Raw genomic sequence first — 72,089 nt, 5'->3', positions numbered from 1 at the left:
ACCAGGCAGCCAACTTAAATAAGTGAGGAGTTCCTCGCTTTGTTTAGAAGACAAGTAGCCAATTTTCTCCTCTCTACACAATATCAAAGTGATGAAATTGGAGCAGGCAGAAATTTTACTAAGTAATTTGATTCAAGTTGTGTCAGTCTGAAATAAGAATAGAGCAAGGCATTTCTTCCCAGGAACAAAGATGTGCAAAATACAAAGACACGTATGGGTCACAGAGTGAAGTTGGGAGTTGGGTCTGTATTTCCCCTTCAACAGCTCCAATGGTATTGTCTTAATCCCTGCTGCTGTTGCTCTGCTGGACCTATGATGGACAAGAAATCAGTTGTGAATCTTAGCAGTGGCTTCAATGTCCTGTGACAGTTGTGTAAAATGCATGATGTATATGATTCTTCCTTGTGTCCTGCCCTCCTGTTCAGGCCAGGACTATAGCTACCCTTCACTTTCACAATCATAAAAAAATAAACTTGTGCATAGTTAATTCCAGTATCTCAGCTAGTGATTTGGAAATAATGCTTGACGATTAGGTGTGATTTGTAATCCAGAGAATTACAGGGGACCAGAGGCACCACTCACCTATCCTGTCTTAGAAATTCCTGTCTTGTTCACATCAGTCCTGAGACCTCTGTTTACAGAACATTATGCTGAATTTGTTTTCATTCACTATTTAGTTGCTTTGACTGAAGAACCTTGACAAGCTGAAGAGAGAAAAATAATTTTATCAGTTTTGTTTTGAAAGCTTTGGAAGAAAAAGCAAAGAGAATTCCTGAGAGGCTACAGGAATTCAAAACTAAAGAGCAGAAGACCATGGAGGAAGGCTCACAGTTATGTATCTGTGTCTGATTCACATTGCTGGGATCTTAGTAAAAGTGGTTTTACTGATTTTGCTGAGAGCTAGGCCATGTCCTTTTACTAGACAGGTTGACATTATGCATCTGCTAACGGGGCAATAAGACTCTGAAAGTTAAAATAGGGATCTTTGGATACAGGGACTGGACAAGCACAGGTGATTGGATCCTGTTCAAGAGAGGGAAAACAAACAGGACAGTTGGATATTCTTGCAATGTAAATAAAGGATGTAGGAACCCAAGGGCAGCTCTAGCTTCCATTAAATTCAGTAGCTGTTTTGCCACGGCTCTTAACAGGCCAAGTGTTACAGCCATTAGAAGCCAGCTTTTGCCCCTTTCCACATTACTGAGAAAACTCCAATTGACTTTAGAGAGTGAGGAATTATGCCACTCATGTTATAATACAGAAATAATGTTTAGCCTGTTTGTTTTGTGTAAAAACTGATACAAGAGAAGAGCCCAGATATAAAAGGAACTAGTTGAAAAAGCAATTCAATGAAACTGTGGAGCTGCTTTTAGTATTTATATGTTAAAAGTATCTTTTGGAATAATCTCACTGAACATACATGAGTTGTTTGAAGATAAAAAGAAGTCAAGGGTGGGATTTTCAGCCTGGATTTATCCCTGTTCCTTCTCAAGTCAATTGGATTTCCACACTGGCAGGTCAGGGAAGTGCTGTATAAAGAGAGCATAATCTAAATCAAAGCTCTCTTACAACCCCCAGTCCAGTGGGAGTCCTTCCCCAATGCCAGTTGCTTCAGACAACTGTTTTAAGTGTCATAATTTCTATAATTTTTCTATGGCTGACTGCAGTGATATGTCTAATTATTGATATTATTCTGACCACTAATGAAAACACATAGGTAGGTAGAGCTTATTGTGCAAGAAACTTGAAAAAGTTATTCCAGCCACCTTGAATGGTTCTTGATCTTGTCTATTAAAATTATCCCATAAATAATCAAGGGCTTCCAAAGAGACAGGTCAAAACACAGTTAAATTCCAGGCACACAGTTGGACTATCAGGCAACCCTCCAGCTGGGACATGAGGATCCTGGTGTGTTTCATGATCTGAAGTACGTTGTGAACATAACATTGTCTGATTTTTTTTGAAGCAGTACAGTTGGAGAAATCATCTTACTGCAGGATATTTCCAGGACGGTTTGGAATGCTGCTTCATTTATACCCTTGCAGACATCACAAGCTCATTTAAGATACATACACATTTGAGTTCCACTACACTGATTTGTTTAAATAATATTTTTTTAAAAAAGGAAAAATCATGACTCAAGAGGTGCTTGGAAGATGAACTTTTACATAGGAACACCCTAACAGGTATCTCTGATCTTACTGGAACAGGGGAAACGTCTTCGGAAGCTAGGGCTCATTGGAGAGTTTTACGGAGTGAGTTTGAGCTAGTGCAGCTAAGAGACACCTTGGAGAAATCACGTATGACAGGTCAGAGAAGAGAACACCTTCAGATGTATTTAAAACTTAAATTTTCTTATTTTACAGCCTGCTTTTGTAATAAAAGTAATCTGAGCTGGTAATCCGTCACCTTGTTTCTCAGGCACACAGAATAAAGTGGTCTGTCAGGCCATGAAAGCAAGACAAGGCTGGTAACCACACGGCTGTGGCCTGCTTGTCTGCTGCAGAGTTCATTGGAGAGTATCACTAAAGATGACAGGTATTCCTCAGAGAGCCCTGTGGTCTGTCAGGAGGCACTGAAGGTGTTTGTGGAGGACAGTGCTCATGTTGCCGTGGCTTTCCCATGGCTGGTGAGTCTATCTTACACGGGCATTACTTGACTGCAGCACTATGCACACTGCTGTGCAGACTTACCCAGCAAAGCTCTAGCTGGGGATGAAAGGAAGGAAATCAATGAATCACCAAGAATTAGCACACAGCCCTTCCTGCTTTCGTTTGAGAGGTTTCGTTAAGCCTCTGACTAATGAAAGAACTGAAAACACACACAAGGCTCTGGTAATTACTGAGGGGCTCCACTTTAAGTAAATCATAGGTGGAGTATTTTCACAATTGTAATATTTGATTTTATAGCTTCCTTTGCTGCAATATTAAACCACGCTTTAATCTTCACCAAATCAGCCACATTCATGAAGAACAAGCTGATCTTGCATTTCAGCTACTGCAGTTACCTTCCACCAAGTAGTTCTTATCAATTTACTAACTTTATTTTACCAGCAAGGATGGTGCAACTAAAGCCAGGATGTGGCCATCCCTGAATTCACAATTCGAGTCTTGCATACATGGCAATGCTGCAGCAGAAAGCCCTTGAAAATTCATTGCAAAGTTTTGTAACTTTGAACTTGGGCACAAGTATGTACTAAAATATGTGGAGCAACTGTGTATGTGTGAGCTCTTGAAAATACTGCTTTAACAGCCCACTGCATTTGTTCACTTAATCTGTGCTGTTTTACACTGTCATCCTCATTGTGTTTTCTTCATGGCCCTGCCAGCTCTGCTGCAGTGGATTTCAGAGGGTCAGTAGTTCCAGGAGATAATCCCAGACATTCTACAAAGTAGGAACCCCACTCTCCTGTGAAAATGTTTTCTCCTTTTATCTAAGGGATATTTAAGGGTTTAAGCTCACATCAGTTGCCTTTTAATGTTTGTTTTGTAATCTTTCTCAGACATCTCAGAAAAAAAAATTGCCACTTTGGTCGACTCGCTGAGTAGGGTGGCTACAGTCAGGAAAGCTTCTTCCTCATGCTATTTTTAGTGCCCCTTTGGATTAATTCCCTACCTCTCTATGACCAGTCAACACTATTATCCTACAGTCCACATCGCAATCCTGCAGAGGATGACTTACATTAATTCCTTTAGACATACAAGTTTTACACTAAATTCAATTAAGGAATTCAGAAAGGTTCTTACTCTTTTTAAAATTATTCAAATGTAGTCATTAAAAAAAAACTGGACAGAAAAATACATAATATATTCACTCTGAGAACTCCAGAGACAAAACCTTCCCTGGTCTGTAAGGAATGAATTAAGACAAATCAGTGCAAGGTGTTCTGAGAATAACCAAAAAGGACATAAAAAGGCTGTCCTAATTAAAATAAAAAGTTTCTAAAGGGGGTTAGTAAAATGGTTACAGCTTTTGTGTATAGGCGAGGCTTGAGAAAATAAGAGCATAATTACATTTTTATTTGAAAAGAGGACTTTCTAGGAATCGAGTTATACATTTGGTTTTGATTTGTGCTTCTGGTTTGGCTTTGGCTTCTGTTTAAGATTTTGACTAGGTTTTGGTTTCAAGCATAGCCATACCCTGGAGTTAAGCTTCCTGTGTTCTGGAGGGTCTCAACAAGGAAAACAGTCTCGTTAAAAGCAGCCGATTAAAACAGCTTATTTTTATCTTTCAATTCCCTGTAGAGTGTCCTGTTACTAGTTATGTAGCAAAGACAGATCAAGGTCTTCGAAGAAAAAGGCAGGTAGTCTCAGCTGCTGGAGTGTATGAGATCCCTGGGGCCTCAGGGGTCCCTTGTCTTGCAGAAGGTGGGAACGGTGCCACTGCATGGGCTGAAAGCTATGTGAAAGCCCATGAAGCCCTACTGGAGGCTAGGCAGATAGGCCATGGGTGCCTTTTGCATAGATAATGAGAGGAAAGGAAGGAAGTAGCTGGGGGAAATGCAGCAGGACCTCAGGCAACTTCACAAGAAGGTGGAAGGAGGAAAGGAAGCAAAGCTATGGCTGCAGAGTTGTTCTGGTGCTTAGGGCTCCACCATTGTCCCTTTCACCCCTCTCTTCCACCTACAGAATAGTAGATGAATAGAATAGAATAGAACAATGATGAAATTTGGGGTAGTATCTAAAATGGAACTAGGAAATCAGAGCCCTCCTGATTTTGTGTTTGACCTGGAAGTAAAACTTTAGTAGTAACTGAAAATCCTGGCGCTCTTATTTGTCCTTGATTGAGAATGCATGACCAAGATTTTGGGCTTGAGAGACTAAATTAGGCTCCTAAACCTCACATTTAGGTGCCTAAATAAGCTGCTTTCCCAGAACCTGCTGGGCAATTACCAGTAGCAAAGAGCAAGCTACTAATCTTGGTAGCTAAAAAGGATTTAGGAGCCTAACATTAGACACCCACTTTTGAAGCATGCTGACATTGAGTTTTAGTAATTCCTGATTTAATTTGGGGGGGTTGGGTTTTTTTGGAGGGGGAGGGTTGGGGGGGGGGGGGTGTTGGGTGAAGTTTTTCCCAAATACAAGCCTGAGACTCCTTTTGATGTCTTGTGTTAAATAGATAGTGTTTGGAAAACATTTTCCCTCAGCCATCCCACAGCCCATCATGAAACATTACAGGAGTTCAGACATACTGGCTGAAGACTGCCAGAGGTTCTCCCTGCTTTTACTGACCAATGAAATGCATTTGGCAAAAAGTGATAACTGCATGAAACTGAAGGAGTACCAGCCAGCTACAGATGTGTGAACACTATCTTAATTTTTCTCTCCTGGCCAATTATTTATCTTGGTTTTATGATCTCCAAGAGAATAATTTGGCTAGTGAGACCTTAGTTGTGTAGGTTTGCCAGGCAGTCATATGGTCAGAACCCACTCCAGCTGGGTATGTACCACATTGCCTGTTTCATAAATGCGGAAGAATATTATTTGTTATCAGTGCAGGGGAGAAGTGAAATCTGACGTATGAAGATGTAACAGAGGGGTGGGGGGGAACAAAAGAGAAGCAACACATTGCAGGGAAATGGAAGGCATGTCAAAAATGTTGAGGACTGGGATACAAAATGTTTAAAGTCTCACGATACTGAAAGCAAGACAAAACGTAGTGTTTGGATGAGTCTTTACCTCCATGGTGTTATGGGAGGTGCACAAACCAGGGAGAACTGGCAACATTACTGTAAGTGCCTTCTCTGTTAATTACTATGACATATCTATATGCAGTGGGGTACTCTTTTGTCACTCTAACAGTTGAGCATTCAGGTATCTGCGGGTCACATTAACAAGGTCATTTGCGGCTCTAAGTGACAGGTGATTCCTGTATAAGGAGCAGCTGAGTTGCACAAGGCCAGTATCAAGTGTTTTGGTTGACATGTAAATCACATCTGTCTGTACCTTTTAAAGTAAATATGATGTGTGCTTCTTGTTCCATGCTCGGTTACTTAGTATTGTCTATATACTCGTCTTCATGCACAGTGAATGTCACAGGCCAATCGTTCAGTGAGTTCACAACTCAATCCTAGATTTGATGTGATGGAAAATTCCTGTTGTTGGTGGTATCGTTTCTAACTTGTAGGTTTCATTCTGTCCCATAAATTGGGCTAATGCCCAGTGAAAATAAAGATCATCCTTATTCCATGTAGTTCCTACTCTGAATGAGGCCAACATACTGATATGTGTGGGAATGCAATATGAGGCTGGAGTAGGATGCAGGAGATTTGCAGAAAATAGAAATACAGGACTTCACATGCCACAGTTCCTTCTCCAGGGCCTGATTCTGTGAACTCTTGCATGTTTAACTTTGTATGTTAAGATGTCCAGCTGAATTTCATAGGAATAATCATTAGACATTCAAAGTACAGATTTGTTAACCTGCCGCTAAAATAAGCATAGAATAGGTGTGAGCAGAATTTTCTGAGGTGATCAGCCCTAATACAAGGTTGGTTTGGGCTTTTTTAATTGACTTCACTGGAAGCACAGTTAGGCCAGTCTGGAAAGATTTGAAGAATCTGCCCTGGAACTTTGGCTGGAGAGCAGATCTGGCCTGGCTTGAGTGCAGATCTGGTCTGGCTCAACACCAGAAAACATTATTTTCAGTTAAATTCCTTAGCAGATATTGCTATTTACTCTAAAAAATGTATACTGAAAAGACATATATTGCCAACTCTGAAGACGGTCAAATGTTAAAAAAATCATTTATTAAACAGATCTTTCAACAAAAAGTAGAAAAACTCACTAAATAGCTTGATAAACAGTAATCCATCAGCTCTACTCTTTGAAAGATTTTGTGAAGACGTTCCCATTTTAGGAGAGGGAATAAAATAAAATCATAGCCTGAAAGAAGCATATTTCTGAGGCAATTGCAAATGTTGTCAGTAACCAGCAATCTAGACTGGATGAAGACACCTCCCAGTCATTGTTATTCTTGAAGGATTTTGTGACTTTTCCTGTTGTTTTGTGGTGGGTGGCTCAGTGACTCACCCCAGGGCCTCCCAGCCGAACAACAGGATCCCATGGAAATGAAGTATTTCTAACACCAATTGCTACAGAGGGATTGAAGTGCAGGAGCCCTCCTCCCCTCTGTCAAAAGCAAGGAGTGATTGCTATAAACTACTTGATCAAAGGAAGGAGACCACAGAGGAGGGGCTGGTCATGTGTTGTCAGTGAGGTGTTGCTCCTCTTGCCCCTTGCTCATTGGTATTCTGCTGGAGCACTACTAAAGTCTAGATATTACTTCCTGAAACACATCTGTGCTTTCTGATGCTTTTTTTCTTCCAAGTACTGAGATAATTCAGCCTTAGTTGTAGAGCAGATCCAAGCGCCAGGTTATATAGTGATTTCCAGCAGCTATAAGCTATGCTCTGTTGTGCAATGAAGATGATAGAAAAGGTTTATGCCAATTAAATAAAAATTTTAGGTTTCCTTAATGAGTAGTGGAACAATTGCCAGCACTTTACATTTCTCCTAATATGGATGAAGCTATTCTGCAAAACTGAGCTTACTGTCATACAGTAATATCTCTGCAAAGAAGGAGTTTTGTGTTACCATTACATCTATTTCAGTAAATACTATGATACAACATGTCACTTCACAGGTTTTGGTTATTTCTACCCATCTTTTGTTAACACAGGGATTTGATAGTCTGTGTATGAGGAATTGTCACCTCAGCTAGCCCTTGACAGACTTTACATTTCATCTTCATGGAGTAACCCCCCAGTCTCCCCAGCTGTGGTCTACACATGCAGGCTGATAGCGGGCCTCTGTATCTGTGGGTGATGACAGAAGTTAGATAACCAGTGGATTAATAAACTGATGATACATTTTCCAGACTGAAATTCTACCTCACAGACTTGCAGGATAGCAAGGGTCCTACAGAAATGTGACTCAGATATCTGCCATAAACCATGATGCGTTATCTCTGACAGATATTAACCTGGTTTTATATGCTTTTGATGATAGCAATACTCTTTGTCTTCAGCCCAACTATTCAAACAGTAGAAAGCTGGATGAAAACAATATGCCATAGTTTTATTGAGTACTTAACTTCCTTCATGAATCTGATTAGGGTACTCAGCCTGAAGCTACAGTTGTGTGGACTGCATTGCCCCAGCCTTGCCATTGTTTCTCCTTTCTTTTCCCATCCTTCAAGAAACAAAAATAACTAGTCTGTAGAAGCAATTAATGTCCACCTGCTATTCCCAGCACTAAACAAAAATGAAAGCAAAGTATCAACTTCAGGGTCTGACGTACTGAACTTCAGAGTGTAACTCCACCTCATTTACTGGAGCTCGCTGGGGGTTTGCTTTTTCACTGAGCCATGGCAATTAACAATCTCCTAACCTGATCCAACTGTAAAGGAAAACATGCTGTCTTAACTTGTCAGAGCATATTACGTAGGTTATATGTGGTCCTGTTCTTCATGGATAGATGTAGGAGAGAAGCAATTTTTAAAAACTGTTCTTTGCCTAGTCATCTTCTTATGGTAACCCAAACTTATTTGCATAGGTCTTGACTCCAAATCAGCATTTTTTAATGCTAAATTGAGATATGGTGTTGTTGCTGCAAACACCCATGGTGCTAATGTCCGTGAGCATAGTTTTATAACTCTATGACATATAACTATATGACAGTGTATATCATAAAGTTAATTTAAAAAGGTGATTTGCATAATATGTAGTAGTTTATTAACAGGTTTTTGTTACTACAAGCATTTTCCATTGCTACTGAACAGTTCTAAATACAGTATGTGGCAGCACAGACTGCTGGTAGTCCGTTTTTGTCCATTGTTTGGGCGGGGGGGGGGGGGTTCCCCTTAAAATAGTTTTAGTCTTATCCCAGCTGTCTGCAACAAAAACTTCGGTGAGTGTAAGCAGAGATGAATGTGAATCAGTTCATTCCTGATGACAAACTGTCCAGCAATATAACAAATTACTAAAAGCATGTATGTGTCAAAATTTCTGTGCATTTTCCAGCTGTGGATGATCTGAAATACCTGCCTTTAGCAGGTGCCCAAGTTGTTTTTATTTTCAGTTGGCTACTCATTACCTAACTATTACATGCCATGGAAAGCATTTAGTCCCCTATTGCTGAGTAAATTGGAGATTAGAAATGCAAAGAACAGGAAAATGTTTATGATATCTGTGAAGGGGCAGATACACAGTCTGCCAGGAAGCTGAAATGCTGGGGGTATACTTTGGCACAGGGATTTTACCCACTTTTCTTGGCGACGTTGTTTCCTTATCAGACCGGACATGCATTGTATTTTGCATGTGTCAAAAACTGCTAGCAGGACTCATTCTGATAGCAACAACAGGAAGTGTGAAATACACCAAAGGAATGAAGGCTTGGGAAGCCTGACACTGAAGAGCAGCAGTAATAGCTATTCTGGATAAGGAGGTTAAGCCACAAAGAGTTCAAGCTAATCAATGCTGGAAGTTGGATTGGGCGAGATGGTAGATAGCTGCAAAAGAAAAAAAAGCATGAGGAAAAATGCCAAGCAGAGAGGTTGTCTTAAGTTCGAGAGCGGCTCTGTGCAACAAAATGTCTCCTAGGCATTGTCTTGGAGAGTAACGTAGTCTCAGATTCTTAATATGTGAATTCTGGCTTCTTGTTATGAGTTCCAGAAAAAACTGTTCATTATGAATTGTCTCTTTACCTCACTTTCTTAACAGAGTAAGATATGCAGGAAATGAGTGTGCTGGCCCAGCAGTGCCTGCATAATCTCTATCTGCCCAACATTAAATTCTGCCCAGCTGCCAAATCTCCTGTAACTCTCCCTTTTTCCAGTCCCACATCCTCCAGCTCAGAAGCTCCCAGGGTCCTCTAAGAAGTAGCCCAAACCCCCCACATCTCACCTTGCTGACCAAAAGAAACAAAACTGGGCAATGAGGACTCTGGACACATTTTTTCACTGACTCCTTTTATGAGTGGATGAAAACATAGGTTTACAATAGATGTTGGGACACTAGCACAGCCATAGCATTGGCTGCTGAGAAAGCTATAATACTTGTATTTCAGTTCAATAGGCTCTTTATAATCACATACTCTATATGTGATATATATATATAATGCTCTAAGATGGTCTTTTCTGGCACTAGTCATCTGAAAACACAGCTGACACTGTTAAAAACTATAACTTAGACAGACTAATGCACAGAGTATCCCCTCATGGGACAGACAAGAAATCTGATACATTTTTCCACTGCTTGTGCAGAGGAAACCAAATGGAAAAGAGAAGCCACAGAAATTCAGCTCGGCAGAAGCTTAATGTCCAACAACATCTTGCACAGGAAAACTGACAAGTACAGTTGGAACAGAAAGTACATCTTGCTTTTCAGTACTGAGGTCCACTGCAGTCTCATACTACTGCCAACTTTTTAACCAGGCCCAAGAAGAAAGAGCTCATTGTAGTTTACAACAATAAAGAAGAGATATATGTCTGGATAGATAGTGGCTGGGTTTATTCAGCCTTTTGGAAATTAAGGCATGATTCAAACACATACTTCTGTTTTGTTTCCTCTGAGACAGCCAATCGTATAATCATTCCATGCATTTCAAATAACATGAAAAACTGAGACTGACTCACTGTTTCCCTTTTCATTAGCTCAGGACAGGATGCAAAGCCTATAAACACATTCTGTGTGGGTCTTTACATGACACGAAGTTCCTTGCTCTAATTCTGCAAGCCCCGTTTTTTATACCCCTAGAATGACTGTTTATGGTCTCTCTCTTCCAGCTCTCCTGATTCCCTGTACATAAGCATGAAATATGACTTGAGGCAGCAGCACCTTTCCCTTCATAGCTTTCTTCTTTCTGTCACTGTAGTTATGCTTAAGCTTCTCTCTGACAAGCAAGATTTAAATAACCATACACCAGTAACCCACCAACAGAGAAAGAATGGACCTACAATGGTGTCCTTAGAAGAATCTTGGCTGTTAAGTAGCCCGTTGCAACTCCAAGTGAGGAGCTCACAAAGTCAAGAGAAACCACAGGGTGACTGGTCGAAACAGCCAAGTACAGCTTTTCAAGTGCATAATCCAGAACTGAGTAACTTCTGAAGCCAATGAACCAGGTCGTTTGGTATAGGGTAAATTGGTGTCCTCTGTTAACATATGTTGTCTACTGGATTAGGAAATAAGGACTGAGCACAAAAATCAGACTGTCTTTATTGATACCCAGGACTCATGAGACTGTGAAATAAACTGTGGCTTAGGATGGAAATACAGTTTTGGGAATGGAAACATGAAACACTTAAGTGCAGAGCCCTCTTTCTATCTCATGTTTTGGTTGCAGCAGAATGGGAGCGTACAGTGAGAGAGAGATGGACGGAGATATCTCAGGAGCGTAAATTTGCTGCACCGTTTTGACAATGACATGTAACTCTGAATACTTCAAACATACAACATCCTTTGAAATTTGGCACTCTAGCAGAGTGACAACTCCATTTCTACAAATATGGTCCTGACTTCTATCATTTGCAAGTGAATAAACATTGAGTCAGTTCCTTCGAACATATTTTCACTCCCTGTAGTACCTCAGTAGAGTTTCAGGTATGAAAGAGTAGGAAAAAACAGTGACAGATATCCTTACAGAGTCTGTTGGTATTGCAAATAAAAAATACTCAAGCCTGATAGCTAGAGTTGCAGTAATTTTATTAGATTTGTCCTTGAAAATATCTTTCATAAAAAGAGTACTGAATACAGACTAAATGCATTCTGGTCTTCAGTGCTTACCTAAAGGCATGTAGACAGAGATTTAGTGGAATTTTTCACTTTAGCGCCTGGCTCTGAATCAAATCAATGAGATTTAAGCATTTCCATGCTACAAAGAATAGGTGGCTATCTTGGGTTTTTTAAGCACTTAAATACATTTGCAAGCCTGATCTTTCATATTTTTACTGTTATTGTGTGCAAAGGAATTTGGGCAGTGACATTTCTATTCCCTGAGATGTTCCAGTTCTTCCATAAAAAATTCAGAACAAAATAATCTACATTTTAAAATGTCCTTCAGCATGAATCTTCAGAGTAACTTCTATACATATCTTGGTTTCATACTGTTATATTCAAGTTCTTTGGAGTTCTACTATATAGTAAAATTTTAATGTATTGTAATAGCCTAAACCAAGTACTTTTAAGAACAATTTTTAAAATATCAGAAAGCATAATTAAGCAATGTATTTCTACATGATACAATTGCATTTTCAATGTAAATTTACCCTGCTTAAGGGAGTATAACCAAATGTACAGGTAAGTCATAGGTAATTTCTGATAAAATATCACTTTAGATATATTTGCTGAAATACAGATGTAGCAAAGCAATAAGAGTTTGAGTCTTGTCTGCCTTTTTCCTACCATGCTGCTATAAAAGTGAAAATAAGCATCAGTGGAAGGGATAGCAGGCACCAATGGGAAAGGCCAGCAGATTTAGTCAGTGTGTTTTTTTTCACTTCAGTAAATCATCAAAGACTGTGTATCTTTTGTATCTTTTTATTTTTGCTTTTGTGAAGACTGATGAATTTACTCTTTGCATGCACATTTGAAACTGCCAGTAGCCCACAGCAAGACAGCATAGCTGTCCGTATTATTTCCTGTTTTTTGCAGTGGTGCTTCAACCATATTGAATGATATGTAAAATTTTTACATTCTCTAAATCTGAAAAGGATTATTTGAACCTCACAGGAGAACTGTGCATAAAAGGGCAATGTTTTAGTCCAAGCAATGTGAACTAAGAAAGAATCTATAAATATAGCCTAAGACTAATAAATCTGTAACTGCAAATCCACCGTGGCAGTAAAGGGTTTCCTTTAATAATGAAATACCACACTGGCAAAAATAAATATATAACTCGGGCTACCCCAACCATTATTGGACTACAAAATAACAGTATTTTAAAACAGAGAGTCCTTTCATTCTCTAGAGTGCTCTTTGGTCATGTTTCAAGTTTTCTTCTGCAACTAGGAGGGCTAAAATCTTACTTGAAAAAATGTGGAAACTGAGACTGTCACACAGTCACTTGTTCTGGGGCTCGAAGTGAAACTCCAGATATTCCAGCACTGGCAGTAACACCACAGTTGGCAGCAGTACCGATGACCAAATTTCTCTTTATAAAACAGAGCACATGTTGGCACTGAAGCTAAGTTTCTTGGTTTGAGGAAAGAAAGAACAACATTTATTCAATAAAGGAAAACTTATTTGCTCATAGGGAGGAAAAGAGAAGATTTCTCTTCAGTAAACACATAGAGGAATAATCTTTTGCTACAAAGATCACTGGAAGCTTTTAAAAACTTAACTGATTTCTTTTTAAAGGGAAAAAAAAAACACGTTTCCATTGACAGGAGTTGAGAAAATCTCTTTTCTGCAGCTCAGATACTCCAAGCCAGAAGCTACATCTCAGCTTTGGCCAGAGTTTCTCTTTCAGTGAATTACTTGAGCTGCTCCTCTTCTATTCCTATTATTCCTACTCTGCATGCTGCTGCTATTCATACCAAGTTTGATCTAGCAAAATTTAGCTGCCTTTGATGTTGATGTTAGTGAGCATCTCAGAGGGATACAGTTCTCCTGATGCTTCAGGGAGGCAGTAAGTTGCCTTAGGACTTTCTGAGGTACAACTTGAGTTGTATGACATGGTGTAAGGCAAAGACACTTGGTCCTTTCTCTTTCCCTCCTAACCACTTCCATGAGGTTGGGGAGCTTTTTTCCACACTGGTACCTGTGATATGGGTAGCTACTGCAAGGCTGCAAAACTCTGTGCCCGTTCTGCCTTCAGTGAGTTGCAGGTAAACACCACAGTCATCTTCAGCAGCAGCAGAACACTGAGGAGTCCTTGTGATGATGATGCTCGGATGAACAGCGCAGAACTGAATCAATATTCTGTTAGGCATTCAGATAGTTTCTCTGGGTCTCAAAAGCTAAGGAAGGGTTCCTGTCCTCAGGCCTCTTAGATTTTGCAGAAGTTTCATTTCAGTCAATAAAATAGTCCTGAAAAAGGATACAGAAAGAAATATTAACACTTGAGGTGGTGGTTTGGCAATGCTGTAAATAAAAGGTTAGAGTCCCTCTTTTGCATCAGAAACAGCATTAACCTGGGATGAATTCACTCCCTATGCTCATATTTATCTTTCTGCTTGAAGGCTTTCTGCTGCAAGTAGTTACTGCTTTTCTAGCCCATTCTAACTTTAGGTCCTATGTTGGCACAAAACTAGCATAAAAACAGAGCACTGATGCTAAGTCCCTGCCATATGCTTCGACCAACTTGACAAAAGTGTCATTGTGTGGCCCAGCTCTACTCTGAGTCAAGTTTGTATTACTTTGATGGTGAAAACCGTCTCAGTAAGGAGAACTTATATGTTGGCATCTCTCATGAATGCAAATACCTAAGTTTGTCCAAATGAAGAGCCAGAAATTCATTGTCTACCATCAGATTTCTGTTGAGCACCAGCTTCTGTCACCTGTGGTAGGCAGAGGATGTGTCATAGCATTAAGATGTAGAAATATAATTTCTTTAACTAAACAAAAGTTATTCCACACATGATGTTGAGCTGCTACTGTTTTCCTCATTCCATAAATAAAACAGTGCTGTTGCTGGAAACACTGTGGCTTAGCTCCTAGGAGTTCCTGCATGTGAAGCCCTTCCAAAACTTCCCCTTATAGTGAGAAACAGTCATGAGGGAAAAAAAAATCTTGATTACTGCAATAAGTAAAGTTGAATATTTAATGAGTCAGGATGTTTGTGAGGTCAAGCTTTCCACCAAATTTTCCTAAAAGTTGTGAGAGAGGGAGATGAGCAAACATAGTGTAACGCATTCTCATTGTGGTTGAAATTTTGTGATTAATTGCCATCAGCTGCCTTGAATCGTTAAGGCACAGAGCACAAGAGTATTAAAATACCATGTTTTGGTAGCCTTTAGCTCTGCAGCTGTGTTCAGGTTTCTTTCACAGAAGTCAGAGGAATGGCTGTGAGAAGGGGATCAAAATTTCCCAGATCAGCCTGTCCTGAGGAGAAGACAGCGATTCTGCCCTGGGTTATGAGATGACCCAGGTAACTGGCTCACTATGGGGAGTGTATTCCTACCTCATGGCACAGCAAGTACCTACACAGAAGAATAAAAAAAACTTTCCATTACTAATGGAGCAAACACACTCAAAGCTAGTTGCAACTTTTCAAATTAAAAAAAACAACACATAATACTACCATTTTTTATTTAAAGAAAAAACCCACATAATCCAGCCCTAACTCTGTGGAGACCAGAGCCTCTCCCTGCTGGGGGCACCTTGCAGGCGTCACTTCCTCGCCTAGTGCTGGTGGCCCCTCACATCCTCTCTGTGGCAGGATGGCAGCTCTCTCTCTCTGGGAAGCACTCTGCCTTTAATGTGAAGCAACTGTAATTTTCAGTAAGGCCACTTTGTGCAACACAAAGAAGAGCCAGGTGAGGGCTCCGATTTCTTGTTTTGCTCCTCCATTCCTGGCTGTGTTATCCCCTCACCCCCTACCTGGGCTCCCTCACTACTCATAAATGTCCCCTTTAGAAGGATCCCCAGCTACAGTATGAAAGTTGGTGATGTATAGCACATTCTAAAGAACGATTTGCCTCAGTTCAAAAATCTTCCTGACCTCGAGGCTGAAGAAGAACAAAATAATGCATTAACAAAAACATGGTTCACTGCCAAAGAAAAGGAGTTCCTGTAAGGACTGAAACAATAAATCTCCTCCGCACTGAACTCCCAGAGGGAGTATGTTGTGTTTCCTCCTGTTCTTTATCAAAGTCCCCAAAATAAGCAGGAATGGGCAGTGGCTAGGCACAGTCTCTACACACCTTTTTCCATGGAGTAATTAAGGCCTGCCTCAGAGTGAGAGAGCACTCCCTGCCCAGCTGTGTGAGGGAGAGCTGACAGCACCACCACCACCAAGCATGAAGCTCCTGGGGATTGCCTTCTTTTTCCTAGCCACACTCTGTGTTTGCACTGTGGGAGGTAAGTTCTTTGCCTTTTTTGGATAGACTTGTCACATCTGTGGGGTGTTTTGTGAGCAAAAGCTTAGCTGTCAGTACCTGGATGCCTTTTTAGCCCCCCCCCCCCTCTTTTTTTTTTCTTTTTTTTTCTTGGCAGTTCAGTGATTTAAAAACTGTGTTGGAGGAGGAGAAGGTACTAACTGGTAGTTGAGTTGTATGTATTCTGCGAAAAACTTTTTTGCCATTGTATTTTTGTGACAGCTCTCTTTCTAGGTGTCATGAAGCTCCTCAATCTGAAAGGAGTTAAAAGCAGAGGTATATTTACAAAGGTTTTCTGTTCTGTTTTTCTTCTTTAAAATAATGCGTCTTTTGTAGAGATGGCTTTAAGGGGAGAATTGAAATGTCTGTCAGATTTGCAAATACTGCTCTTGCAAATCAATTCTATCCTGATGGATTTTCCTGGCACTATGCCAGTAATGAGTTTGACCAAGGGTATCTTTCAGAAATTATTTTAGTTTTGCCCCCAAAGACATAGGAGCTTACAGCGGTTATTGAGTGTCAAATAGTGAAGGATGCAAGCCTAGGCGTGATATTAGTTACTGAATACAGTATCTTTTAAAAATTATTCTCAAATGCACAGATTTAACCAAACTTTGTGGTGTTTATATGGTCACTGAACTGCTGTTTTCATTATTCTATCAGACCTTTAAAGTGGAATTAATTAGTAAAACCTGAAAGGGTGAAAGAAACTGCAACAAGGGCCAGAGTCTATTGTCACCTTTGTCAAAAGATACATTTGAAGTCCAGTCTTCTTTTTATCTGTACTTTCATTTGCTGGCCCTCTGGTGTGAATACTTATAACCAAAGCTTCTACAAATGCCTATAGATTGCCTGTAAGGGATTTTATGAATCAGAAGTTAAAAAATTGATAATACTGGATTAACTGATCTAAAGTTAATCAACTTTCACTCAGATTATGTGTTAAAAGTCTAGAAATCTTTTGTGGTGAAGCTCATGTTATTACTTGAGCTAACTGCTGTTAGGAAAAAAAAATCAATAAAGGAGATTAAAAATAAGATTGTGCCACAGAAATAACTGCTTTTAAAACTGTTAAGTAAGTAAAACCCCTGAAAGTCTGTGTTGAGGTACTATTTATTCTCTGTCTGCTACTCCTAGTATAAATAGTCTTCCTGTCATTGTTAAACCTTTAATTTCACAACTTCTGAAAAGCAAAGTGGAGTTGGATCAAAAGAAGCATATTTAACACAACAGTCCATAAAGCTTATCAGAAAGCAACATGCAAAAGTGGGAGGAATTCTGTCAAATTTACACAATCCTTTCTTTAAAAAGGATTTTCCCTCCTCTGCGTGATATGAATGGGGCAGACCTGATGACAATGAATAAGCAAATTTTATATAGGATACATTTGTTTGGAACAATTCTGGTTCTGTAAAAATATGTTTTTTTAAAAATGCTTTATTGCAAGGTAGACATGGTAGTGAAATCCTGTTGGTAAATTCACATTAGAAGATTAAGAATATGTGTGGGGAGATTTGCAGTATGTCTCTATCTACCCTGTCAAAGTACATCATCAGGTCAAGCTTCCTTTAGGCTAACCCATGCATCGACCTGTTACGACAGAAGCAGTTTTATTGTCTGTTATATGAGGCTGGACCAAAGTCTTTGGATTTCCCCTGTCTGTGGTCTCAAAAGTGTCCTAGACATCTGGGCTGTAACAGCAGGATCTTATGACATGAAAAGAGGAATGGATGGTAAGGATGGTGGCATCAGTCTCCCTCATGCTCCATCTCCCTTTTTTGAACATTGGAGACAACAGCAAGGCATTTCTCCAGTTGCTCAGAAACATTTCTAGTATTTTAAAATTATGCTTAGTAAAATTTAGAAAAGGTCAAATCACACCCCAGCATTTTAATACTCCTCCTCCCAGGTTTTAGGGTAGTTTATCTTCAAAGCTTACCAAGACAAGTAATGTGTGGGCTTGCAGCCTCTTCACATAATACACATAAAATGCTTGTCTTTTTATCTTTTGTAAATCATGCAGAAGTGGTCAAGGATGTTTCCACTGTGGTTAGTAAAGAATGCACCAAGTCTCCTGTGGGGCTTGCAAATTTCATGCCTTGTCTTCAGCCTGTGTGCTGCTGGTGCTTTCTTGGTAATTTTCTAATTCATCTTAGGATCTTGCATCCTCAGAAGTCCCTAATGTTTTGGTGGGATCCACCCTCTGTCAGCAAATTACTAGAGGCTTGGTTATGTAGAGATATGCAGGCTGATAGCATCCTGACAACTGTCCCTCCTCTAGAGGCTTTTCTTAACCCTTTGAGAGCTAAATAACATGCTTAAAGCAGGAGTTCCTTTGTGCTCATCTCAGGGTGTTCAGTCCTCCTGGCATATTGTCCTTTATTCTTACCTGCTCCAAAATGTATCCCAAACGGAAATTCTTTCTGGGTTGGTTCATAGCATTTGCAACTATAGACAACAGAATGGGTCAGACAATATATTGCCAAATGATAGGAATCAAATGTAAATGCTCTTGAGTAATTATTTTTAAAATGTGTAAAGATGAAGTTTGTTCTTTTAAAATAAGAGGGCAGAGGAATTGACATGTGCTTATAATGTAAGTGCTTAGAGGTTACCTCTTCATGTGCCTTGGCCTTGTAATACTACATGGCTATGGCTATATACCATAGCAGATGTCCTCCACAAAGTGCTTGTAGCACACAACAGCTTCCTTCTTACTCAGACACCCAGGTTTCTTTCTTGCAGAAATGACAGCAGAAAAGAATGGCGTTGTGCTCTTTTTGGCATCAGTCTGGATGTGTTCAGGTTATTCACTCAAATACAAAAGCTGGAACATATTGTGTTGTGGACGTACAGTGAGTGGGTTTATTAACGTCTGATTAGTGACCCCTGTTGACAGCTAACAGTACCTTTCTCCAAGAGTGCTCTTGTCAAAATTTATGGCACTAGAAAAAAACTAAGGGTGTTTTTCATTTTGGAAAGGTAGCAGAAAATCTTGGTATTGAGAGCCTGGTACAAAAGCACTGAATCAATTTGGACCTGTTCCTTTACACAGTGGACCAACCCTAAATTATGTGCTTCCCAATCCCCCTGCTTCCCCATTAACGGGATGCTGTGGATCCTGGGACATCATCCCAACCCTACAACACAGCAGATTAATCCCAGCTCCCAGGCTGATAGCTTGAGAACAGTTACACTAAACCAGGGCTCCTGTAGCGATCACATACATTTGCAGCCACCTGAACTCTGCTCTTGTTGATGTTAACCGGAGGAGATGGACAGCCTTTTCCTTTTCCATCTTCTGTGCTCTCAGCTCACAATCCTTCAAGTCTTTTTAAAAAATCATTTTTAAAATTAAATACTAACTAAACTCTTTTGAGCATGTTCTCCCCTCATTCTTGGTTAACGTTTATGGCTGTGTCCTGGGAGACACCAGCAAAGCACAGGCTATCACAGTCAGATTGTTTGTCTCATCCCTGAAAATTTGAGAAATGTGAATAAACTTTAGATAACCAGCTGCTTTTTCATGACTTTAGATTACTTGAACTCAAACTTTCAATGTCTTGAGAGTTTGCCTGTTGTGAAAAATATGTTTGGGGTGTTTCCACTGTTCCTAGCACTTTGCAAGAGTAGCTTTCTCAAAAATCAAATTGTGGTGCTGGAGCTTACTGTAGCTTTCAATTGAGATTTTCTTTTCTTGCACAGATTTTTTTTCCTTCTTCACCCACCCCACCCCCACCCCACCCCACCCCCTGACACATTCCTCTCATTCATTAGACTTTTCTTGTATTTGGCTGGTTTTGCCTGATGGATTTTAAAGGTGTATTTAAAACTGAACAGAAGAAAACTGCTTGTTCTAGCCCCAAACCCAAATGCAAGTTTACTGCATTTACTGAGGACAGAAGCAGATGGCTTGATACCTGCTTGATAAGGAGATTATGATTTGCAGCCAAAATAAATGGAAACTGAATTTGAAGGGCAAATTGCCTGCAGTATTTGGCTCCAAACCTGAGAATACATAATGCCATATAAAATGCCCAACAAATGGTTGTCTCTTCTGAAAATTTACCAGAATGTTTTGTCTTTTATTTAGGTGTCTCTTTTATTCAGATTGAAACCTAAAGTTCTTATTAGTCTTTACTCCTCTATAAATTAGGAAAAAGGATCTGCTAGGGCTTATGTTTTGGTTTGGTTTTGTGGGTTTCTCCTAGATAGGAAAGGACCTTGAATTTTGTCTTCAATTGTTTATACAGCTGAGTCCTATGTAAAAAACCTGCAAAAATACAAATTAAAAATAATCTTTAAGAAACTCTTAACCTGGGAAAGGAATTCTTTTTAACTGGTACCATTCAGTCGCCAGGCTAAGTTCACAGTCTAAAGATGAGTAAGGCCCCACAGTAAAATCACATGGTAAAGTTTTTTACTCCTTATTACTTGTGTTCCTCATTAAGGAGGGCTGGGGTGTAGTTTGTGTTTTTTGGTGAGACAACTCAAGGAAGACCCTTTATTGGTTTTATTTTGCAGTTCTCTAAACAGAGAGACAATGTTGGATTTGTGTGAGTAACAGCTGTTATTTCCAAATACAAGTCAAGAATTAAGGACTTGGCTCCCCTAGAAGATAAACATTTACTTTTGATTTCAGCTAGCATTCTGAAAATAGGTGTCCCAAATTTAAACAGCAGAGTCAAAACCTTGAGTCACACCATGTTCTGCCGTGCAAGCCACTGTCATTTTCCCAGCACCTGATCTGGGTAGCAATACCTTGGCATTCATCTCATGAAAGTGGATCTTTGGATGCCCTAACAGCAGCACGCTGTATCTGCAACAGGAAAAGTAGTTTGACACAATTTAATATGATGCTAGCTCTGTGATGTTCCTTCTGAACCTTCCTCCCATGTGAGAAAGCTGTGCTCTGATGATCGCTTGCTGATATAATCTGCTGGGCTATTGTCCCCTTGCAGGAGAGGTAGGAAGGGGATAGGAAGCTCTCTGATGCCACCTGCATGTGTACTAGAGGCTGGTCTGGAGTCATTCAAATTATTTACAAATAATTATTTTTCCTGGCAGCCAGGCTGGACAACAGCCCCTTTCAGGCCAGACTAACTAGCTAATGCTCCAAAGGTTACATTTCAAACTAGCAATAGGGCAAGCATTTTTGACTGCTTTTATGTGGAAAGTGGATGCTTGCCTGACTTTTTTACAGGTGCAAATCCTAGCCTATTTATCAAGAGAGTATTTTTACAACAATTTTTAATCTCTCTTTCCAATGGCAGTAACGTGCTCCTCTGTGTTAGCTGCATGTTGTAGATAGCAACGTATCTCAGGTTGCTGAAACCACAGAGCACATGGCACATAGTTTTGCATCATATTTATCTAGTCTAACCTTTCTGCCTTGCCTTATCACTGTAACAAAATTACACATTTTGCTGGGATGGGAGCAATACACCAGCCTTGCTGTATGAATATTTCTGCAAGATATGTAATCATTCTAAGAAGCACATTCATTTTGTCTTAGTACTGTAATTTCTCAGTGTGGTACTTGGTTTGAGGAGTGTCAGTGTAATTAAAACTTTAGGGTTAAATCAATTAAATCCCTGATTACATTAATGAGACATTTATGCTTCCTGCAGATTTCTTTTTTCATAGTCTTTATTAGGAGATTAATATTGTATTTGGGCTTGACAGGTTTGGCTATTGAGGCAACAACTGATCAGAATGGCAAAAGCTTTGGATTAGTCTGAGGAAAAGAGTGCCAGGAGATTTACTAACCTTTCTGTCCAAGGATTTGCATTATTTTCTACCGTAAAATACCTTCCTTACTTGTTGAGGCATGTTTTCATTGCATGATAATTATTCAAAGTGATCAAAGCCCCATTTATTGCTTCATTTTTAACCAGTTTTCCTACTTTTTAGCATGTTCAACATTGAGTCTAGGCTTTTACTTGAAATACAGTATTGATAACCTTCTAAATGTTTAATGTGTGTGGTGCTGTCTATCCCAGTCTGAGCATAGTCTGAAATCACCTTTCTTTGACAGATGAATTACCCCTCCTCATCTCAGCATGGGTGTTATATCATAGCAATATAGATGATGTAAATATCAGTGTTTGCAAACTCATTCAAAGGCTGTGGAAGCAAAACTATCACCAAACATTGTTAGGTGAAATGGCAAAAATGTTAAGGATTGCTCTGGCAAGAAATGAGAAATTCAAATATTTTCACTCCCAAATGCCCCATGTCGTGTTAGGTAGAGAGGGGCAGCTTTGGACATGATACATGGCTAATGCTTCTACTGCCATTCCAAGTCCCCAAAAGCCAAAATGTGGGCTTCCCCCACCCCCAGAATTAGACTCTCTGAAAATCCTGTGAAGTTGTCCAAACCTCATTTACCCTTGACTCCTACAGACAGTCATAAAGGCAGAAGTCTGTGACATGTCAAAAGAAATATCTGGGGACCACATACAATTTGATTGTAGTTACTCATTTCATAACCAATCACAGGATGATTAAAATCTTTTTCTGAAAACTACTGAATTCTTTGAATTATGGAGCTTTCTGAACTTACTATGGAGTTTGTCTGCTTTGCCACAAAACACATAGGTCTTAGAAACTGTAGCCAACAACAAAAGCTGGCTGCCCAGAAAGGTTATTACAGTAGAGCAGCTTTGAGTTCTCTCTAGGAAGTTTGTTTCTTATAAAAGCAGTGTGTTAGTATATTTACTGTGGTTCAGGAGAGAGCAAGTGTATTTACCAAACTGTTGGGTTTCAATTGCAACAACTCACTAGAGTAGTTTCCAAGGTGTAACAAGAGGAAAAACTTAATGAGAAGTCTATGCCAGATAACCCAATCCCTCAAATGTGCCAATGACAGCAAGGGAAGGACACAGCACAGGTATTAGAGGCAAAAACCTCCTGGTCTAGGACTGCACATTTTATCCTGTCTAGTTCAAATGGCTTCAGAAGAATCCAATATTTCCCTCTGCATGCCATTCCCCATGCTAATGGAGTCATGTAGCTAGTGTGTCTTAAATGCTGTTGAATTTAGGTGAACTAGTGGACAATTTATCTTACTGGCTTGGTGACTCTTGCAGTGCACTGTCTGCTCACTCTTTAATTGCTGTCACCTTGCGTTTCCACAAACTGCCAGAAAATACTATTTTCAGGTGCGAAATGTAAAATGGGAATTGGTTATTTATAGAAGAAATGGCCAAGGGATAAGATGATCAGAAGAGTTTAAGTAGGAATGGAACAACTCATTCACAATTGTTGTAATTGTCATGGGGAATAAAACTATGCTAATTGCCAATAAAAGTACAAGTGATGTCTATAGCTGTTCATCGACATGAGATGATCAGCGCCAGGCTCACCATGACTTCCTAGTGCACTGTCTGGGACCCAGGGTTTTGACAAGCCTGAGCATCTGACTATGGTCCACTTTCTGCTCCACTAGGAATGTGGTTATCAGTGTAGGTGCTGGCATGGCTATCGCACTGCGCTTTGGTAGTGTAGGTCCTCAGTGCTGACTCTCTGCTTCCAGTGCTCTCCTAATATTAACTTTGGTTTTTTAATAGGAATACTTTGGAATATGAAGCATGTGAGAAAAGCATTTCAGTTTCACATCTGAGCTTAGCAGTTGTATCAGATTGGTAGGAATTAAAAATAACGTGAGTATTCAATCAGCTTGGCAAGATACTCACAGCTTTATGACCTGTATGGGCCAGTTACAGAAATCAGGTATTTTCAGAATATATCCTTCATCCTTGCATATAACATAACTCTAGTGAGACCGTTCTCCACTTTGGGCTTGCAAAGCCCAATTTGGGCTTTCCATTTGGGATATCCTGTACCATTTTAACCTTTTTCTAGGCAGTGTGGGAAAGATGAAGAGGGACTCAACCGAGCATGGAATTACATTAATTGTAGAAGTAATTTGCAGTGTTTTCACAGAAGTTTTCTGACAGGAACAGGGTTTTGGTGCTCCAGAGGCTTTCAAAGCTTTGTCAGGAACAGAGTGGCATGGGCGGGTGTGGCTGAAATGGGTGTCTAGGCTATTCCCGGATGTGCTAAAAATAAATACATCATAGCAGACACTGCAGTGACCCTTTCCTGAATTATACAATTAGTCATGTTGCTGGAGATGCATTTGGATCACAAACATAGCACAAAAGAACTATGATTTTACTAACTGCTGCAGCACATTGCGAAAGAGAACTACCGATTGACCTGGGCTCAGCTTCCCCTCTGGCTGTTATATATCTGCCCTACCCAAATGCACTCTTTCCTGGGAAACAAAAATAGGCTTGCAAATAGCATGGTAAGGAAAAAGCATCATTACTGTCTTCTGGGTGGGGGTGACTTATACCAATGCTTCTGTTCTTTCTTTTTGCAGGGGAAGGGGCTCTCTTTCCTCTTCTGTTCAGCAATGCACAATATGTAAAAAGCTCTTTCTATAGAAAACTGCACCCATTAAAGACATTTTTCAAATTGATTTATCATGGCTAACACAAGGGGGGTGTGTTAGTTTATTTTTCATACTATAAAATAACCATTAGTAACTCCTACCTTTTATTTTACACACAGACAGACAAATACATCACCATCAAAGGGTGACAATCCAGGTTTAGCTAGCTTTAAAGGGTTTAATTAAAACCTATTTACTAGGTTTAACAGGTTTAAATAGAGAAGTGCAGAGCTTGGAGCCTTTGTCCAAGGCAGGCTGGAGTGCTGATGAGCATGCTGAGCACATTTATTATTTTATAGAGTGCAAACACTGTGCTCATCCCTCTGTAGTACACAGTAATAAAGACATCCACCAAGCTTCACATAGGAGCAGAAAGTGCACTGAGAAAGCTGGTGATTTAAAAGCTCTTGGTAGAGATTTTGCATTTCTTCTGAGTTGATAAACAAAACCATGAAACTGGCTGCTAAGTGCCCAGATTTCTATGTCCACACATGCAGAGGGGCAAAGCATGCTGTGCTTGCATTATTTCAGATAATCAATAAAACACAGGGGCACTCATCCAACCCTTCTCATTACTGTTTTTGTTGAGGGGGAGCCTTCAACAGCCTACAGCCATGTTAGCTGAGGCTGGTCCTTGGCAGCTGCTTTTTCAGCGTGTGTGGTGGCTCCCTGTTTGCTGGGTGTTTTGACCAGGTTTTATTGGAAGCAGTGCTGTTTGCTTGGGGAATTAGTAATTCCTACCAGCTGCCTGCTAGTGCTTGGTGTTGGGTCATGGTAGCTGCATGCGTGGGTGAGCAGGAGGAGCACTGGGGTAGTGCTTCCTATCTTCTCCCATTCCCTGCTGGGGAAATTGCAGCACCTACCTCCCTTTCCTTCCTCTCCTCAGCTCTTGCTGCCGGGTGCCTCCCGCCTACCTGGTTTGCATTTCCTCTGCAGAACCCAAGTCCCACGTACCCCAGTTGCTGCTGTTTGTTCCTAGGCCACACAGAAGCAGCCCTGTCCCTGTCTCCCTTTGCAGCTTTGCATTTATGGTCTTCCCTAACACCCTCCTCTCTTTCCTGTTTTCAGGTGCTTTTGCTTTCTGCAGGGAGGGTGCTATGCCCTTCTGGCCCAGGAGCTTCTCCCTCCTGCCTTGGTGTCTTTCCCCATGCTCTTGCCCATGCTTCTTCCCACTCTTCTAGAGCAGATTGTCTCTGTCCTGTGACACCAATCTGCAAACCAGGACCAGGAGCTACAGCGCAGAGGTAGAAAGTTGAACTTAAATGTAAGATCTCAACATGCTGGATTTGTATAGTATGTTTTCAGTTTGCTGCTAAAGAGGCGTGACTGAAAGGAAGGTAACAGCTTGGCAAATGGGAGGTGGTTTCCCACCTCCCTAGGCAGCGGGAGTCACAGGCTTCCAGATGGTTGGCATCAGGTGGCGAAGAATGTGGCCTCTCTCCCTGCCTTATGGTTTTTAGCATTACCTGTTTCTGACTACATCTTACAAGGGTTCACCTTAAACATGACCAATGTAGCTTTGTTCAGGATCAACACAGTCCCTCCAGTTGCCATTGTAAGATATTCATAGCGGAGAAAATCCTGAGTAGAAAAAAGGCTTATGTTGCAGAAGGCTGCATTAAGAGCATTTGCAGAAGTGCAAAAGCATTGTGAGACCAGGCTGGAAAAACAATTTGAAATTCTGACTTGTGATGATATTGCAGTGGTGGTGATTCAGCATGGGACTGTTATTAGGCATGCACTTTCCTTTCACCAAGTGCTGTCACAGAACAAACAGTTGTGTGCAGATACTATTACAAATACATCTGAATGCATGTGTGAGGCATGCCATGCCTTGTGTATTGCTTTAGTACACCAAAGAAATATGAAGACAAGAAGGTTGTGTACTTTTTTTGAGTGTGCTTGGAGTTCATGAAGTTTGCAAATGGCTTTGTTTAATTTAACATCCTTTACTACACATTGTTATCAGCTCCAGCTGATGTAATTCACTGAATTACATCAGAACCTTGGTTCCCACTTAAAATACAGCTGCTCTGACCATACAGGGAAGATTCAAAGTGTGAGCCCTTAAATATTATATGTACTAGAACAAGTATTACTTCTATGAAACTAATACTTTCAGAACAAAATATCTGCAGGTTTTTAATATTTTTATTTTTGAAAAATTCTGGAATGTTCATAGATTTTGTATTTGTGATCTTAAGGGTTTTGAATAGGAAGAAAAGAGCTGATGGTTTTGAACAATACTATTATAATTGCACTTAAGCCTCTTCTAACAGTACATCCCAAATGGAAGTTTTTGTGATCTGGAAGCATCTATAATTTTTTACAGTGCTTGCTGGCTTTCTAAATAATTTGCATAGTATGGGTTAGTCATTTTTAGCCAACCAGTGGCTAAACTATGAACACAACACTTTTTTAATTTTTGGGTGGTTTTATATCACGATTTCAGTCTTAACAAAATACTTCAGATGAAGCTGAAAGTACTACAGGGACCACTGTTCTTAAGATTTATCAAAGTACTGTAGATATATCCCTGTGCTCTTAGAAACATGCCTGTCTTGAACCTGCAGATTTCCTGGCAATACATTTCTCTTGGTATTAGGTAGCTCTTATTTGTACGTGTGTATGTGTGGAAGCTATATGTAGTAAAAATAAAATAAACTGCAGAAAAGCAGAGGGAGGACTGAAATAACAACAGTCATCTAAAATTAATCCCATTCCTTGCTGTGTCCTACGTTACAGCTTTCTGCAGTATTTTCAGAAGGTTGATTCTGCACTGAACACATGCTCCAGACAAAGCAAAATATTGAGAAAGCCGAGATCAGTTGGAAATGCAGACTTTGCAGGTTGTATCCATATTTTTAATCTAGAAGATCCAAATGATAAAAACTGCAGAAACAGTTGAGATCTTGACCTGCAAATATCTCTGTTTCTTGCATAACTCCATTAATGCTAGAGTGGGGTGCCATTGTGTGTTGCGGTTTGTAGTCCTCTAGAAAATAAGAACACGCTATTGTTCCTCTTTTACTGACTGGAAAATGGGACACAGGGAGTGTCTATATAGTAAAATGCATAGAAATACCCAAGCTGATCTGAATGAGGCAGATTAAGTTCCAGGAGCTCCATCTAAACTGATTAAACTCTATTGTTCAACATAGCCATTCCAGGGAGGATGGAGCAATCTCTACTCTGCAGTCATAGCCATTTACTTTGTTTGTGATGATACATCCAAGAGAGCTATAAACTGGCAAGCTCACACACTATTTATGGTAGCACAATAATACCTAGTGTGGATGCCACAGACATCCAGGAAGTCGGGTGGATCCTTGGAGAACTAGCCAGCACCGTATAGTTACAAACCACCCATAAGCATCAGTGGCAGCTACTTTAAAGCATCTTTGTATCTGTGTTAGCAGAATATTACCCTGAAGCTGTGCAGAAAACGGATCCTGGGTTTCCTGAACACTGCTTGTAGCACTCCGCCTTCTCCCCCTTGACTGGAAGTGCAACCTGGGCCTCTGCAAAACATTGCTGAGGAGGCAAGCCCAAGAGCACCTAAATGCTAAACCTCACCAGGTAGAAGGCCCATGTAGAAGGCCTATCTCTATTTTCTTATCAGAAATTAAACCTTAAGTTTGATCCCTAAATTAAGATGTTCAGGTGCACTTGAGTTCTGTTTGGAGGGCTTGAGTAGGGTTTGAGCAGCGCCTAAAACTTGCTTTTGTTCTCTGCATATGGAAGTGGTGTTTGTGCAAGACTGGTTGATGGGAGGTGAACCACTCATGTAGGCATACCCTAATTTTTTATATTTTTTTTTGAGGATGTGTGAACATTTACACAAAAATACATTACAAAAGAAAAAATAAATTTATCTCAAGGTTTAAGGTAGAAGGTCACGAACTGGGAAAGAAATATGGGTGAGGAATGAAAACAGAAATAAGAGAAGTGTAAGAACTACACTGAGCCTGAGGAAAGATCAGAAAGAATGAAGAGATGAAGCAGCAATAAATGAAAATGAAAGAGAAAACATAATAGACAACAGAGCTCCAAGGTAAGAGTAAACAGGTCGTGTATATTGTCAGCGAGCAGCTATTTATTGAGAACTCTGAGAATATCAGTACCAGCTTTTCTCACAAGGACAGCTATAACTTTCTCCAGAAAGGGCTAAATGTCAGATGAAGTGTACAGTCTTTCCACATATACCACTGGAGGAGCTGTTACAGGAGGCTCTATCATGGTTGTGGGGGATGGCAGAATTCTCATTTGCTTCCTGGGAAAAGATCACTATTTATTTCTGATGGTGTGGAAAGATAGAAATCAAGAAAGAAACTGACTTATCTGTGACTTGTGCACAATTGCAAAGGCCCAGAGTCACACAATCAAGCATAATGTAACATAATATACAATAACCAAACATAATATAACACCACCACCTGTATGTTCTGCTTTATAGCCTTGAAGCAGGGAATTAACACGTACAGGTTTCCTCAGGACACCTCTTTGGTAATTGTTCCCAGCTACAGCCTTTTGGGTATTGGTCTGGTTTTGAGTGAGAATATTTTACATCCTCATCAGGAAAATGGTTAAACACTAGCTTCTGACTGTTAACGCCATCAGCTTGACACGGGCACTGGAAAACCTGCAAAGTTTCTAATCCAAATTTCCCTTGCCTGTTACATTTAGTTTCATCCTTGGTGGATATAAGGAGAAGTTTATTACTTTGTTGCAGCCCCTCACCTACTTGAGTACTGTTAATCATGCCTTCAATTAATCTTTCCCTCTCTGGGCTAGCAAATGCAATTTTTGCAGTCCTTCCTGAGAGGTCATTTTTTTCCTAGACTCCTGATGATTTTTATGGTTCTCCATTAACACCTGCTCCAGGCATCCACCCCATTTTCAATGTCCCTTCAAAGCTGCACCAATTACTTCAGCTGTGGCCTAACCAGTGTTCAGCTGAATGGAGGGATTTTAATATGAACATATGCTCCTGTCTACCTAGTGCACGGTCAAGTGAAAAAATGTCAAACAGGCCATTTTTTTCTGTATTCTCACTCACTATTCTGTGACTATTCTCACAGTCAGTATTTCTGTAATGATAGTGACTTTTCCATTAAAATAATTTCTTTTCAGAATCAGGTATTTATCACAAACTGGACAGCATTTAAATTCAGTAATTCATGTAATGAATATAATCAATACATATTTTGAACAATCTATTAATTTTTAAAAATGTTTTTGTTTTGACTTTTTGGCGTTCGCTTTTTTATTAGCTGTTTCATGTGGTGTTTTAAACTTAGTGGTTTGTGCCCTGTAGTATCCTGTAGTGTATAAACAGAATTACTGATTTAACATCATGCAGACATTTCTGCTTTTTTTCTGTCTTGATTATAGCAATAACTGGCACCTAATTAACACAAGGTCAAACCCTGATTATCTTAGTCTTCCCAGTGTAAAGGTAAAGATAATGAGAGAGAGGGGGAAGAAATTGTGAGAGCTCCAAGCTCAGACCTTGGAGACAGAAGCCTGCATCAAAAGCTGTAGTTTGAGGACAGCTGTGGCCGTTGGTCAGCCCTGGCTGAATTCAGGGGCTACTTCTGAATTTTAAAAAAGAAAGTAGGTTCAGTGTTTCAGTTCATTCATTTTGAAATCATGTCTGAAGACCAGTTACAAATGATTGTACTGTTGTTTTAATCGTAGAATAAATTACCATTTAAATGCAAGCCAGAAAATACAGTAAAGGGAAATTCTATGAACTTAAAAGAAAAAAACTCAACAGTTACTCTTTTTTCATTTGGGCCTTGTGGCCATGGATCAAACGTTTTTTGAGCACTTCTTAATTTCTTATTTTTCACTGACACTCTTACTGTCTTACTGTCTCTGGGCCTTCCTGCCCTTCCCCTCTCATCTTCTTCCTGTCCTGTTATCTTTCTGCCAGTTTTTGTTATCTACTTTCAGACAGATTTTTTTTCCCCCTTTTGGATCTTACCACCACCATCCCTTTGTTCAGCCCAGTGTCACATCTGAGCACATTTTAGCTCTGTGCGTGTTCTGGAGACACAAGGGTGCTACATCACAGGTTACCCATGCTCTTTTGGCTGAGTATACTGCCAGCAAGCATGGCAAATGAGAGAGGTTTGTGTATGGGAGCAATTGCTGAGTAGATTTTGGCTACTCCCACGTCACAGTACATCAAGGTGCTCTCTTATCAAAGGGATCACTGCACCTAAATTTGCCAAAACCCAGGCAAGTGTAACTTTACTTGGTTGTCATTCATCTGAGCCTGCAGCCAACCTGACGTGAGCAGAAAAGTGAATCTTTCTGTCTGTTTGTCTAGCAACAGTCTCTAATGGGCCAGAATTATGTTCTCAATCATTTTTGATCTCTTGCTTTTATCCCCCATAGGATTCTACTTAGTCACAACTTAACACTGCAAATAAGAGCATAATAAGCCACCAGTTCTAGCACTTCTTTTAATCAACCAGTTCCCCCCAAAATCCTGGTGAGTTTTAAGCATTTTTGCATGTTGATTTCAACTTGTTTTTAAAGTAGACTTAATTATCCATCATTTTAAGAAAACAATTAATTCATAAACACTATTCTACTCTGCTAATCAAATTTACCTTAGTTTATCTCTAGCCTGTGATAAAATCAGCAAATTGTGAATCATAACAAAAGTGTGACTTAAATTCTTATTTTTTTTAGCTTTAAGAAAACTTCAGCCTGTCAACATGGTTATTAAATGGAGTGCCTTTAAAGGATGAATTATCTAAGTATTGCAATGGGCTTTCCAGAAAGTCATGCGGAGTTAGGGGAAGAGTGAGTTAGGGAATGAGCTAATTGGCCAGCTAGTGCATTCAGCTGGTGTTACAGTCATGGTAGTTACTGGGAGATGTTATAACAAACCATATGAAATGTAGGCACTGTTGAAAAAACATTCTGTTTTAGTGCTGTGGCCTTGTGGCATGGGGAATTACAGGAGCTTTGTCAGCAGCTCATAATGAGAATGAAGAGATGGAAAAATGCTTGTTATTTAGGGAAACAAGACCGCTTTTTCGTCTATTTGGATACGATTTGTTTTCAGAGTATTTCAAGTGTGGGTTATAAAGCATTATTCTGACTGGTTAACTACATGGCAGGAAAACCGGTATTTTAAGGGGGCTGTGTAGAGCTTGACTGTGTTCACATATCCTTGGCTGGGGCAGCAGGAGGCACGTAGGGAACTGGTTTAATTTGATGTGGGATATGCCCATATCAAACTGGGCCATCACGTGCTCTGACAAGGCATTATGAAGGCAGCAGCATACTTAGAGAGGATACCCAAGAAAGTGGGACTCACTGGGAAGAGGCAACATCCCAACTAAGACTCATTACAAATGCACAGGTGCCAAGAAGGCTGATAACACACTGCTTGAAAAGGAGGTAAGGGTTCATCTGACTAGACTTTAATATGTGCCTGCAGAGCTCCTGCAATTGCATTATGTATTTTTTTTTCCCAGGTTAGATCTGTGACTCTGGCAGGCCTCGGGTGGTGCTCGTGAAATGTTAATCAGAGCGCAGCATGCTGAGCAAAGGGAACAAAGCTGACTGTTCTGCCCTGTATCCAAAAAAAAGAGAGAATGCCAGGAGATATTACCATGATTGGAGTCACACAAGAATAGTGACATGCTGTCCTGACTCAGTTTTGCTATGTCTGTGTTACAGCATGTTAATGCAGCATGACAGAACATCACACTCCAGACCTGAAAGCACTGGAGGATTAGTTTGTGCTATTTTGCTCTCCCATTCAGTCACAGAGCTGATCTCTTCCTTCCCAAATGTGCCCATCCTTGTCTCACAGCAGTGTAAAATGATTGAGAAATGCCACTGTTTCTGACTCAATGTCAGTTTTTCACCCCCTTCCTCACACCCCTAACTAAAACATTAGTAGAAAAATACAAAGACTGAAAATCTTATTTGAAGCCAAAATTCTAGTTGAGTTACACTGTTACAACTTTTCAGCATAGGGAGAAGATACAGAAATTAATTTACTTTAGGTTTGGTGGGAGTTTTTTTGGATGCTTTGTAACACTGGAGACTTTCACCTCTATCTTGACCTAGAATTTTTAAGACTGGCATCATTTATTGCAGTAAACTCCCAGCAGCTGGAACACTGCCTTGAGGGAAATAGGGAAAGTCAGTCATTACTCAGCCTGGTGCTTCCCCACCCATGTTCTGTGAATCCTCTTCTTCTCCTCACATACAGGGCTGACGCTGAAAACCCCTCCTGAATTGTTTGTACTAGCCAGGAAGCTAGTACAATTTTGCTCCTCCAAGGCAGGGAAATAGGTGCTTACTCCTGCAGTCAGTTATTTTAGTTAATCCTCCACCCTGAAGACCCAGAGCAGCTGTGGTTGTACTCAGGGAGAGGAGGAGCTAGAAAAAATACCTGTAATTGCCTCAGGGTTTTTTTCCAAATTACTCTTACAGACACTAATACCTGTTGGAAAATGACCCACAGTCCAAGGGAGGATACTGTAGCAGATGTTCCCTATTACAGCAGTGAGGGAAAAGCTAAGAGATTTAGGATACAGCTTGAAAAGATTGCTAGAAGAGTTACATGATTTGGTTGCTTTGCTAATAGGCTTCTGAACTTGATTTTCCAGGAAGGTCCATGCTGCTTTCTGCCTTATATGTTTATGTAGTGCTAAATAGATCTGGAAGGTGGCTGAAGTAATGAGATTCTTTCTGTGTTTATTTCAGAAGACAGTAGTCCAGCCAGTACCACCGTCAATGCAACCGTTTTTGCATCAGCATCAACATCAATAGCTGGTAAGAGTTCAAATTTGCTGTTATGTGGTATTCTGAAGCTCCTATTGCCTTTTTACCTTTCAGCTTTTCCAGGTGCTGGGAGAAATTAGGTGAATTAATTCATGTAAGGTGATCATAGAGCAATGTATTTCCCTGGGCCTCTTATAAAACTCTGTTGATAAGAAAGAATTGAGAGGTCTTAGTAAGGAGAGAGTTAATTTGAGCAGGCTGTATTTTTTGTTTCAAGTGAAAAAGGCTGAAATTCTGTGAGTTCCTGTGCTCTCAAGGAGTGGTCCAGGCTTGATCAGATATTAACAAATTAGCTAAGACTCATAGTTCAAGGGTTGTCAGATTAAGAATAATTTGGGAAACAGCACCAGTTAAGGGCTATGGCAGCAGGGAGTAGCTGACATGATGGGTGTTGAGTGATGGAAGAGGACACGAACTTTGATAGTAAAGAATTACACAATATATGTCAATGTTGGGTCTCAGTTAATAGGAGACAATACATGTGTATAAAGCTGTCATTTGCAAAAATGCTACTGATAACTTCTGAAGCTATTATTATTATTATGAAGCAGATAACTGAAGCTATTATTATCAAGATTCACTTTTGGGGACAAGGTGGTGGCACCAGTGCCTTCACTTTCAAAAACTACATTCCTTTTCTCTTTTGTTTGTGATTGTTTTAACTAGATCAAACTTAAAGTCCTAAAACTATGAAGACTTAAAAGAGAAAATACCTGCTTCAGATGGTAAAAGCCTGTGATTCTGGTTTACATCTTCAACTGACCCATTCAGTTCTCTTTATTCTGTAGCTTTGTAGCTATGAAAAATCAATACTGACCATATTTCATTCATGTGAGCTAAACAACTTCTCCTTCATTAGCCTGAATATTGAAGACTGTTGCATTTAATAAGTGATGGATGTGAGAGAAGAAAATTTGGACACAGGATTCTATTTTTTGATAACTAGAGATGCTAATGAGTCTGGTTTGGAGCTGAAAGAACTGAGATGAATATGATGTATACACTTGAATTGCTAGTAATGGAGGTGAATAAGATGCAGCCAGGTGAAATATGCATATGTTATGTTTATTACAGCAGAATAATTAGTCCTTTTCAAATTGTATTGCAGTTCTTTTATGTTTCAAAACCCCTGATGTTCATGGCTGTTTCAATAACATTTCATAAAGGCTCAACACCTCACAGTGAATGAGCTCTTGCAACGTTTCACTGAAATTTCTCTTGCAGCTTTTTGTCACAGAAGGGAAAGCAGTATTGTTATTTATGCCTATGAGAAAAGCATCAGAAGCCTGCTATGAGATTAAAGCACTTTGTGAGTGTGGAGCAAGGTCTGAACCATGCCCATTTTTTGAGGCAATGGTATTCTAGGTGAACAGCCAGCAAACTGAAAGTGGAGAAAGAAAGTCGAAGTTATTTTTTTATATGTGATGTGAATGCTGATGTGAACCCTGCATTAAGAAGTACTCAAGTCACATGAGAGAAAATGATGTCATGATCTGTTGCTATTCTTTCACATATCCCATCCATGAAAAGTGCTAGAAGAGGTAGTAGGACACATGTTGGATTGTTGTCAGGGATTTAAATGAACCTCTGTAGCTGATAGTAGCACCTTCTGTTAGTATTCAATTACAGAACTGAAAGCTGGGCTCTTAAAATTATTAGTTATAGGGTTTTTAGCTCAGATTCCTCAGCAGCAATTTGGCCAGTCTGTTCCCTTGAGCATGTGCCAGGGGTACATAGGACCTGCAGTATGCCATCCATGCACAGCAGGATGTGCTGATTTAAATCTTGCTATCACCTTAGTGACGTTTGGGCAGCTCTGCTCCCCTCTTTCTGTACCAGCAGCCGCTGGAAGTGATCCCTGCTGCCTGAGGGAGCCCTTTCCCCTCCCCTTGGCTTCCAAATCTCACCTCTCTGGAGGAGAGAACTACCAGGAGTCACCACAAAGGGCACCAAGTTCACCTTGGGGAATATCACTTGCTAGAGATTACTATTCATCTCATCCACAACATCCTAAACTCTGCTGCACACCTTGGAGGAAGGCCTACCGGATGCTCTTTTTCCCCAGAAATCTGAGTGCAGAGGAAGAAGGTCTGGAAAAGCTAGCCAAAAAAGACTCAGCTGGGGCTCGAGGTGGACAGCAGAGAGAAGAGGAAAAAACTGCACAAAGACTAGTAGAGTCTCTCCTCTTTTGGGTCTTTACCTGTAATATGTAAGCTGTGTTCCTGTGTGTCACTCATGCCTCTTTCTGGGGAGTTAACGTCTCTCCTATTGAACAGGTATGCAGCAAAGTGCTGGTCAGCAGTCTAGTCCAGCAGCACAGTGAACCCATCCACCCATGCCAGGCCCCTTTCCCCGCACCTCTTTCCTTGAAGTCCATGTGAAGCATCTCTGTATAACTCCCAAAGAGCGTATACCTCTGCTTTAGAGGATGGCTGGAAGGTACAGCTGCTGACTTTCAGTAGGCAACTTGCAGATTGTCCACTGGCCAAACTTTCCTTCTGATACCAACCATGTGCGCTTTGAATCCTCTTTAAAAATGTGTGGGTAAGAAAGTTCTGCAAGGGCCAGACTTTAAACAGAAAGTCACTGCCTTTGTGAGAGAAGGTAGCCAGAGGTATGTGATGTTTATTTATGCATGGTAAAATAAACCAATAAAGATGTGAATGCATTTCTTGCAGTAACGAAAGATGTGAACCTAACAACTTCACAAGCAACAACTTTGCAAGTGCCAGTGCTGACAGCAGCTGCAGTCAGAGCTACAAATGAATCCATCACAACCCGTAAGTGAAAATTTCTTGGAGATAATTGTTGATGCTGTTCCAGTGGTCATTCAGAAAATTAAGCAACAGTGCCTCTTGGCTTGAGAACTTTTTACAGATAGTGAACTCTTGGGTGAAACCGTGTAGGTGTGCACAGGATCTTCCTCCTGGCTAGGCTGAAGGCAGCTGCAAGCTAGGCCTTGTAATTGTATTATTACAGGCTTGTCTTCAGTGGGATGGCCCATCTATGGGACAGGGAGTGGTTTTCTTTGCAGTGAAGGGAGCTGTCCCTGTTGGTCTTCGATTTAAATGAAATATTTTTTTGATAATTTAAAACTAGGATGCAAGCATGACAGTAGGTTTGTTTTGTGTGTATGCTTATGTGTGTATACAAAATTGAGGAAATAATCTGAATGTTGTTCCTTTATTAGACTCCACACCTTCTTCACCTAATGCTACACAACAAATAACACAAGGTATAACAACACAACCACCAGTAAAAGCGACCACTACAGCAACAGATAAAAGTGACAGCACAACAAACAGTAAGTGATAATTTAATTCAGCCATTCTGATTCCTTGTACACTACATTTCTATAAAAAAGGTGTGGAGCAATAAAAGGAGGTCAGAAAGAGTAGTTTGAATTATGAATTTGGATGTTTGGGGAAGTAGAACTATTCATCTTAATATATTACATATTTTTAATAGATCTTGCCCTAGAATCTTAAACAAAGAATATTATACCTTTAATTTGTAGTGGAGGTGATCTGAAACCATTACACAGGATTTTAATCTCCCTGTATTTGGGAGAGATGGATTTGGAAGGGATTAAAATTTTTATTTTCTTCTGTGTTATTTTCTTCTGTGTTTGTTTTTTTTAAATAAGTATTTGCTTGAAAATAAATGATTCTATGTGATTGGAGTGGTGTCAGAACAGTCCCCTTTGGGGTTTTTTTATTTTTATATATGTTACAGTGGTACAATTAATTATATTCAGCATTATTATGAGTCACAATACTGAAAGCAGAGAGGTGGTACTAATTACTCTGCATCAATCTTAGAAAATACTTTTATCCCCCATAAATCTTCATAATAATGCATGTATTGGCCCAGTGCATCAAACTGAATTCCAGAAAAAGAAAATGAAAAAAAACCAACCCTTTTTGTAAAAATCCCACATATCCAGCAAGTAGCTGGATTAATTTAAACAAGTTTAACAACCAAAAGGAGATCAGATAAACTTCAGATAAAATTCAGGCTCATTTTTTTGTCTGTAAACTGCACTGTAAATGTTTTCTTAAGTCTTTTGCTCAAGTGGAGTTTTTAAATATTTGAATTATTTATATTTAATTGACTCAAAAAATTAACAGTAAATACTCCAGATATTTAACTAGGCAGTCAGGGATACACCAGCATTCTCAGAACTGATACTTAGAGCATACTGAATTGTGACAAATGATTAGAATTTGGCTTCTCTTCCCCTGATTTCCTTGTCTAAAAAGGGACACCTATGAAATGGCCTGAATGATTTCTTTGTGCAAATTCTTTTTTAAAGCCACCGCTCGCAGACCTGAGCCTGCTAAGCTGCCTAGAGAGCAATCACCTTTTCACTTAGTGGTTACGTCTTCTACTGATGCAGCTTTCCCACTATGCTTGGTGTAGGGAGTAGTGTGATTGCCAGCCTGAAGTCTTTTGGTTTGGGGCTTGGCTTTTAAATGCCAGTATCGGTGACTCACAGAATACAGTCTGGCCAATACATAAGCTCCTGAAGTGATACTGAAAGCCACAAAGAATCTTTTTAAGCTTGCATTTGTGACCCTGTGGTTCTGCCAAAAGCCACCAGCATGGCACATTGTATTACAGATGCAATTCCTAGTCTTTTTTGGTTTGGCGGAGGTTCCTGGCTTGTGGGTACCAGAGCAGCACAGCCGCCTGGAACTAAACCTTGGTGACAGGTAAAGCTCCTGGCAGAAGAAGGCAAGCTAATGAGGAAAGGCATGTCTGCCACTGCAGCTTAGCTCTGGCCACTGGTCTGCACTGATGCCTCAAAAAAAGGGTGCTGGGAGTGCAATGATGCTGGAGGTACGATCGGTCTGGGCATGAAGTTTTCACCAATGTGCTTCCTTTCTATTCCTCTTGTGTTCTTTGTTCAGTCCCTAGTTGCTTAGAGTTTTTAAAACTCCTGATTTAAGCTGGAAAAAAGACCCAAAACTTGTGATAAAAATGGCTGATAAATGAACCTAAAAACAGAGCTTACCTGCCTCTCAGTCCCCTTTGTAAAAAGGAAGACCAAATAAGACATTGAGAACTGCCCTGCATTAAAAGACTTAGTATTTTGTTTCAATGCTAGGTAGTGTTTTGAAAAACTGTGTATGTGAAAACAAATTTAAGTGTTTTTTAAGACAAAATTCTGGGCTACCTTTCAAGAAAGTGATACCCTTGGCTTCAGCACAACAGAGTGGGATGGGGGACAAGGTAGTGGCTTTGGTACTGGGCATGGCACAGGGGCTGGGCAGTTGCATGGCCAGCCCTTGCAGAAAACCCACAGACCCTTCAACCACCATCTGGCTGCTGGCTGCAGCCATCTCTCTGTTTCCATCCCACATGTTGGCACAGCAAAGCGCTGTTTGCTTCATTGCATCTTCCCAGCCCCTGCCGGCATCCCCAGCAGCAGCACAGGGCTGGGGGAGTAGTACTTCCTGAAGCGAGCACAGACATAACAAAGAGTTCTGCTCTCAAGAAGGACAGGAGAGGAACATTGCTACTCTCTCTTTCTTTTTCACTGGCACTCACTTCTCCCCCTTTTTGGGCTGGCTGTATAGGACTAAGACAGAAATTGGCAGTGCCTTTATGACACTTCAAAATTTCCTTTACTACACCTGATTTTTCATAAAAAGCAGGCACCTCTTGTTTTGTAATGGAGGCCATTGACTTCTCTGCTTCAATCCCTGCTAAAAGCTTCAGCAAATGGTCACATTCATGTAGCAGAGATTTGACAGGGCTTCCTGTCTATGTTATAATTTCTCCAGCTGCTGTCACCTTTTATTACAGATTCAGGAAAAGCCCCCAGTTCTCCATATGCTGTGAAATTCTGCAAACGACTTTCTTTTTTTTACTTTTTTTTTTTTAAGTCCTCAGTATTCTTTTCCTCTGCGCGACATAACTATAATCTCTCCCTCTTTGCCCTCCTGCCCTGTCTATTATATTGGAAGCCAGAAATTAGACTTGTCTCCTTAACCTTCTGATTTATTAATATAAGAGTTCAAATCCAATAGTTCACATTTAGTGAGAGAGTGACTTCACTTGTGCAGTCCAGGTCCCGAAATAAGAATTTATATGGTGCTAAACTACAGCAAGTTGCATCTGCAATCAGAATTTCATAACCTGGAACACTTGGAGTTATCAAAGAGAATACAAAATGAAATGCAACAAAAAATTATGTTCTTCCTCCCTCAGATATGGAGCAAGCATCTTATGCAATGTCAGTGCTCAATGTAATATACGTAAGAGTGGATTTTTGGCTGTTGTGTTTCTGATTTATTTCATGCTGCTCTCCTGGATGATGATTATTGTGGTGCAATGAAATATTAAATATTAAAAAGTGAGAATAGGAAAGAGCAGAAGAGATACTTTTTCTCTTTTTATCAAATTACTTGTAATTACAAAGGAAGCTTTACTTAAAACTACCAGAAGAGGGTATTGCTCAATTGTCCTCAGGTTGTTACCACGTTATAGGTAAACACTGAGTGTAGTTGGCGGCTGAGACATGTTAGGCAGAGAGATGTTTTAAAACATACATTTTTAAATACTTGGGGTTTTTTGCGTACCAGAAAAAGTAAAGCTGGCAGACAGCAGATGCAATCAGCTATGGGTGTAAACATTAAAACTGAGATCTGCTTGGTTACCTCCCTAGCCAATTTCCGTTCCTCTGAATGGGCATGCAGTTGTATTGGTTTTGCTGCGCTGGGATTTTTCAAAGATTTCATTAATGCATTCATTAATGCAAATTGTTTCTCAGGCTATTGATTACAGGGGTGAGGCCTGTATCTGTCTTTATGCTAAAGAGACAAGCTCAAGGGAGAATGTTTAGCTTCCTATCTGACAAAGCCCTCGTGCTGGCATTTTAACATGGTTTGGGTGCAGTTCTTCTGCCTAGTAAAGGTATTTCCTCGATTCATTGATTGGCCAAGTAGGGTTGTAACACATACAGTTGTCTAAATTCTCTGCAGTGCGTAAAATATATGCAGAGTATTTACTGCTTACTTGAAGCATCTTATGATTTCAAAGCTAGTTAAGTAATAGCCTGCTGTAAAGAAAATTTAAAGGACTGTTGGATAATGCCAAAACATATGTGGATTATATGTATGTTAAGTAGAAAATCATGCTAAGATCAAGTGAGGATATGTGTCCAATTTCAGCTGGTTAAAGAAAATGAAGGGTTTTCAGAGCACAAAGAGTAAAGAAATACCTGAGGCTCAGAGAGCAGCTTTGCAGAGCAGCTTCAGGTTCCCTGCTGTTGATTATCCCTTTGACAAATACGTGTAACACACTGTCATTTATCTTATCAAAATATGCGCAGGGAGACCTGCATCACCACCAGGCAGTTCTGCCGCTGCAGCAATCATCCCCATTCGGACATTTTTATTCATAATCAGCCGTTGACAACAAACGCATTAACTGATGATGTGAGTGCCTTTGCAGCAGCAGCAGCCACCCTTCTCTGCCGTGCTGCTTTTCTGTGAGTCCAGACCTCCCCTGCCAGGCAGGCAGAAATCTTTGCTGCAGCTGGCTGAGCCAAAGCGTGATGAATTACTGCAGCGATGTGTCAGTGGGGACAGCAGAACTGAGTCACCATGTGCCTGCGCAGAGTCCCCCGCCCGTTCCTGCACAGAGTACAGGCACCGCAGCAAGTCTCCTTGCGCTGTCTTCTCCTGTTGAGATCAAATTAAACCTTGCATAGATATGAGTTATGTCAGTGCTGCTATAGTGTATGTGAGCCGTGGCTGGATACGGATGCTTCTGTTTCCACAGGCTTTTGGCACAGAAGCTGTTCGATGTGTTATATGTGTTAAGGGTAGAGCCTATGCTGTGTATTAGGCATGAGGCTTGGTTGCTGCTTAAAAGCTGGTTCAAAGCTGCAAGTCAGCAGAGAATTGGGTTGCTAGGATTTAATCTTACGGTAGTACAGTGGAATTAAGGGAACCTTCCTCTCCAGTTTGCATTTTTTCATCTTGGAGTTGGAGAAAAATGGCACTGACTTGTACTGTAGCACATCCACTTCTCCCCTTGACACTGGGAGCACAGAGCCTATTCTGCAGTCTTGCTGAAATGCAACAAGCTGCATTCCAGGCCCTAAGTAAAAGTGTGAGTCATACCTGGTGCTACCCAAATCCCAGGAAGAATCTCACCCAGGCTGAATTAAAAAAAAATTAAATGGAAATGCTATCATCCCTCCTGATCCCCCACAGAAGCATATCCAGTGCACAGCCTGTGTTCCTGAGAACGATCTGTTCTTGCAGCTCCCAAACACAAGAGGAGCACCCAGGGCTGAGCTGCTGCCAGGACTAATAGGACGTCTGGAACGTGTGATCCTCATGGGAAAACAGCTCTCCATAGGGTTGCAAGGCAACTGGCTGCCTCCCTCCTCAGCTCTCCCACACGCCTGATTGTTTTGCAGTGTTCACAAAGTGTGTGTTCAAATGCCTCTGCACATGAAGGCTTACTGTTATTCTGGCCTTACTTTTCATTGTCCCATGCAAGCTTTTACTAACTTATCAGGGAGCCAAAAGACAGTTGCTGTTGCTGTTACAAGCCCATGCATGTTAAAGGGAGAGAGAGGTTTTTTGGATTTCTTACCTTTTTTTAAATTAATCTCAGATTCAAATTCAGCACTTAAAATTTGACTCTAAAGCAATCACAGTAAGAAAGAAAAGTGGAAAAAGTTTGCTTTTAAAGATTCATGCAAGGCTTCTATGATGACAATGCAGGAATTACTAAAGTTCTCAGATCTCTGCATTATACCATTGTAAAAAGTGAGGTAAAGGGGCCTTTTACACTTATTTCTACTGCAGATTAGGCTTGCATAATGAAGGGGTACAATGTTGAGGTTTCTGGAGGGAGTTGACAATGAAATTACGGTTCTCATCACTAGAATCCCAGTGAAAGTTTTAGGCATTAAAGCTTGGTTTGCATATTTTTCAGTACAGTTTCCTTCTATGTCTTGATCTTCAAAGTTACCATCCCTGGCTGTCCAGCTCCTCTCAGTTCCCAAAGCTGTATGAATCCCCTGAGTCCAGTGGCTTCAGCTCACTCTTTCTTAGCTTGTTGATTTTTGAAGCTTGCCTCTCCAAGGTATTGCACTTAATAAACCAGAGGGGAAGGGAAGGGCCAAGTTAAAGGTGTGTGGTGGTAGAACATGGAACTTTGGGTGTTGGGGTTTTTTTCCTAAGAAAAGGGTTCTTTGAGGGGCCAATCTGGTAATCAGAATTTCTGCATAAAACATGGGATGAAGCATTCCTCAAGATTCACATGTTGTGTGTGAATGGTGTTGCACTCGTTTGACTAAAACGTTTTGAAGTTGTTATGTTCCAGTGTTTGAAACTCATATGAAGAGGCACTGCAAGTAGTTTACAGCTCAGTCACATCTCTGATTTATATCAGAAAGGAAGCATAAGGTTACTCTTGGGCACCCATATGTTTTATTCAGTAGGCACTGTCCTGCCTGTTGTTATGCTGAGGTTTGAGTGTAGACGTAGGAATTACCAGCTGTGCTGGAACAACTATCAGCTATGCTGGAACAACTGAAATTCTTTCTTGTCATTTGGTGACCTTCAGTTCCACGGGCTCAGGTGGTGCCCTGCACCATCGTCTTGGACTCAACTTAGGCTGCAAATCTTGTGACACAGATGGCCTTGATTCTCTATTGACTGTGAGAGAGCAGAAATAAGACACTTTCATTTTTCATATGTTAATTTTCAGGGATATATTATTTCCTAGGCCTTAACAGCACAGAACGAAGTAATTAACTCTGCGCTTATTTACAATCCCTAAAACTTTTTATGATATCACGTTATGTGACAGTTGTGGCTGAAACATGCTGCTTTTTTTTTTTTTAATGAAGGTTAAAGATAGAGGGCAGTAAGCTAGCTTCGCTTCTGCTCATGTTGCTGGTGGTGCAAGACTGTCTAGTTATTTTGGGCTCCCAAATCAAAGCTCTAGGCTGTCTGCTGGCCCAGATGTGAGGCTGTTTCTGGTGCTAAGATGTTCTTTAAAGATGCCTTGACTATGCCAGCAGTAACAACTCCGTTGGGATGGTTCATTGCTTGTCAAGCAGTTACCAGAAGTTGTTTCTGGCCTTAAGTCTCTTCTATGATGGTGGAAGCATTTGTCTGAGGGATGGTCTAAGATCTAATACAATGCTTATGCAGGTGTATCTAACCTGAACATCTGTCTCATTTCCAGCTACACAAGCAAGTGGAACACCATTGGCACAAAATGAGAGTTTGGGTGCTTCAACTACTATGACATCGTCTTTTACAATCTCTCTGCAAAAAAACACTTCTGCTCCTGGAACCTCAAGTAAGTCTTGAAAACATACACTCTGTTTTCTTATACAAACAGTTAAAAAGATGCAAATAGTTTCAAATCTCTTTTTCATTTGTTGTGCATTGTTCTGTAAGGAGGGCCACCTCCTTATTCATGCAGGGTACACTGTGTCCGTGTCATCTAGCTATGAAGTTATAATGAGTGATGGGTGAATTTCAAAACATTCAGTTGGGATACTCAATATCATTACAGGAAGATATAAATTACAAAAGATAATAGCAATCTTTATATATGCTGTATGTGGTCATTGTGTAGCACAGACCGCCAGAGGAGGTCATCAAGATAAATCCTCTGGCTGCAAAGCAAAGGAGACAAAGGAGAAAACAGCTATAATTTTTACAGTTTTTAATAAATCTGGAGGGCAAGTTAATGCATATTACCAATTAAATGATATTGTTCAAAATACAACATGGTCACATACAAGGTCAAAAAGATATTAATCCTTCCCAACTCCAGTCTGCTTTTATTGTTTTTCTGGGTGTGTTTTTGTGTGTTTATCCACTAAGCCACACTGTGGTGAACGTAGATGCCAGATCATATGACTGATAATTTCTTATGCTTCTAACTGGCTTAAATTTCCTAGACTTTGAAGAATCACTTATTCAGGGTTTTTTTAAGGTCTCTTGAGCCTTCACTTCACTCAGTACTTTCTTTCAGCTACTCGTGTGTAAATCCAATAAGGACACAGATTTTGTTTGCGTATCCCAATTATTATTAATGTGTAACATCCCCCAAGGGATACAAGACTTTTTACAACCTCTGGATTGTGTTTGTGGGAGGTAAGCATGCATGTGCACTGTGATTTCTTCCTCATAGAGGATAAGATTGGATATAAAGGTGGTGTAATATCACATGCTCAGTATGCACTGAAATGCTTAGAAGCATGCAAAAAGATATGATAATAAGCTGTCTAAGGAAGCTGGGATTTTTTCATTTTTAATCCAAGGCCACTAATTTAGAGAGGATTCTTTGCAATTATTTCAATAAGCCTATGCTCCTTAATGTATATATTGTGGTCTTCTAGTTACCTGATTATCCTGTTAGGTTTGGTGTCTTTTGGCAGACACATGCATGGTATGGAAAATGTACCATTGGTATACTGCAATAAAACAGTAAATTACCATGTTTTTAGTTGAAAGGTTCCCTCACGCAGGTAAATTCTCCAGGTTGAAATGAAATTGTAACATATATCTGGCTATGGATCACACATTGAGTTACCTATTGCATTGTTTGTGCAGTTACATTTTACATCTGACATTTACCCAGAAAGTTTTACAACCTTCCTTGGGACTGTTTGTGAAAGTCATCATCTTACTCAGCTCACCTTGCTGTAAAACCAATAAATGTTCTTGAACTCAGGGACTACCTGAGATGCCAGTACTGCAAGTGCCTGGCTGAGAAATAAAGGCCCCATCTATCCAGGGGGAGCGAGTCTAGGTGCTTGGCATAGCCAGTACTTTGAGTTCCCATAAATCTGCCATTTCAAAATCGCTTCTTCCTGTACCATGATTTCCACATTTACACCTTTCCTGTCTCCTTACAGCACCAGCTCCTTGCTTCTTTCTTGCAGCTTAAATACACAAGAAATCCCATTACTCACCCTGATGACTTAAGTAGCTTACTGAATGAATGCACCTTTCAGCCACCCTTGCGCCCTTGTTCTCTATGTTAAAGACTTTAAGAAAAAATTGTTTGATTCCCTCTAAACAGCTTTTTTCTCTTATACGCAATCTCTCAGGGCCAAGGGAAGCCATATGCTACGCCCTAATAACTTTTAAAGCAATGCAAGTGTGAAGCCGGTTGTTTCACTCTGTGCTGAGACTAGAAGAAATGCTGTCTCTCTCACTGTCATTAGATTATTTTTTCCCAGCTCTTTCAAATTTCACATTCAGGGACTTACATAGGGGTTGGATAGCTTTTGTTCACCAGATCAGCGGCTGGTATGCACAGTGATGCTGGTGTTGCAGCCCACAGGGGACAGCAGAGATCACAAGCTGAAGGCACCCAAGCCACAGCTTTTGCGTGGGAGCTCAGGGGAAGACAAATTAATGTGAGATTGATCCAAAACAGAACGTTTCTATTTGGTGTACTCAACCAAAATAATTCAGCTGGCTAACCTCAGTGCAAAATAATATGTGTAGTTTTGAGTCCACTTTTTTTTAAAAAGGCCATTTTGGTGAAAAATTCCTTTCTTGCTGTAGAAAAACAGGGTGGGGAAAAGCATATTTTGAAGAGGAATTTCCAATCAGCCATATCAAAAGATCAGAGTGTGGGATGAGTGCCACAGTGAGCTGGAGAGCAACTGAAACGAGTGGGAGAGCCTAGGAAAGAACTTGGAGAAACATCAGAGAACAGTATTGCTGTATTAAAGAAGATTGAAACCACCAGCCATGGAGGAGGGGCTGCATAGTGCTCACCCAGGCTAAAGAAGGCAATAGAGACTGTTTTAGCAAAGAGAGCAACCTGCATGCGTGCCATTGACACATACACTTCCTCAACTTTAACTCTGGCTGCACGTATAATATACCTCCTACTCATTCTCCACCTCCACAGATGATTGCTTTTTAATATTTAATTTTCTTCTTTTGTTTAATTAATGAAAAATAAGAAATTTAATGGATCAGTCAGAGTCTAACTACATCTGAAAAACTACAAGTAGTGTAGTTTTTATTTCTGTGACCTAAACAACAAAAAATCCGTAAAGCAGTATGAGCTTAAGTTCACCCAGCAGGGTGATAAGATCAGAAGATCTATTATAATAAAGTGTCAGATGAATCAACCTGCTGCATCTATTGATATCTTTATTGCACTCCTCCAATTATAAATCCTACTCATTTGATTCACAGGAGGCATCTCCCTAAGAAAAATTTCTACGAGTAAGACAATGAGGGTTTGACTCCTTCTGTACACAAACTGTGTAGGAACTCTGGATAGTGATATTAGGTAAAAATTACCTACCATATCTTCATCTTCTTCACAAAGAGAGACACACAAAAATCAAAGTGTCTGAGAGATGGAAAATATAGCAAAGCCTCAGTTAACGCAACTACAGATCTATAGCATGGTCAGGGCAAGGAGGGGTTTTGAAGTTCTTAATTTTGCTTTGATTTATATTGTGGTATCCCCTCTGAGTAATCAGCCAAATTTATTCATTTGTTTTGCCAGTGAGCACAGTTTCATGTGGCTGCCCTCCAAAAACAGAAGCAGCAAACTGCAGGGTATCCAGGCTGCTTAGGTAGCAGTCGTTGGAGAACAGAGTGGGGAGAGGTTATTTATTGGTCTCTTTCTCCATCTGTCAAGCTTCTAACCAGCACTGAACTGACTCAGGCAGGTATTTTCAAATCAAACCACTGTCACGCGCCAAATTTTTTATCCTTTTCCTCCTTACTGAACAACGAGGATTCAGCACACCCAGTGTTGCACACCTCACTTTTCATGATGAATCTGGAAATCTTCCCAGATTATTTATGCAAAGCATCTGCCCCCTAACTCACAGCCCCAGAGGATGTGGTAAGCTCTGAAGAGGCAGCTAGAACAACTACAGTAACTATGTTAGCAAGTGAAATGCTGCCTTTCCTTCTACCTTTCCCTTTTTTTTAGAACATGTGACCCCATCACCAAAAAGGGCACTGGATGGTTATTTAGAAAATGCAAACTGAAAGCACCTGCTGAACCATCTCTGATAAGCACAGCATTGTGTGGCAGGGGTGAGCAATTTCTGAACAGAGGGTGAGCTGGCACCTTGCTTGCATACTGGAAGCAAGGGGAGAAAAAGAAAGGCATGAGATTTTTCCTATTTAATTTTTCATGCTTTAGCTGAATCTGGGTGACATATCTTTGCAAAAGATGCTTGTTTTATTGTGTGTAGATGTGTGAAGTTTTTGAAAAATAACATAAGCTCAGGAGGCTCCGACAGTCCTTGAAGGAAGGACAGGGGGCTGCTTTCATGTTTCCTACCTGGGATCATTTCTGCTGTCTGTGTTTACTGAAGTGGTGAGGTCTGGCCAGGGCAGCAGCGTGGGTTTGGGTTGTGCCTATGGGTACTGAACCACAGGTCACCCAACCTTTCCTGTTTGCAGAGCCTGTCACCTGCATACAACTTTGACAAACCTTAAGTCTCTGGGGTGAACTTTGGCTTTACATGCTTTTTCTGTTTATTTTTTTTGCTCTAATCTGATCCAAGATGGTTCACTTTGTTGGTGAGAATGAAGGGAAAAAGTATAATTATGTTATAATCCTTGTGGGGGGTGGGGGGTGAGGGTCTTAGGAAAGCTCAGCTCTCCTCAGGCTTGGGAGACAAGGTTTGAGCTTTCATAGAGAAGTGACCTATTTGTAAGACTTGACAAGGTCTTCTACCTTTCTCCAAGGATATGCACACACAGGGCTTTACAGTTTGGTGTATTTTTTCCATGGGATCCCACTCCTTATAGGTTGAAGGAAAGGCATTATTTGGGTAACAAGCAACCATATATTTGGATGTTTCCTTAATGCCAGGTATGTGTCCTGCTGCATTCTGCACTGTGTTATTTCAAACCTCCTTTGACAGGCGAATAATTAACTTCAGGAAAGCTTTTCCTTGGCTTTTGTTGTGAATGTTGCCCAAACATGCTATAAACATTGCCTAATGAATCATCACAGGGATCGTCTCTGAGGAAGGTGACATTGGTTTTTGCAGATGGACTGAGGACATGATAAAGGGCTTAAGAAAGAAGTCTCCTCTGGACCCTAGGAAGCCAGGGCAAGATAATTGTGTACCTTCAGAATATTTAGCATTACTAATATTTAGTATGTTCAAGAAGAGCTCTTAACTGCTGACTTCTAAGCACTTGGCTTTTCAACCTGAACGTGCTTTTCATGCATATTTGTGATCAAAATGCAGTTAAAGCTCTGTCAGATATATCATTAGCAAAGTTTTTATTTGCACCCCAGTGGCTCAAGTGATCCATTTTTAATTGGGTGTAGAGAGGAGGAAAAACAAGAGCAGCCATTCTTGTTTTCAAAGTACATTCACAGCAGTAGAATAATGTGCTTCCCTTCTGTTACAGCTCCAGTGGTAGTAGCTGTCTTTGTACAAAGCATCAGTCCACAGCGCAGAAAGTGCAGCAAGGGCATAACGGTGGATTTGTACTCCCTGGGGATCCCGGTTGGAGGAGGAGCACTGCAGCCCAGGGCACTCAAGGGAGAGGCTCGATGCCTATCCAGAGTTACAGCTGTCACACCGCTCCATCTGTGGTCTCCCAGCCTGGAGGATGTGTTGGTGTGTCACATCCTCCTGGGGAGCTCCCAGGGCAGGGTCAGATGCACTATGTTCCCCACAGATGCTGTGTCAGCAGTGAACCCTGAAAAGAACCAGTGAGGGGGCTTAAAAGCCCTACTGGTGCCCTACAGTCTAGAGAAAGGTGATCAAACACTGTAATTTTAACCTTAAAATAATGAGCAGCTGCTGAGGATATAGTCCCTGAAGGATTTTTTTCCATGGTAGCTCCAGTAATCCAGTGTGAGAGGCCTCCTCAGGCAGGCAGAGTGCCAGTCACTTGTCCCTGGCAAGAGAGTCTGTCTTGTACAACAAATGTTTTGCTGCTAGTTCATGCAGGTGGATAGTCTTGAAGACATGGACGAGTTAGGTGTCCAGCTCCCTTTGACTTTAGAGAGATCACAGAAGAGATTTAATGCAACATAATAAAAATCACTGTGGGAGAATTGTCTGTGGTTAGCCTCCAAGTCTCAAGTATTCATGGTTGCCTTAATTTCCAAGCCTGCTACAATCTAGATGCACAAAAGCAGCAGCACACTAACTAAAAGCTAACAAAAAACTTGTGAAGTGGCTGGGGGAAGCTGACAGTAGTGAGCCAGTAAGCATGGTGTACAGCACTCTGCAAGGTCCATTTCTTCCTCATTACCAATGCCTTTTGCTCCTGCTGCTCGGCAGTCTGCTAGCCAAAAGCACCAAGATAATTAATGAGGATTCATTTTTAAAGGATTTTGTGACACTTGAAGACATGTCTCAATTAGGCATTTGAGTTTCTTTTATTAAAACACTTATTTGCCAGTTTAATGCCAGCTATTCACTCCCAGGCACTTATTTGGTTTTGGCAGGAGGAATGTTTTAGGAATGTATCAATTAATTTGGGATTTTCTTCCTTTGAGCAGAATAGCTAGCGTAGGCTGAGCTTTGGATTCTACTCCCTTTTATAATGGACGTCTGCAGACTTTCACAGCTCAGATTTTCTGGGCTTGGGAACAGTGTCAGTGTGTCTGTTCTGGGGCAGCATTTCTTGTGGGGTTACTGAGCACATTGCTGGAGTCTGCCAGTTTGTATGCTGTGAAGGATCTGGACATCTAAAACAGATACTAATAAACATGTTCCTTCTGTTTTATTGCAGGCCTTCACGTGAGCTCCTCAACAGAATCGAAAAGTAAGAGCAACAGAAGAGTGTGCTCTGTGCACACTGGTGAAAAGGGCTGGCGTGGGGTGGGAGGGGGGCGGCCTGAGGAAAGGAAACATTCAGGGAACAGGGAGGCTCTGGGGGAAGAATGAACCTGAAGTGTAGTACAGAGAAGCAGAGGAGTGATGCTCAACTTGTAGCAATGAGTAAGTTTGCTGTGATTTCAGATGAATGCCATGTTGGACTATCAGATACTGAAAAGAAAACAGGGTGGGAGCACAAAAAAAAATTCAGGCCTGGTGTGCTGCAATGGGAAACTGATATAAATAGAGTGTTTACCAAGGAGATTGTTCTTGTCAGTGGCTCTTATTCCTCGTCCTGTGCTTAGAAGCAGCAGGTCCTAGAGTAAGGCAAGAGTTTCCTGTGCTAGTGAACCTGTAGGGTCCCATTTTCCTTTCTCTGGGCTTATCAGGAAACAGTTTCTTCTGTACTGATCCCTGCAGTTCTTGCTGCTGCTGCCAGCAAAACCTGCCCCCCTGTTACCGTGATGGATGTATTACTCCAGTGAACTGGTATTCTGATCCCAGACATTCCATAGCTGGAAAATATCTTCCAGATTCACTTTCCAGATTCAGAGAAACTAGACAGGGTGGGCTGGCTTGTGAGAAACTTTAGTGAATGAAGTGGGTAACTGAGTTAGAGGTTTTAATTCCTTAATCCATTTCGTTCATTCAGTAGTGCTTCTTTATAGCCATTGTATTTCTTCTTGATGGTCTCAAGTAGTTAAAATATTGTTCTTTTCTGCATTGCTCACATCTTGGTCATTTGTAACAGAGAACTAGGAAAACAACCAGGATTGGAATCCTCAGTTTTTCTCCTGAGGAAATGCTGCACAATGCAGGGATACACATTCATGTTTTTCAGTGTAATTTGTTTCTGTTGACATTTTCAGTCAGTATCCAGGATAACTCATTGCCATGATAATTGCCTGCTTGCCCTGTATATCATGTAGTATATCAGGTAAAGTAGCAAAAAGGGCAGTAGCATTTCCCTGGGAAATCTAAAGCAATCACATGGAGTTATGAATTCAAAAGAATTATTTCAGTCACTTGATGATGGCTCACATTTTCCATTCTTACATTATCACCCCTCAGCAGACAGGCACTATGGGAGAGAGAACTTCTGTTGTTCTTTTCTGTGATTTTTCAGAGATAAGGGTATCAGACAATGATTGTTTCCTGTGCTATAATATCAGAATGTCTTGGCTGTGGCTGTTTTGTTTAGTCATCACACAAGCACATAGTAAACGATCATTTTTCCCTAGGAGGTTTCAGACTTCAACTAGAAAAATGAAAGGGGGGGGGGGGGGGGGGATAGGGGGTGGCAAGGGAAGAAAAATAAACAGAGAAGCTAAACAATCCATCCAAAATTCACACAGCTACACGAGCAGAACAAAAATGAAAACATGGCGCTCTCAAATCTTTCCCTTTGCACTACCAGTCAATCCAAATAAATTTTTAAGTAGGACCATGTGGCTCCTAGTTACCTGGAAAATCCAGTGTACTGGCATATCCAGCAAACCTATGGAGAAACTGGCCCCTGGCTGTTCTCTGCTTTTCTCCTCTTGCACCAGTAGACAATGTACTTTCACATATCTGAACAGACTAGTATGTTGTGAGAATGGGAATATGGACAAAAGGAGAATAGTGGAGAAAAAGCAATCACCAAAACATTTCTCAATAGCAAGCTCGAGTTTAAAATCAGTGCAGCAAGGAAGAGGGAGTCCTGCACGGTTAGGACAATCAAACCTTGTTTGTTACTCTTAATTCAGCGATCTAGAATTACAAGTACTGTCTATACAAAAGCCTCTGTAAAATTAGGGACGTATCATTCAGAGTCTTTGGAGAACAAAATTGTATTCTAGGTCTCAAAATTACCCTGGGAAACTTGTTTTAATGACTCAATTTCATAGCTTCCACCCATCAATTTGAGCCTTCTTCTGTTCTTTGGAAGAGGAACTGTGCATCTGTACAGGTACGAGATATGAGCGGATACCTAAACAATGGATCAGAGCCTCCAATAAAACCTCAGTGGCTGCTCTCATGTTCTAACTACTTATATATGGAGTTATACTCTCTGCTAGGACCCCTGCTTAAGAGACCACGTTCCTCAGGAACCTTTCTTTGAGAGCCATTCTGATATTTAAATGAGCAATGGAACACTTGGCCTTGCATCACATTTTTCCAGCTGGTCAGCTTCTTCAGTGGCAGTAAGCACACATCTACTCAAGCCTCTACTCAATACAGAATACAATCCTGTGTGCTGTATAATGTAACTAGGGCAGCACCGATGTCTAGTTTATCTTTTTTCTCTCTGGAAGTTCAGTGATTGTTTTTCTACAGACTGTATGCCACAAGGTAATAAATATTTTGGGTTGTTGATACCTGACAGAAATTCAGATTAGCACCTGAAGGTAGAAATGCATTCCTTTAAACCCTGCCCTAAAAAACACCCCAGAGGCTGCCAACACTTATTGCTGTTCCCAAATGTGGCAGAGAGCATGCACATCCCTTTATAACACTCAACTCTCAAGAAAATCGCTAGCTACTAATATTGCAGTTCTTTGGACTTCTTAATCTACTATTAGCACTTTTTTTTAATCAGCAGTGAAATATTTTGGTCTTTCTTCTTTTGGGGGCAGGTCTAACTTTCACTCTCTTGCTTGTTTATTTGCTTGTGAAGAGTTCTCTCCTAATGTCAAACAGTACCTTAACCTCCTGGAAGTGAAAAAGTTTGTAGCTTATAACCTGTAAGCGTGTGTTTCTTCTAGGCAACACTAGATAAACTTTTCCACCTCTCTTGCCAAGTCATCCAGGTATTATTGAGAAGAACTATACCTGTGGAGCACCAAACGCTCCAGAACAGGGGCCACAAAAGTTGTTTTGGGAGGGTAATTTTGGGGAGGGGGTGGTGTTTGGGGATTTCTGACAATGACATGTTAGTTCTGGCAATAACATGTTAACCTGAAAGGCAATATTTCTTTTGCAAATCTAGCTTTTGACAGTCCTGGAAACAAGAAAGTGCCAGGGAGTGATATCCACTATTCTAGTGAGTGTTCCTACTTTATTGTCCCGCTTTTGAGTTTTCAGTCCATCAGTTTGGCTTTTGATGAGTGATTGGAGCAGCAGAGAAATGAAGCTGGCAGTTTTATTTCTATGCTTACTAGACATAGACTCTATAAAAAAATTGGTTTAACTGTTACAAAACTCCTCTCAAAGAGAAACAGCTTAACAAGGTGACACCACTGTCATTTGAGAACAGCATGATAATTCCCAAGGATTGATTTGAAGTAATAAACCGGGGCGGGGGGGGGGGGGGGGGGGGGGGGGGGAGGAAGTGAACAGAGTCATCTCCTGTGAGAGAAGACAAAAGGAAGCATATGAAAATGTTGATCATATACCATTATGAGTACATAGTATATGAATATATTGTTATGAAAGTATTATATGAAAATCTTGTTCATATTGTCATGAGAGACAAGGACTAGGAGGGAGTCTCCTGAAGACTCTTCAAGCACTTGATATTTGCATAAGGCATGTTTCTTAATATTTTATTTTAGTATTATGCATCTCTAGGGCAGGAGTGTTGCTGCAGATCTGCTATTCCCACCCGAAGTACTGGCTTAGCAAGATATGTTTGATGTTTTCCCACTGCAAACTAGTCTCCAGGTTCTTCCTCTAGTTCCATCGATGCACGTGCACATCTATATGAATATTCAATATTAATTGCATCAAGAGCCATCAAAGATGATACTTCAAAATACCGGGTGGCCATTATGGCTAATGCTGTGGAAGGCTGCAAGAATGCAGCTACAGCCTCCCCTGACACAGGGCTTAGGCCAGCAGGCAAGAGAGAGGCTGTTAAATGTGGCTGATAGCTGCCAGAAAAAAAAGACAAATAGGGAGAAGCTGAGCTTATATATTTCCCCGGGAAAGCTTCTCTTCATTACATAATTCTTTCCTTTTTGCTTCTTGGCTGGGAAACACCTGTCAGGAAATGGCAGATGGTGGGAAATAATAAAAGGAAAGAAATGTCCTCATTTAAAAATGAGATCTTGCATTTTCTATCCCTGGTTGTAACTGCTGTGGGGAATGTTACTGAATTATGTAACTCCTCAGTGTCTTTCTGGGTGTACAACTTTAAAAGAGGAATAATCGCTTCAGTTGCTGAATTTCAGATGAGTCTTGTTTTCAAAAAAGAGGAAAAAATAAATTGCATGTATCAAAGATTTATTCCTGAAACACGACTGTTTTGCAAAACCTTTGGGGGCCACCAGCACTGGGGGTGAATTGTGCATATTTTGATCAAGACTATGGTGATCCCAGTGGGCCAGGTGCTAAAACTTCACTCTCCTGCAGAAAAATGGGTGAAACCAGCTCTACAGGGCAGCGCAAGTGTCAGGGAAGGACTAAAGGGTGGGGGAAGGAAGGTGTCTAAGTCCTCCCTCCACAAGGGCTGTGAGCCTGAGGCTCAGTGGGTGTGGGAGGAGTAACAGGAGCAGCAAGTTGCCCTGTTCCAGAGGAACTGCTCATGTTTGGTGTTGTAGAGCTGGAGATGCCTCTCGCCTTTGTGTGTGTGACTGCCTGTACATGAAGGCAATGCAAGCCAGGGGCAGCAGGCAAAATTATGTTGTCCCTCTTTTCCAGACATCATCCTGCCAATTGTCATCGCCTTGATAGTCATTACGCTCTCTGTATTCTTGCTGGTGGCTTTGTATAGAATGTGCCAGAAGAAAACTCCAGGTATTTGGTTTGCTTTCTCTGAAGGTGGGGGAAAAGTGCTTTTTATTATTATAAGATCTCTGGGGTTTTTTTTACATTACCTCAACCATAGATGTTGCACTATGATAGGAAAGCTTCTTGTATTTCAAAGTATTTTGCCTGAAGTAGGAAAGTAGCACTTCATTTTCAGAATCAGTAGGAAGAACAGAGGGAGCAAAAAATCTCTCTGATTTTTTGAGAATGTATAATGCTGTAAAGCTTTTTGTTCACACTTTTGCAGCTACAAAGAACTAACAAACAGCAGTGCTAACACAATCAGTCAATTGGGCAGAAAAAGACAGTGAAAACTAAGTTTAGAGATATTGTTTAACAAAATTGCTCTATTTATTTTATCTCTCTTCTAGATACAGGCAAAGAAATACCAATGCTTTCTTGTAGGAAATACCTGATATATACATACATATACACACATATAAAGTAAAATTTTCCAGTTACAGTATAATGTACATGGGAACAAAATCCTGAGCAAATAGTATTTTCAGAAACAGTTGTTTTGACAGAGCAGCTAAAGTCAGTATCTGTTTCACTGCTGTCCATGAAATACTTAAGATAACGGGGTATAATTCCGCTAAATTCCATTTGCCAAATGTTTCAAAGGGTTGCCCAAGTAGGCCACAGGCAAGTGTAATTTTCCATTAAGTGAAAACCCAGATCTGGATCTAAACTGTGGGTTTTCTCTCCCTGTGAGCTGGCATGAGTTAGGAGACCCGTGCAAAGCTTCAGCTGTGAAATCACCAAGCCTTTGAAATATAAAATCACAACAAGGTGTTGAAGCTGTACACCAAAGCAAACAGTGCGTCACAACCAATTTAGCCAATGACATGGAAAACCAGACACAGATAAACAGAGGAAGGTGTGGTTTTTGCTTAGGAAATTACTAAATATTCAGAATCAAGAGATAAAGATAGGAGGTGAAGAACGTTTCCTTGCCAGCCTCCCCATGTGCATATGCCAGCAGGCACAGTACTAGCAAATTCACTTGGAAGCAAGAGTAGATAGATATCTGTGGTGCTTCCCATAGCATTTGCCCAGGTCTATCCAGTGTGCTTCCCTCATGGATGGAGAGCCTGTGCCCAGTGCCACAGGGCTAGAATTGGCTCCATGTCTCCAATGTAACCCCCTGGCCCCATATATCTGTCCACACTTGCACATAAGAATAAAATATATTCACTGTATGATTAATTTTGGGGAGAAACCTGTTCCTCATCAACGGGGATGACAAGCTCTGTTCTCAGGTGTTGTGCCAGGTTAAAGCCCCCAGAGCATACAGCCTGGCACCTTGTTCCCTCATCCTGTATCTTTTAGCTCAGTTGTTATGTACTCAAGAACCATGGCATACTTGCCTCCTTTGTGCCAGCCATCTGCGTATTTGAGAGCAACAGGGAAAAATATGCTTCTGTTGTGCTCTTGTGCAAGTCGCATATCATTCTCCCTAGTTTCTAGAAGTATTGATTTGAGCAATATCAGTTCACTTTCATAGATGAAATGGTTATCTTTTGGGAAGATGAACTAGAACAGTAACAATTACCATTCAAGCTGGTTGAAATGCAATATTGCAAAATCGCAACTAAGCCTTCTGCTAGCAGCTGCAATTGCTGTGTTTAAACATTTACTTGAGTTTCAGCAGTCAAAATGACACTAACTTTGTTCCCTCTTCCAGAGAGACAAGAGAACGGCACTGAACAGTAGGTTGAATCCTGATTTTCATTGCTTTGAGATCTATCATGGGGCACTTGTGAATGCAGCAGATTCCACATAAGATTTTTTTTGATCTTGCTCTGTTTAAACATAAGAAGCAGTGGCCGGCCCGAAGACAAATATCCTGTTAAGTGATGCGCTTGCAGTTATTACACACCTGTATGCATGATAAGCAGCTGTTCCAGCATGGATAGAAATGTGATGGCTCTCAACCGTTTTGCAGGAGATCCTTTTGAAATCAGTAAATGGCTTATGATGTGCCACAGGGCTCATTCACCCAGTCTTTCTTCTCTTTTTCAGTTTTTCCTCGATTGATTTTTTTTTCCTCCATCCTTTCCTATCCCCCTTCTCTTGTTCATCTTTTCTCTCTTCAATTATTCTGTATTATTTTTATTTTTCTCATATTCCCCATTATTTTATGTTCCTCTGCCCCATCTTCTCTCTACTAGTCCATTTGCAGAGGGTCAGTTAAAACAGTATTGGCATAAGGAGTTTGAGGAGAGTGAAACTGAGAAAGATCCATTAGAAGATACCTGCTAGAGGCCATTGAGTCTGGCTGTGGCTTCTATGTTTTGTATTACCAAAAGCACCATTTGGGCTGTTGATTTACTTGCTAGCCCTGACTCCCTGAACATCTGAAGTGGTCCTTCTTGCATTTCAACATGGCTAAAAGCTTTGTATTGGCAAAGAAAAAAGATGACTCCCCTCTTTTTCACCAGATGTACTTCTTCTGTGGAGCACTAGATTGAACCTGGAGTCATGCAACTTGATTTGTTAGATATTTTAAGAGAAAGGTGTCTTTAGAGGTATTGGTATATGATGTTTTCCACCAGCAAGACTTAGACAGGATCCCATGCAACACCCATTTCAAGTGCATAGGTGCTGCCTTCTCCAGATCATAATCTTAGAGGTTTGTTTGGCTGACCAACATACATGCTGACTGTCTGCTTAAATGTTTTCTGACTTCAACAGGGCCCAGTCAGATAAAGAAGGTGTCAAACTTCTTTCTGTGAAGACCACTTCTCCTGAGACTGGTGAGTTTCCTCTGTGTGTACATCTGCCTTCATCTCTGAGCACAGAGAATAGTAGTTTTGGGATGTTGTTTCCAATAGCAAAACCATCTTCAGTTCCTGCCAGGTCAAAGTCACTGCAAACAATTCCTTTACAGTGCAAATCTCCAGATTGCCTGTAGAGCTGCAGTGCAGCTGCATTGTGTGTGGTATCAGTATTTGGGAGTGAGAAGTATGACTGGTTTAGGGACAATATTTTTTTTAAATCATTTAGTAAGTGATCTACAGCCAGTCATGTTCAGGAGTAACTATATTCATTATATTTATCAGCTAGATCTGGCTATACAAGGAAGTTTTAGGAATCGTAATATCCCAGGGGCCAAAATGTTTCGGACTCGGTGCTGTAGGTAATCAGGTCTCTGCTGGAGTTGGTGTTGGCAGTGTTCAGTCAGCCCTGTACCCAGCCACCCTTTGCATTCAAAATCCTATGCAGTTACAGGTTCTGCAAGAAACTGAGCAGCACAAAGTAAGACTGAGGCAGAACAAAATTCTGACCAATCTGATTCCCAGCTATTCGACAACAACAACAAAAAAACCCACCCATACACACACACGAAAAATGAAACCTGTCATGGCAGAGCTACTCATGATGAAACTTTCCCCCTTCACCCGCTGAAGTTTGCTTCCTCAGTCAGGTAGGTCCCACCTTTGCTCTCACCGCATCCACAGAAGTCCTCCAGGAAAAACAGCCTCTTACTTTATGCTTTTTTAGGTATAAAACACCCTTTTTTACAGTTTTTGGCTGTCTGTTTCCCCTACTGACATTTCAGAGGTTTTCTGCTAGCTGTTCTCCCTTTTCCTCTAAATTTCTCGGGAAGTCCTCTGAAATACAGCACTTGATCTGAACTTCTACTTGCTGGAGGGGCACAGTTTGGACTCTCAGGCCTTCTTTGCAACTCCCAGAAACTTCTGCACAATCCAAAAGACCCAAAGGGCAACCCTTGCAACAAACCAGAGTCATGCAGGGTCCCTGCAGCCTCACTGACACAGTGGCATGCTAGGAGGCTAGAGAGGGAGGAGAAGGGCCTGCACCACTGCATAGTGCATCAACAAACCAGAGTCATGCAGGGTCCCTGCAGCCTCACTGACACAGAGTGGCGTGCTAGGAGGCTAGAGAGGGAGGAGAAGGGCCTGCACCACTGCAGGGTGCATCGTTCTTCCCCACTGCTGCTAGGCAAATGCAAACTACACCTTGGCACTTTAGCCACTGTGCTTTGGCACTTAAGTGACTGCACTTCAGAGCTTTGTGATTTGGAAATGCTGGGGGGGGGGGACAGGTTATATGTCTTTGGGAATGGACATTTAACTTTATTTTAAGGGGTATGGAGTTGTGTGTATGTTTTCATTTAAAATCATAATCTTTTCTCTGAAAGCTGAATGAAGTCAGAAACTGGAATTCATAGACATTTTTTTGATTGATTCTGCCCTCTGACCAGTTTCAGCAATAAAGTAACTTTATTGGCAGCAGCAGAATTATTTGTGTTTTATAGCAGGGTAAATGAGAAAAGACTCAGGCTCACTGTTTCTTTCACATGATGAGGTTGGGTGCTTGTTAATCAGTTACTGTTTCACCAAGTATCCGAATATCTTCCATCCAGAGGATTTTTTATATTCTTTTTTACTGAAATATGATGTATGCATGCTATAATTGGAAGGTATGAGTCATAACCACTTAGAAAAAAGATTCTTGCCGCCTTCTCATTAATACAATTCATATTTAAACTAGCTACCATTTTCTCTTGAGTTCATACGTCTTCACATGTTTCAAAATTAAACATGCTTTCACAGAAATTGAAGTCCTGTTTTTCCCCAGGTTTTTAGAGACACTTCTTAAAATAAAAGCACTCTGAAAGAAGGGCCCATTTTCTTACAGAAATATTTCTCACTCATACAGGTACTTTTGAATAAGTTAGGATGCCTGCCCATTTGAATAAGATTTACTTGCTTCATTAAAAGCTCTCAGGAATAAAGGCAAGTTTTTCTTACAGTAGAGATACAAACTTGAGAGATGGTCCTTCTTACAACTGCTGAAAACCATTGCACTGTGTAAAGTGCTTTACGTGTGTTCTTCTTTTGCCTTTTTAGACACATAAAATCCAGCTCATATAAAAGGTGAATTAATTGTCCAGCCATTTAGAAAGTGTATGTTGTAGATGCCTTTGATTGTACATATCAACAAAACTACAAAAGGTTTTGACTAAAACTAGAAAGTTCCTAAGAGCAGCCTTACCTTTACAGATAGACCTACATCATCCTCTATCAATAGGCTGTTCAGCTGCCATAGGTCAAGCATGCATGCAACGAAGTTCTGCTTTGACATGTGTTCAGATTAAGCTTTATTATAAGTATACATTATTTTTTACTTTTTATTCCAAACAGAAGATTTTGAGATTACATAATTTGTTAGAAATATGTAAAAAACATATATACAAAACAAATGAGGATATGACCTGCGAACTGCTCAAGCAGGCAACCTAAAAAAACCCTGTGTCAGGTTGTGCATGATATATCTTGATCAAAGGCTATGGTGAATTTAATCTTGCCTTATTTTATCTATCTAAAAACTAAGCTGGCTGCACAGAGTCAGTTGAAAGAGATGTATGTGTCCAGAGGGCTATTTATCCCGTCTGCCTTGGACATATTTCTTGAACTGGAATGAGCGGATGACTGACCTATGGAGGTCCATTGACTACTGAAGGATCCAATGTTAGGACTTCTAAAATTGGGTTCTGGCTGTAAATTGAAAGAAAAAGGAAAGACTCCTCTTTCAGAAGCACAGCTGAATTAAATTTCATCAAGAATATTATTTCCAATACCTACAATTAATGTGAAAGAATACAGGAAAATAAAACAGTGTTCAATTAAGCCTGGACTAAAGTAATGGTTTTAACGGAGCAGTATCATCAGGAACACTAGGTAAAACTGAGCTTTAATATTCTCATTTTTTAAAACTCTTCTTAGAAAGATAGAGCTGCCGATGGCTATAAGCTCTAAGGCAGAGTTGAGAACTGATGTAAAATAAAAAGACAAAACTAAACATCTTGGATTTTTCATGTATGTTTGCCAGTGAACTGCAATACCTGATGTAAGATAAGCCTGTACTTGCATTTTTTGTGAAAACTCAGCTTGGATAAAAATGCTCAGGAAACTGAATAGTCTTGAAAGTTTTACACTATGCAATTGCAGGACTTACTGCAGCCATTATGTGTTCAATATACAGGCAGATTTAGGGTGGCTTTTCCTAGGGAGAATAAATGTTCTTTTACAATACAGAGCTCTAGAAAGTCTACCTGCAAAAAATATTTCTTATTTGAGATTCAACATAGCCCACAGAATTGCGTGTTTGGCTAGTCAGTGGTAGATATGTTTCCTGAGAATATAAGATGGAGGGTTTTACTTGATTACTAAGAGATCAGTTCCATCATCCATGATATTAATGGTAGAGTATTACCTATCTTGAAAACAGAACTAACTTCTGTGAGAGTTCTTGTGTATTTCACTGAAAACCAGCAAAGGTATTGATCACCTTTCAGGACTCATGAAAAATGTTGAGGGATGGAAATTCCTCAGTAACAGAAAGGTTGAGAAATAGGAATTGGGGTAAGGCTACTCCATACAGATGAATGATGCATGATAGAAATATTGATACCTGTGTAATGACTTGACCATTTTCTTTTATGGTCTTTGCCTGCAGTACCCATTCTAGAGCAGGTAAAACGTATGAAGGGCCTTTATAGTAGCAGCACACCAGCTCAATATTCAATATAAAGTCTCATAGGAATGTGCAGGTGACATAATATTTCAGTTGTTAGGTATAATCCTGGCACCTAAGCATAAGCTGATTCCTTAGGGCATGCTATCTAACCAGTGTGTGTTTTTTTGAGATTATAGGGTATAATATGACTTACTTGGCTTTCAGGGGTGTTGTCTGTTCTGCACTGAATTTAGTGGAAGGATATTAAATGTGTCCCAGCTGATGTGGCTCAGATTTTGGTGATGCACCTGGAATGGAAGGTGGCTGGAGAAAGGTCTATGGTATACATCTGCATTAGGGCTTCCCAAGACACCCACTGAGAACACGAATGAAAATTCAAATGTTGCTGCTAAACAAAGCTGGGAAAGTGTACCAGGCAAACATGGGTATTTGAGGAGACAGCTGGTCTGTCACATGTGAAACAATCTTAACTTACTGTAATCACACTGGAGAAAGGGCTCGGTCAATATCTCAAGATGCTCTGAGGTGGCAGTGCAGTACCAAATAGTATGAACTGAGGATACAGAAAACCCAGCATTCCCCATATGTTCCACATCTCTTCCAAAAGTTGCTGCTGTTAACAGTAATAACAACCTGAGAATTGTTATCTGCTGCTTCAGCTGGATGTACCTTCTGCCTATAGATTTTTGTAATATTTCTCGGGTGCATTCTTTGCACAAGATGAGCTACCTACCTTGAAGATATGTGGGGTTTCATGGCATAGATTAATTGGACACCATAGTTTCAGTCACTTTTGAAATGACCCTAGTTTGTGCCTGTGGCATTCCTCTGGACTTCCTGAATTTCCAAAGCCTTCTCTGTAAAAGCTTTGTGGATTCCAAGCCTTTGACATCAGAGGCTGGGGACAGTACTATACTTAGCAACTGAGTACCAAAATCATCCCCAAACAAAAGAAAAACCCTTGTTCTCATTCATCACAAAAACTTGCCTCGGTCATTGGAATACACGTGAAGTTCAGCACCTGACAAGACAGCCCACTGTGGTGCTAGGGTTTGGACCTGGAAAATCTTGTGGTCTTCTGAAATAATGTAGTTGAATGACAATACCTGCATCACCGCTTTCCATGAATCTGCAAATGCTGAGACTGTTTAATTGTTCTGCCTCACACATCAGACCACAGATGTGGCTGTGGTCCAATGCGACGAATCTGGAGCTGGGGCAAAGGATTATTCCTCCTTGGTTTCTATTATGCTGAGCACATCTGAGGATGGACCATGGCATTTAAGGAGGTAAAAAATCTTTATGTCTTACATCATTAAGGGCCCAGTCCAGGGAAATCTACCCCTGCCAGGGGACATGGTTCCGTAGCAGGCCATGGGATGGGGGATGCATTGGTAGTTTCATCTCTCTCTCATTTTGGCTAGGATCCAGTGGATGCCTCTAGGAGCCAGTGAAGAAGCCTGGTCTCTAGGTGAGGCACTTTGTCACTGAAAATTCCCTTCCTTCCTCCTCTTGCTTGCAAAAGAAGCAATGCAGGTCAGCGAAGAGAAGTCTTCTGGCATGCTGCACGCTTAGAAGTGGTAAGAGCAAGAGTTCCTACTAATGTGATGATATGATATTGATTATTCCTTTTTCCTCTTATGAACTGTACTTTCAGTGTCTTTTTTTTCTTTTTTCCCCTGCAGGTAGAAAACCTAGAAACCGCTTCACAGAAAAGGATCTCCTCGCAACAGAGAAATAGATCAAGTACCTGCTTCCCTTTCCTTCTCTTTCTCATTTTCTGATACTCTATTTTTTTTAACCTTGTATAATGGCCTGAAGTTGTGTTTTCTTTCTTCAGAGAAACTGAAGAATAAACTTCCTCAGCCTTTTGCAGCTCAAGACTGAATTCTGTTTGTGTTTACTTGCACCACAAAGATCTGACTGCACACATTTCCAGCTGAGACTTTTGGGCAAACCTGTAGTCTAAAATTAAATAACACCTGCTTCCTTCTGTATTTCTAATTCAGTTTGTGAGTTGTGCATATTTGCAAGGGTTTTCAAAGCAGTCTCTTACTGAGACTGCTGAGGGTCAGGTGATGTTTTCATCTGTGCAGCATTTGCTAACTTTCCAGCCTGCAGCTTTCCGAGATCCCCCTCTGCTGGGGGAGCCACCTCCCACCCTTTGCTGGCCATGCAGCAGCAATTGCATTGCTATCCTTCGCCCAAATGTTTCTATATGTGGTCTCTGCCTTAGTGAACTGCACAGATCCTTCTGCTGATGGTGGCAAGGAGCAGTTTGCAGGGACACTGGTGAAGTGCGTGACAGGGAGCACTGCAGCATGAACTGCACAGATCCTTCTGCTGATGGTGGCAAGGAGCAGTTTGCAGGGGCACTGGTGAAGTGCGTGACGGGGAGCACTGCAGCATGTCGCAGGGGCTGGACCACTGGCCCACACCAAACCCAGCCAATGCATCCAGGTGCTGGGTCCTGCTTGGTGCTGTTCTCCAGCATCTGTAATGCACCCCTCTTTCTTTTAGTTCAGCATGGTAAAAATAGATATTTAGATTACTGTGTCTGCAGAGGTAGTTTTATACTTTTATAAAAAAATAGGTTTCTGCAATCTTATTTTATGAAAAAGTTGCTTTAATTCTTTGCTCCAAACCAGATTGCTGCCCTGAGCAATACGTCAGCAGCAGATATTACAGTGAAATAACAGTGCAACTCATTTTTTCTTACAGACAATGTAATCTGAGATGCAGTACAACCTATTTTTGATTTCAAAACCTATTTTTTATATCCTTTTTCTTCCTGCTTTCCCAATAATGTCAGACAGTTGTGCCCAGGTCAAAAATTTTCTGTACTTGTAGTGATATGAACTGTTAACTCTCTTCATGTTCTGCAGTTATGTGTATTCTGAATAATATATAAAGATTCTGAAACAAATGGCGGAGGGGGGGAGGTGAGGGCCAGGGGGGTGGAAATTACAGTGGGATTAATACAATAGCCTTCTGCAAATGTGAGGCGAAAAAATGTTTGTTTCAGAGTCCCACTACTTATCCACATATACTGGCACCAAGATGCAACATCAGTAGTCAGAAACTAGTATATCTCTGAGAATGAAAAATCAAATCAAATACTGCAGAAGTGAAATTTTAATTAGAAAGCCTTGTGTTTTTACTGAAGTACTGTTCCTTTCCTGGTTAACATCAGAATCTGTATACCCAGGCTACTTCCCATGCCCTTAACATAAATATGTTAAAGGATCAGGAATTATGAATACAAAAGTTTTCCTGTTGCTTCTTCCTTACCCTTGTCCTTTTTAAGTATGACTGCGTTTTAGAGGGGGATGTATGCAGTGTGTATTGGATCGGGCCCCATGGCTAGACTGCTAACTGGGTGAATCAATGATCAGGACTCCAGCAGAAGAGTTTGAGGGGTGACACATGGGAGGCTGTGCGTATGAAAGAACGGTGACGTATTACAGTGGTTGCTAGAGCACCTTCTCTTTTAATATTGAAGCTAAGAAGCTGTGGTCTGAGCCAGATGTACCTGCTCAGGTCCTGGATCTGTGGTGGCCCCAAGTCCTGTCAGTGAGAGTGGCTAGCATGAGATGTGGAGGGAAGGATAACAGATAGGGAAGGTGTCCAGTAATGTGTTCTCCTCCATAGCCTTCCAGCAGTCTGTGGCTTGGAGATGTCCTGAATCAATGGTTGTATTTTTGGTGCTTCATAGTTCTCAGTGGCTTTTACTTTCATGAATTTATCTTACCCCCTGTGGCACCCACAGCCTCCCTCGGCAGTAAGTTAGGCAGTTTAACTACAGTTCTGTCTGTATTATATGACATTAATGTTTAGAGACTTCATTGTGCCCATATCTTTGTGTTTACAATCCAATTTCAGACAAAAATGAACAAACAGGTGTAACGTTGGAGGATGAGAGGGAGAATAAAAGGTTCAATGGAAGGGTTTGCTTGTCAACTAAAACTTCCATGTCAGTATCAGTCTCAGTTTGTTTTCCAAATATTCTGCGTAAGGCCTCTTTCTCAAACTGTGCATCATTTCTTTCAGTTTTTGTAGAAGTGCGTGATATATATGAGGTTGGCTTCTCACTGCCCTCTGCCAATCTATCTGAGCCCACAACTCCTCCTCCATCAGGAGAGGTGTCACAAGGCGGGATCACAGGTAAAGGGGGTCACATTGCACTTGCAGCCGTGCAGTTGACAGCACTTTAACTGCATCAAATACTTTCTTCCAGATCCCTTTGTCTCCCACTTTTACTTACCAAAATAGGCAAATGTGCAATGGATTTTCAACCCATTATCAGAAAACTATTGCCATAGTTCCTATCAAATTGGATCACCCGATAGCTTTATGCAAGATGCTGTGTAACTATATTGTGAGAAGTCAATAACTGTATTGTGATGGTTCAAGTCTCTCTTGATACCTTCCATCTCCTAGTGTACAATAGAGTTTGTGTGTCATCCTCTCCTAAATGCATAATCCAGAATCAACAAAACCCAATTTTTCACTGATGACATTGTCCAGCAGTTTTGCATTTGTTGGTGTATTTTGCATTCTCTCTCAATGACAGCCTTCAAAGCATGCAGGTAACCTGTCTAGACTGGTTGAGTACTGCCACTGCAATGCGTATTTTCTCCATCAGCAAACAGTTCAGTGTGAGATAATTTCTTCAGTCGATTAAAATATCATCTGTTCAAACAAAATACTAAACACAAGTATTTGTTTTTCATTTCCCTTATGGGAAGCAAGGTCTAATCCATTGTTTTCAGTGGGTGATGGTCTGGGGGCAAATTTGGGGTTTTGCAGTCTTGGAATTTTTCTGTCAGTTAAGGCTGTTTTGAGATCAGTAAAACTGTCTCCCCAATTGCAACTAACCTGAATGTTCTTATTAATTTGCTTTTTGTGTTGCAGCTGGATATTTAGCACAACATCAAACTGCTGAGCCATTAGACTCCAAAATATTTCTAGACACCTCTCTGTGCAGTTTCAAGGCGTACTGCAGCCCTGTGTCTGAAACTGTGTATTACCCTTGTTACTCTTGAATAGAGAGCATCTCTCTGACCATTTCTTCTCAAGTATATAACCATTCTCTCTTCATCGCTGAATTGTTAGTTGGCACTAATGATTATAGGACCTATAAAGCAAATATCTTCAGACACATTTGCAACCATGGAGTAGCAATAACTTGGTTTTGTTTCAGAATACTGGCAGGTTCCCACTCTCTTGGGAGTGCAGGGGCAAAGCAATGAAGAGCATCCCTGCCTGCATTGAACCCTCATTGAACAATCTTTGATATTATAGGGGACATTGACCCCAGCAATAGTTTGTGGCAGTTCACTCTTTCCAGGGATTATGTGTGTAGCATCAGGAGACCTAGGTAGGTTACGTGAGTGTCTGTGTGCTATGGTCTTATGGGACGTGACCCAGGGAGCTGTGCTGGCTCTGGAGCTTGTCCTTAGGCATGTTATTTTCCTGTGGTGCAAAGTCTTCCATTTGAGTTTGGCTAATTTCTGGCATGGGCAGAACAATCAGCTGAGAGTGGAACTGATAACAAAGTATTGATATTTATTACAACTGTTGAATATCATCTTCTCCATGGTAATATATTTCTCAATTCATTTTTCCTCCACCTTCTTTTTTAAACAATCTTTCCAATTTCTCCCTTTCACACTCTGTTAAATTTTCCATTTCTGTATATATAACAGGAAAGTTAAAATCATGCAGAAGGAAAGAATAATAAAGGAAAAAATAAATAAAAATAAATTTTAAAAGAAATGAGAGTTCTTGAAAATCTCATTCATTTGTTAGTGCAAAACTATACAATTTTGAACTGGTTCACTTTATTTTAGCTTTTAAAAACAAAATTTGTATCTAACAAAAATTTTTCACATACCAAAAATGTATAAATCTTGTTGAAATGTTTGGGGGTTTTCTACCAGAAACTTGTGCTTTCCTTTTCTCTAAAAAATTATATTATGCATTATTGAAGTAGTTGCTGAAGGCCTTTTTAGCTGAAATTTAACATCATCATAACTTCTGAAGCTCTAACTTAGCAACACTTATAATGCTTTTAAAATAATTTTATCCAAAATTGAACACTTGGGAAGCAAACACCGTTTCCTCACGGTATTGTTGAAAATTTTTCAGTGTTTCTCATTGAACCCTGTTAGATACCAAGTTTTCTACCCATCTCCAAAAAGCTGCACTAAATTGAAGAGCCCTTTTTTGCTGACAAGAAAAGCTGTCTGAAAGCCATTGACAAGTCTTTCCTATTTTCTTCAGGAATGCAACTGTTCAATTTGACTGCTAATTATTTAAATGCCTAATCAGTGAATTTGTTATAATCCTAACTTGTACTACAATTCTCAACCCCAGGCTATAGAACATATGCAAGCTTTTTAATACATATTCACTTTTACCAGAATGTAACACAACTCCTCACTTCCTTGCCTCTTGCACATGTCAGGCATTAAATTGTCTCCTGCAGGTGAGCAGAGAGGCAGAAGGCAGTTTCCTGGAGGCATTTGGGTTTTCCCACCCTTATGCCTGTTTCCATGGAGATCTGTCCAGCCTGGGGATGCCATTCCCCATTCATCAACATGTATGAATCTCTGACTCAAAGAAATCCCACTGCCATTCCTGGGACACACATTTGAAAATAGGACAACTGTAAACACGTCGTCATCTGGAGGCTTATTTGTCTGCCTGTGACTGCTGGCAGTGGCTCCACTTCCCCAGGACTGAAGTTGTTAAATGTTGATTTTTCCTGCTTTGGAGGAACTGAGCTGCTGTCCGTGATAACAGCAAAAATTAATTTTATAGTTGTACCTTTATATTACTTAATGTTCTAATCATAGTTACAAATGAATGAAAGTCATACCTTTTCTAACCCTTCTAATCCCTTGAGAACTCCCTTGGAAATACTTTGTGGTAGTAACCCACCACTTGAGAGCAAAACACAGGGGAAATAAGCTACAAAACAGTGAGAGCGTAGTAAAAATCTTTTGTGTGGACAGTTTTTGCTGGTTAAGTAAATCTTAAAACTGAGTAGTTTGTATGGTGGTTGGTAATGTATTCCTGCTAGACTCATTTGTCCTTTTGTGTTTGCATGTTTAATTAATACAAATATATTTTCTGTTTTGTAGGAGAGCACTCATCTCAGGGGAAGAATAAAACTCGGCAACTATCCACACCTCAGCAATAAATGTGTGAGTTTATTGCTTTTGTCTTACACCCTGTAACATAGCATTTTTTAGTCTCAGTATTGTGCCATGTAACTAAACAAAAGGGTTAAAAATGCAACACAAAAAGAGCAATGGCTTCAGTTGGTGGCAGCCTCAAGGAGCAATGGCTTAAACAAAGCTCAGCTTGAGCACAATATCATAGAATCCCAGGCAAACTGAGTGACTGAAGAAGCTGCCACCTCACAGAGGTAGACCTTTATGGGCACAGCATTTGGCTTTAACTGTGGAGCATTCCCTGGCTGTAATTCCCTAGGTGAATTTTCTTTTTTGTTTGTGTGAGAAGTAAGATATTTTTAAAGGCACTTACCTATAAAAAAAAAGGAACTTGGTACCCAGAAGTGTTCAGCTCCTTCGGTTTAATGAAAAATCTGTGTCCATTCCACATCATGCAAAAGCAAGCACTTTCATTGAGGTGGTTTATTATGGCTGGAATTCCTTGGTGGCTAATGTAAAATTGGCAGGTGTTGGACAGTAATTTTATGTGTGTGAGGGCAAAGATAGTCAGAGCACCTCTGAAACCCACTGTTTGTCATGTGCGCACTGCATTTTCCTTCATGTATGAAGCTTTCTCAGGCACCACCATCTCCACTTCCCACAAAGTTACTTCTCTCGTTTGTGGGGAAATGGGGTCCTTTGCTGAGGGTGGGGGAAAGAGGCAGGCTGTGGGAAGGGCCCTGCAGGACGAGGGTAGTGCAGGAAGGTAGAGGAGAAGGATGGCCTGAGGAACTAAGTGTCACAGCGTATGTGGGATGGACTGCAGAGAGGCAGCTAGGCTGGGCCTGGTTGAAGCCCAGCCTTCCACCGTCACTGTAGGATGAAGCCCCTCTAGAACAGGTCCCATCACCCTCCACTGAGAGATCTGGTTGACCAGAAACGTGGAGACACCCTTTGACAAAACATCTTTGGCCTATTCTCATTTTCCCCAAGATGTACGAACCGAGCCTTCCTGATGCCAACAGTAAGGACAAAATAACCTTCTTTGTCCCTTGAATTAGAGCAGCAGACTGTGATTTTGCCTACATTACTGAAAACCCAGAGGTGGTTCTGTTTGTGCAGATGCAGGACAATATCCTGGACAATGGATTTATTCCTTATTGTCTATCCAATATTGGATTTACTCTATGTCATCCATTTTTAATCTACTCTTATTTTCCTGAATGACCTTACCTGGAATAATAAGCTTGAGATACTGTTGTCGTTTCAGATGTGAAGCAGCCTATTTTATCACAGTGTGCAGGAACTTCCCAACCAAAGCTGCAGTTCCACTGGAAACATGGAGTAGCTGAAGCTTTTTACCAGGCAGGACATTTGCATCAATGACCGGCTTTTGACTTCTGAACATCAAGTGTCTCCTGTCCCTTCTGGAATGACATGTAATTTTTTGATGGCTTAATAACTGGCATATCATATGTATTTATTGTTTTCACATATAGTAAAAGCAGGAAAACTTTCAAGAAGATTGAAGAGAATGTAAAAATCAGGCGATGTTTGCATAGTAGTTACTAAAAATGTTTTCTGCACATACAGGAAGGAATATGTTAGCATACTTTGTTGAACTTAGTAGATAGGGTTCTTTTAATTGTATGTAGCAAAATACAAACAGGGCCTGACCCTTGAAACAGTACTGGGAAAACTGCCACTATGAAAATTAATTCAGTGATTTCCATGAGACTCCTCACTGTAGCACACACTTTGCTTGTCATAAATGTTTACAGGATGGGGTGCCTGGGTGAAATGCTGAAGCGTGTGCTTTTTTCTGTGAAGGGGCTATATACCTTGCACTGAGGCTCTTTGAAGTTCTGTAAATTACTGAATATGATCCTTGTAATGTAGCAGGCGATATAGTTTATTTTCACCTGTTCCTTGGCTAATTACATTATGTGTGCTATAAGTACTTCTCTTATACAGCCTGGGACACACAGCGGGGATCAGCAAGATAAGCAATTTTACAGATGAACTTCTTCCCGCTGTTCTGAGTAATGCAGGGGATTCCTGTGGGTTATTGAATAATTCTGGAAGTTCAAAGAGTGTTTCAAGTGCTAATTACAGGCTCTCTTAATTTGTACAGAGCTAGCAATTCAAAAATATCAAGTAGTGCTATCTGCATGTATCCTACTTTTCTAGAACTATAAATGTCTGAAAATTGTATTACTGTGAGCATCTGCTCAGTCTCAATCCACTGACTCTGGTAGCATGCCAGGAGCTTCCGTTGTTTTATTGGCAAATGGAAAGAAGACAACTGGTGGTGTAAGTGCAGGACCAAGAGCCAGGACGATGATCAAAATTTTGATACTTACTGATACAATGCTTTTGAGGAACTTCGCTCTCCAATTTCCCTCTCTGAAATAATAAAACTTACCTAGTGGTATGGTAGGAGATTGAGCAAATTGTTAGTTTATGTTTATACACAAAGCTGAAAAGTGTTCATTTCCCTGTGCTTCACTGTTGCTCTTATCGCCACTTTGATGGGTCTAATAAACCTCTGTTTTAGCGGCACCAAGAGAAAATTTTGATGAAGTTCTGTGAAAGATGGGGAACCAACAAGTGTCCTCCATGCTGCAGCTGAGCTCGTGTGGTTCATTCAAGTATTTCTGGATCACTTGGGTTGTTCAGGAGCAGAGGAGTCTTGGATACCTACTTTGGAAGGGTCAGGCCATCTGGAAATACTCTAGGTGGCATCTGCAAGTATTCAGATTCCTGATTGCTGAAGTTTCCTATGAAAAAAGCAATCATTGTGGATTTTGATGTTGATTAAAAAAAAAAATTTGTAGCATGATGCATCATAAAAAAAGTACAGTAGAAAAAAGCAGAGAAAGGTTGTGAAATATATATATATATATATGTTTGCACAAAATCTGTTCAGGAACTACCATGGTGTGTCAAAAAAAACCATTTTAACTGCCTATTAAAAGCTATCCTCTTTATTAAGTGACTCTTTCTTTTTGCAGAAATGCAATTCATTACCCATACCTAATAAAACTATTGTTAATTACTCTGCATTCCTGTAGCAGAGTGTGCTGAACTTTTTACAGTGAGCCTAGAGAGCAGACACTACATATTCTGGGCATGGTGGTGGCAGGGGGAGATGAGACCTTGCAGAAGGCATGCTCTGGGTGGCAAGCAGGGTACAGAAAAGTCCTCCTTATTACAAGAGTTGAGGGTAAGAGAGCAGGACTTGCTGCAAATCATGGTACTGGAAAAGTGAAAAACACCAAAACAAGGGAGGAAGATATTTGGGCTTTTCATGATAAGGGGATGGCAGACAACCAAGCTTTTATCGGAAGGCTGGGAAATGTGTCTCAAAGTGACTGGCTTTTGTAAGCATGCGTGAAGCAAAAGAGATGGGTTTAGTGGAGAGCAGAAATAAAGAACCTGTGATCCTCTTAACCCCTGTGGCGACAGAGCTTGTGGTAAAAGGAAATGTATGAACTTCCATCCTTGCGAAGGATCA

At 40.6% G+C, this 72,089-nt stretch overlaps 1 protein-coding gene across 1 annotated transcript; it reads left to right on the top strand.

Moving 5' to 3' along the window:
• The first annotated feature begins 15,774 nt into the window (after positions 1–15,774).
• On the top strand, positions 15,775–71,562 carry EMCN (endomucin). Its single transcript, XM_037380090.1, has 12 exons — positions 15,775–16,018; positions 33,239–33,307; positions 35,995–36,096; positions 36,507–36,620; positions 43,538–43,654; positions 50,065–50,097; positions 53,122–53,175; positions 54,774–54,869; positions 56,569–56,593; positions 57,579–57,640; positions 68,540–68,602; positions 69,843–71,562. The coding sequence occupies exons 1-11, from the start codon at positions 15,958–15,960 to the stop codon at positions 68,596–68,598; spliced, it is 792 nt and encodes a 263-aa protein (XP_037235987.1). The 5' UTR covers positions 15,775–15,957; the 3' UTR covers positions 68,599–68,602; positions 69,843–71,562.
• Positions 71,563–72,089: the final 527 nt, after the last annotated feature.

Source organism: Falco rusticolus, chromosome 1, assembly GCF_015220075.1.
Source record: "Falco rusticolus isolate bFalRus1 chromosome 1, bFalRus1.pri, whole genome shotgun sequence".
NCBI lineage: Eukaryota > Metazoa > Chordata > Aves > Falconiformes > Falconidae > Falco > Falco rusticolus.
This window is presented reverse-complemented; position numbering and strand designations above follow the sequence as displayed.

Coding starts and splice junctions, on each gene's coding strand:
- EMCN (XM_037380090.1), top strand. CDS start 15,958: ATGAAGCTCCTGGGGATTGCCTTCTTTTTCCTAGCCACACTCTGTGTT. Junction 50,098..53,121: donor CTCCTCAACAGAATCGAAAA/GTAAGAGCAACA, acceptor TTGCAAATCTAG/CTTTTGACAGTCCTGGAAAC. Junction 53,176..54,773: donor GAGTGATATCCACTATTCTA/GTGAGTGTTCCT, acceptor CCTCTTTTCCAG/ACATCATCCTGCCAATTGTC.